The following is a 72,089-nucleotide window of genomic DNA, read 5'->3' on the forward strand; positions in this document are numbered from 1 at the left end:
CACATGTCCCATACCACAGACAGGCATTGGACTACACTGTGTAGTGGCTCACTATATGTAGGGTTAGTGTGTGAGTGGCACATATGAGGATGGTGTCAAACAGATAGTCCATATACTGTAATATTATGCTAGCTTGCCATACGTGGCTGTGGTTATGCACTTCCACACTGATGTATCATACTCTGTGCTGTGAAATGGCTGTATAGCCTGCTATATATGCAGGTATATGTGCATTCCCCGATAGGAAAGGTAGGCCAGTGTTGAGCCAGTCTGCCTGTAGCCTGCACAGTGCTTTGTTACATGTCTAGCAGCTGAGTGTACTTACCCAGTGGGATTTCATATCCAGATACTTTAAAATGAAGTATCAAACCACAAAGGCAAGACTCGATGACAAGGTTGACTGTTTAATGAAGCGCTTTTCGTTGTCGTGTATACGGCAACTTCTTCAGATTCATACACACAAGTACTTTACAAATTTAAATAGTAAGTACAAAAGTCACATGATCAGCGATCAGCTGATATTCCATACGAAACTAAAAAACAACTCATTCCAAAAAAGTTTTTCCACTCAATTAATCATACTACATAATAAAAAAAGTAGAATACAAATCTCAAATGAAAAAGAGAACACTAATAACCAACTAAAACTCCCCTGTTAATTTCAAGTAAAATGAAATGTAGTAGTTAAAAAGGGTTAATATATATATATATATATATATATATATATATATATATATATATATATATATATATATATATATATATATATATATATATATATATATAAAACCCATAAAAACATCCAAACATTTGAATAAATTAAAATGTATTACCTTGTATACAAATCAAACAAGAAAAGTGTTGGCCTGGCCTATCAACACTACTTGCATCTTATCAAGTGCAGCTGTAATGGCTATACTACTTCTTGTATAGTAGTATAGACATTACAGCTGCACTTGATAAGATGCGAGTAGTGTTGATAGGCCGAATGTATTTTCTTTAGGCCAACACATTTCTTGTTTGATTTGTATACAAGGTAATACATTTTAATTTATTCAAATGTTTGGATGTTTTTATGGGTTATATATGTATATATATATATATATATATATATGTATATATATATATAAAAACCCTCTTTAACTTCTACATTTCATTTTACTTGAAATTAACAGGGAGTTTTAGCTAGTTATTAGTGTTCTCTTTTTCATTTGAGTTTTGTATTCTACTTTTTTTATTATGTAGTAAGATTAATTGAGTGGAGAAACTTTTTTGGAATGAGTTGTTTTTTAGTTACGTATGGAATATCAGCTGATTGCTGATCATGTGACTTTTGTACTTACTATTTAAATTTGTAAAGTACTTGTGTGTATGAATCTGAAAAAGTTGCCGTATATACAACAATGAAAAGCGCTTCATTAAACAGTCAACCTTGTCTTCGAGTCTTGCCTTTGCTGTTGGATACTTCATTTTACCATATTTTTATCAGTTTGTTGTGCATTTTGTTAGTTTATATCCAGATACTTGCCAGATGTACTGCTGCCAGGCCACCCATAACAGTCATGTATGTCATACAGAGCAGTGGGATGATGTACAGATGTATGTCAATATCTAGTGGGTAGTATGTGGTCATGGCACCTCTGTACCAGCAGCTATGTGTCAGGACAAATAGGGGTGTGTGAATGCATAACCTATGGGGGCAAATGTATACCAGTCGTTACATGTTATACCCATCTACATGCCTGTTAACATCCACATTGTCAGGCTTGGTCCACATGTCTTGCACTAATGGTTTCTGTGTATACCTCTGGACTGTCCAGTGTGTGTCAGTATGTCCACATATATTGGCCAATATCTCTGCTGTAGTCCAAAGGAGCATTACATGCTAGCAGCGGTACTGTACTATGATGTCCTTAGGATGTCTGTCAGTAACCAGTGGTGCACATGTTAAAAGCAGATGTGAACTCCCACACACACCATGTTTGTGAAGACAATCCCTATTACAGTAGCAATACTCTACAAATATATCTGCTATACACACCTGACATCCCCTTGCACTATGAAGTTGGGACTATAGGAGCTGAGGTAGGGCTACATTCCATGTTCAGGACATATGGTGAAAATATATGTATATATAATTATCCAGATATCTATATAGATATATACACATATACATATTGACATATATAGATGGATATGTATATGTATATATAAACACATATCAACAACCAGATATATACATATACAGAGCAATATATGTTTACACATATACAGATAGGGATACATATGCACATATACATATGGATATCTACATATATATTGATAGTAGTAGGTATATCAGAATAGATATGTATGCACATATAGTTATAGATATCTACATATATACCAACATAACTAGGCATATCTGTTCACATAGGATATGCATACATATATAGCTATATACACATATATCTATATATACATATACATATATCTATATATACACACACATAAATCTATATATATATATATATATATATATATATATATATATATATATATATGATATGTTTGTGTGTAAATACGAAGAGATGTACACTTAGCCATATATATGTAGCACTATACAGATGTGTAGACAGAAATAAGTATGAGCATACATGTGTATGTTCATGTAAACATATATAGACCTATTATATGTATATAACCATATTCCTGTCATGAGCAAACACATGGTTGTGTATACCCTTCCAAATGTATCTCACCATATGTATCTGCTATGTGCACATTGTGATAAAACAACATATGTGATGCAACAGTCATATTAATTACAAGGACTACACAATTCTGGAACTAAAAGCAATTGCTCAATACTACTCAATATGTGTATTGACAGCTATATTGGTAAAACAATAGCTGTCTTCACAGTGGTCATGGCGTAGTGGATAAGATGTGACTTCAGTGTACAGGGTCCTGGGTTCAAGATCTGCAAGGGCTGTTTATTTTTTTGCTGGGCAGAACAAGGGCTGTCAGATACAGAGTGGTTAAGGCAGTTTTGAGCAGCTTTAAGTGGGTTTGCACAAAGCTAAGCAGTGCTGAGCTATGGGTAAACGTACGGGTGCTTACACAGTGTAGGCATCACTTACCAGTGCACAAATCAGCTCAGCTGTTATATTGCAGCAATGCTTATACTTGCTAAGCATGCCTTAGTCCTGGTAACCACTTCACACCACCCAGTCTGATAGTCTGTAATAAGTGTATGTAATGCCATGTACAATACATCCGCCTATGTGCTGTCATTACTGTAGCAAGGGGGGGTGAGTGTCATGTGTGGGACACAGACATATATGAGGCCTGTACAGCACTGTTATCCATGTGAATGTGTTACATACATGGGGTAGTAGGCCAGGGTACGTGCTGTCAATCTGGCATGTAATGTATCATGGCAGTACTACTGTTGACAGTGTTAACCCAGGCAAGAGCAGAGTGCTAAATGTAGTACTGACAACAGGCACACCTGCAGGCATAGCTGGACACTGAGGCCTCCCTGTCGTATCCCTGGTGTGTGAGCTGTGTCACAGTATATACCCCTTACCGGGTAATGATCCGTCATGTGGAATGTAACTGTAGAATACTGTCTGTACAGCACATGTTAGTGACGGTTTCCGACATGTAGTTATGGCATACATATTGTTGTCAGACATCTGTCAACCCACGTATGCTACTGCATAGCTACTTGCCAAGCTGATGACTCTCAGTCCCTGTACAGATGCACAGATGGCAGGTATCCAGCTGGGATATGTACAGGCAACCTAAGCTTAATTGACACTGACATGCCTGCCCAGCTGTATAAGAACTGGCACATATAGGAGATATCTTGGTACACAGCTATGACAACCTGAAGCGATATACCCTGTACTGACACATATGTACATGTGCATGACTGAGTATAGCAGTGTCTGTGTGTTAGCACACCTGTACTTGTTAATTCCATGAGGGCCTTCACAACCAACGAAACACCCATTTCCATAGTCAGTTGTGGATGCTGCTGTATGGGACATTACATGTACCCTGTTAAGCTTCCCCCCATACTGGCTACACGAGCCTTGCAGTACCAGCACAACAGTGTTTTACAAATGGGGTGATAGACATAGGATACCCATTGTGTTCTGTTATGTGTGTGTAGTTGTACATGTCTGTATATCTGTAGGGTACAGCATTCTGAGGCCACATACTCCTATTACAATATGCATTGCCACACAGTACATACCTCTCAACCTGGAAACATCAAAAATCTGGACAAGGCCCATGACAAATAGGTACAAATCTGTACACTGTTTAACATATAATTTATAGACATAATTATGTGACTCTGCCCACTCTGATGGAATTGTGGGATACCAACTTTCAAATGCAAACTGAAGAACAGACAACCAAAATATGGCACCAGCCCCCCTGCAGCCATTACAATGTCCCATTACCTGGCCATTTTGCCCCATTTACCATAAACACTAAAGTGTGCATACTGCTTTACGTCTACAGTGATTTGGATTTTATTTTTACACTTTACAGTACAATTCACAAACACTAATAGACATCTGCTAAACAAAGCAATACTGTCTCACAATGAAAATAGACTTGGCATTAAAACTTCTCTACCCTTGAAACTCACATTCATTAAAACAAAACAGCATTGTAACCCACATCACATTCAAGTAAGCAATGAAACAAAATGCATCAACCAATGACAAAAATGCCCAGGTCAGAACATTTCCATCATAAGTCTGCTCAAACTTCTACAATCCACCAGTATCAGTAAATATGCACAATCTATACAGAAGTAAAAGTCGGATCTAAATAATTTCACATTAAAGAGATTTGTAACCAATGAAGAGGTTGCTGCTAGCAAACAACGTTATATTTCATTGTTTCATCTACAAATAAAGTACCTGTTGCCCTTGAAGAATAAATTGCCTATGTTACATTAAAACAATAAGCCACTTAAAGCTAGTAATATTACAATAGGGAATAGATGGCAAACTTATAACAGGTTCATATAGTTACTAGGCATCTCTGCCAAAAAGGACATTCTCAAGACTGCAGCATCCAGCCCCATTAAAAGTATAACACAGTACAATATCAGCAGTCTACATACTGTGGAAGTAGAACCCACAGCCTTCTGCATCAAAATTAAGTGTTCTACCTGTTGTGCTAACACAAACCATCTTACCATAAGCAGCACTAAACATCTCTCCTTCTGAAGAACTGCGTACACACACACACACACACACACACACACACACACACACACACACACACACACACACACACACACACACACACACACACACACACACACACACACACACACACACACACACACACACACAAAGAAAATTCAAATAATGTGTGCCCAAAGAAAAGGCTGCTCCTTACGGAGCCCAAAGCATGCTAGTGCAATTAATTGTCTCTCAGTAAACTACACATTTCAAATACGATGTTTGTCTCTCAGTAAACTACACACTTAAACTAAGATGTTACTACTGCTGCCAGTTAATTCAAATAAGAAGTTACCAATGCCCAAAGTACAGACTTCAAAGAGTAGTAAATGGAACTTCAAATAACAGTGGCAATTTTCTCGCAGTATACTACACACAGTTCAACAGTTAAATACGTTGACGTTTGTGTCAGCCAGACAGTTCATTCAAATAAGAAGTTACCAATGCAACTGTCTCTCTATGGAGTAAACTACTTGAAAGAGCAGTAAAGAAAACAAATCTGTTTCTTACGGACCCCAAAGCATGCTATTGCTTGTGGATTCAAATAAAAAGTTTTGAGTGCAATGCAAGCCCAAATAAAAACAAATAGCAATGCAGAAAACAGAACTTCAAACAGCAATAAAGACATTTTCTTACGGAGCCCAGCTGCCCAAAGCATGCTAGTGCATTCAAATAAGACATTATTAGTGCAATTGTAAACAAATCCGTTCCGTTTCTGAATAAGAGCCAATGCAATTGTAAACAGATCTGTTTCTTATGGAACCCAAAGCATGCTAGTGCAATTAATTGTCTCTCAGTACACTTTAAATAAGATGTTACTAGTGTTGCGGCTGCCAGTTAATTCAAATAAGAAGTTACCAATGTCCAAAGCACACACTTCAAAGAGCAGTAAATAGAACTTTAAACAGTGACAATTGTCTCTCAGTAAACTACACACACAGTTCAACAGTCAAATACATTGACATTACTAGTGCCAGCCAGACAGTTCATTCAAATAAAAAGTTACCAATTCAACTGTCTCTCTATGGAAACTGTATTTCAAACAGAAGCAAAGAAAATTAGTTTGTTTCTTACAGGGTAATACAGACCCCAAAGCATACTATTGCTAGTGCATTCAAATAAGAAGAAGTTACGAGTGCAATGTGAGCACAAATAGCAATGCGCGAAACAGAATTTCAAACAGCAGTAAAGAAATTTTCTTAAGGAGCCCAAAACATGCTGTGCATTCAAATACAAAGTTATTAGGCAACTGTAAATGAATTCATTTCTAAATAAGAAGTTACCAACACCAGACTTTGTTTGTAAATGGATATGTTTCTTACGGAGCCCAAATGCATTGAAATAAGAAGTTACCAGTGCAAATGAGAGCTCAAAGAAAACAAATAGCAATGCGGGGGGTTCAATAATTCAAAACAGAATGCAAGTTCAAAGAAAACCAGTACATTCAAATAAGGAGCCCAAAAAGCAAGCCAGTAAACAGAATGCTAACATTCAAATAAAAGCTACTAGTGCAATTGTCTCTCTTACCTTGGGGAAGAAAGATGTGGTATGCACAAACCTGTTGCAGCTCGATTGCTGCACTAAATAAGTTTAAATTAAAGTTGAATTCTGTCCTGAAGTGGACATCATTACACATGCCCTACACGTGATGATGCCCCCCCCCCAAAAAAAAAAAAACTCCAACAAAAGCCTGTGAAATTTGTAAATTAAAGGGGCCAATCGGGAATTCGTGTCACCCCAATATTTTGCTCTCAAAACCGGTATTTACCAAGGAATTTGGTATGGTTGAGAGGTATGACACAGTAGTACAGATAGTGTTGTTGCTACCCATAGGTGAGGCATGACACTGCAACACCCTACTATGTGTGTGGCATGTGCATTAGATGCATATCCCTGTAGTACCACTGTTGGGGTATACAATGGGTTGTATCACTGTGTGATGGTGGATATGGCAGAGTGTCATTATGGGTTTCAGGGAGTACAATATCCATTGGGAGATGTGGGTGCTGTGTACACTGTCATTATACCAAGGTACACCCGGTAATGTCCCATGTACCACATTATGGTTACCAATGTCACCATCAACCATACAGGTAATGGATACCACAATCCACAATTATGCATGTGCTGTGTGCAGCCTACCTGTAACACATTGGACACACAGTCAAGTTAGTTAGCAGCAAAAAGCCCTGGTATCTCTGATGTGTATCTAGCTGTTATGTGTCTGTTAATATGTATATGATGGTATGTCACACTAAGTATTGTCCATATGCACCCATTACATCCCCCATTAACATACTGTACATCTCTTGGGATGTTCTGCATGTAACATGTAACCTGAGACACACCTCACCCTGAACACTGTGCGGTCTATGCAATGTAAGCCACACACTTCAGTATCACTACATAGCTAGGTAGGGGTCTAGTCCCAGTGTTGCCAAGTAACAGTGTGCATGTATGTGGATGGGTCTGCATCAGGTTGCAGGGTATACACGTCTCAGTTGGTCACCTGTTCATGTGGCACAGGCAATAACCATTTTAGTGACCTGTGACATGTGTTCAACTGTACCCCAGATATGTCACAGCCATGGTGTCACCACAGTGCCATAACCCCTTGTGGAATATGATTGCAGACCATCCTCGTGCTGTCACATGTACATCTACAACACAAATGGATAACATTATAGGCACCGTAATCAACCAGTGTTACTAACAGCTAAAATGCATCATTGCTGGATGGCTACACTACCTGTCATCTATGCATCACACTTTACTCCTTACAACATGTTACACTGCAGTACTGTGGTACACTAAAGTACAGTCACCATGTGTATCAGAACCATATTAGCCTGTCCCTGCATTGATGGTATGGATGACAGGGATGTGGCATATGTATCATCATATGCACAGGGTGTGATGTTGGTTTGCCAGAGGCCGAGGGTGGGCCATACATATGACACCATGTGCGTGGGAGAGGGGTATACTGTGGTGAGCTGAGCATGGTGATGTGGTGTGTGTAGGTATGGGGTTGCCCTAGGTGTGTTTGCATAGTGTGTGGGTATTCATGCACACAGTTCTGCCATGTGACTGCCTTGCACAAGTGTTAATGGACATCTGCAGAACATACCTGGCAGGGTCTGCAGTTCACTGCCTCTGGCCACCGACACATGGCCTGTGCCTGCCAGGGGTTCCATGGGCACATCCAGTAACAGGCCTCGATGTGCCACTCTCACCTGATGATGACAAATGTCCACTGGTACTAGGTCCCTCCTGGGACTGGCCAGGACCAGGTGCTTGTGGCCTGCTGTGGTGTGGTGTGGACAGCACCCCCCCACCACAGTGCTGGGGCTCATACTGCCACTACAGCAGCCCCTTGGTGTCTTATCCCATCCACATTGACTACCAGCTGTTGGCATTGCCGACCACACGCTCAAACACAGACAGGCCATGGTCAATGAGGGTCATTATCTCACCAGACCGTCTATCCATGAACTCAGTTAACCCACAGATGGCATCAGCCAGTTCATGGGCATTGTAATTTGCAGATGTGAGAACAGCCCTCTGCAGCCTCAGGCCCTATCTGTGGTAATGTTCTATACGTGCCTGCGCCGCCACGATAGCCTGAAACATGCACCTGCTGGTACCAGCTATGTCATCTCTGCAAGGGGCATGATGTCCAGTGGCCCTACCATTAGCACCCTGGGACATCTGCCTATGTGGTGCCCTGCCGGACATCCAGCTATGCCTGCTGTGACCGGACAGAGTAGGCATGGTTACCACACTTTTCTGTGCACTGCCACAGAATGCCAGCTGTCCCTCCAATATGGCCACTGGTGATGGGGTGTGTATAGGCACTAAAACTGTGTGTGGGGTTAGGGTGGCTAAAAGGGGGATGTCAAATGTTGATGCAGTGTTGGCCCCTGACAACTCCACCTGTGCCTCAACATTACTATCATTATCTTTGGTGTCTGTATGGACACCAGCATCAGGCTGCATGCAGGAGGGACCCTGACCAACCTCGCCACATGTGGGGGGAAATAATAAAAGCACTTTAAAACCTGTACAGCATTGCCTAATAGTACACACACACACACACACACACACACACACACACACACACACACACACACACACACACACACACACACACACACACACACACACACACACACACACACACCTCCATAATACCTACCTATCCATGACTTTACTGACAGTCCCACTTATATGTCCATGTGGTACCCCATCCTGCATTACACTTGTTAACATACATACATTGATACCACTCATTAACATATCAGTCCTCTAAATGCCTACACAAGTGGTCATAACACAAGGGGCCTGTTGCTACTTTACCTGCCTGACCTGTGTGTAGTGGTTTTACATGGCCTCACTGTTGTCATTCGGTATGGACCCTCTGTATGTCCGGACATGATGAGCATGGCCTTTATTTGTGGGCTACTATGTTTTATCCATAGTATCACAAACTGGTGTGTCATGTGTATGTAATGCTCAGTACATGCCACATATGCTGCTCCTTCAGTCTATCATGTGACAACTGTAATATTTGGATACAGTCCATGGTGTTGACTAATACTTCCCCAATGCATCTGTCGTGTTGCATACATGTGTTGTAGGTGACCTCCCTGCTGAATGCGATATTAAGGGTGTACCTGGTGTCTACCTTCCCTCTGGTTGCCTGCTCCATGCTACAGACCATATTATAATATCAGCTGTCCTGTGAGTACACACATAACAGGCATATCTGGTGTGTAATGTGGCAGTCCATGTACATGTCCTGCATGATCACAGAGGGAGGTACTGCTGTATGAACACCCCACAATCACACATGTGCATACATGGTCAGTCACACAAGCACACACATGCACACAAGCATCCTACATGCAGCAACCTCCCTCCACTTCACCAGAGTGACCCTACAGACAAACTGACTACCCACCAGGAAGCACACACACATACAGGTGAGGTTGCACAATGAAAGTACACACAGTCCTCCTTTTACCCCTCTGTCAACATGCATAACATATGGTACCTGACAGCATGCAGTGCAGCTATAATCAATCCATGCTAGCAACAATATACATGTGTGTGTTGCATGTGCTGTGTCACTAGGTGGAGCCCTTTCCCTGGATACCACTGCGCCCATGAGCACGGTATTTCTGTGCACCTGTTCTGCAGCCTGCCATGTACTGTGCACCACACCTCACAAGTGTACAGCCTATTGCTGAATGTGTACTACTGTGTCAGTTATGTCAGCTTTAATGCTCACAGCCCCTATGTTTTCCAGCAACACATACCTGGTATGTTATGTGGACAGATGTCATTTGTGAATGGCTGTTATCTGATGCAGAGCTCTCAACATCAGCAGACCATGTATGACCAATCCAATGCTCTTACACTGACAACCATCAGAGCATACTGTGGCTATGGGGGGTGTACACACCTTTATTGATTTGATGCACCCATCCCTGATCTGCCATGGGACCACATCACCACATATCTTAGCAGTACATGAGCTCAATATGTGACATATGTCCTGTACTTTCACATGCAGTGTCTATAGATTGTGTTAGGTGTGTGGCTGCTGACCACAATGCATACACACCATTTAGGCATATGTGTGCACACCCTTATCATGACGGTTTATCGCACCTCTTGTTGTGTGTACTACAGCAGTCACTACTCCTGGCACGGGTATATCAGCGTGGGCCATCTGCATTTGCCAGTGTATGTTCAGTCTGTCCTACACATGTCCTCCTATTCTGCATGATTGCAAGGTCTACTCATGTTCACATCCCATGGTGTTCACACAATGCCGTCACTATTGTTGTGGGGGTAGGGCTACAGCTGCCACAGGTCCTGAACCTGACTATATGCAGACAGAACCATTCCTAGCATCCTTAGGATCCCTGCTGCAGTGCACTGGTGTGTCATGCTGACAACCCCCTCCTCCTTCAACCTTTATGCAGATGCATGACAAGTAAGCCCTACACTTGTGTCACTTTACAGTGTCCCATACACTGAACACCATATGTTACAGACCTAGACCCAGCTGATAATGTGGACTACTGTAATGCCTTATGCCATAGTGTATCTCTGCAGCAGTTGCCATTGTCCTGCAGGTATATACATTGGTGTCGCCCTGTATATGGGTGTTGTTCCGAACATGCCCCTACTGTAGGCCATGTCTCCCACCATTATGTTACTCCCTGTGGACACATTCTGCAATGACAGGATGTTAGTTATCATGCAGGTGTCTGACATACCCTGCTAATACCCCATCATGGTCACCCCTGTGATGCCATGCATTTCACAGCAACAATATGTGCACATGTACAGCATGCATTCAGGGCAGGTGTGTTAGATGTGTGCATGGAATATACCATTGCCATTACATGCCTGGTGTGTTGGCAAGCATCTACATAAACCATACTCACTAGCTACAGGCTGCTACCTTGGTGGTATCCCGGAGGGACCTACATAAGAGGGTGAGAGATACAATGTCAGTGGCCACACCTGTGGCAGTGCTGCAGGTTGGGTGCAGTATTACAATACATCAATGGTACATTTTCACAATACTACCACATCTGGACATCTGTTTATCACTACAATGCAGCAACACAATATATCTATGACATGTCAGATATGCATGATCTACCTGTACCAATGCAGATGTATACACAACAGTGGGCTACTGATGTGCCCTGTGTCCTTACCTGCATGGTCCTAGGCCGGTGTGTGGGTGCCACCCACCTCCACAAAGGTGTCCAGCTGTTGGTGGCTGGCCAGATGGGCAGGTGCCACGAAGCTGGCCAAAAGCTCCTCCACACATGTCAGAGGGGATGGATGGCATGCCCCCCCCCTGTAATGAGGTGAGCACGCTGGACTGCAGCAGCATAACGATGGGCATTGTGAAGCAGGAGAGTACAATGATGTCAGACCTGCTCATAACTGTGGTTGTGCAGTCTGACATCATTGATCATGTGGACTAGGTCATTCCACAGAGCGGCCCACTCCTGTTGTTCATGGGCAGCCCTGCCAAACTGCACTGGGTAGTGCTGGATCAGGTGTGTGATAAGCACATCATTCTCAGCTGTTGAATAGGTAGGCAAGCATGCATGCAACATCTTGGTTGAAAGACATAAAGATGGAAACAGGTCTGAGCAACTCATACAGCAAGGTTATCACAGTTTGTAGTACACATCTCTGTCACCCCCCACCATATCAGCTTCAACAAACTGTACACACAACTCATTAGGTATGGCTACAGCTTACCTACCAGTAGGACAGATATTGTACGACACTTTCTGCTATGTGATTGTAGCCATGTTCCCTGTGTGGACACTATCATTGCTGGCCTGTTACAGACTATTCACCTGCATGCCATTATCAGGGCCACTATGGTTCCATATATGCCTGTGGTATGGCTGCTTTGTGATTGCTGCACAACTAGCATTCTGTGTTATTGGGAATATCTATGCATGCTGTTGGACATGTTCCAGGATTGTGTAGACTATTACTACCAACATATGTTCTATGACAGTGACACAATAACATATATATGAACTATTGGCCAGTAGAACCACATCTCCAAACCCATCTTCCCATGATACCTGACCACATCTCATATGTCTCCCAACCTGGGGCCTCCTCATGTATTGGTCCAGCATTACCATCAGGTGGAACCAACCCAGGGTATTTTGTCCCTACCCCCTGGGGGCACACACAGACATGTTCCTGTTCCCTGAGGTCAGGTCTAGGGTCTGTTCCATACCAGGCTCCACAGACACTTATGGGATGTGCTACATCACTCTGAGGCACCCAGTAAACATTCACAAGGCCGACATGCTCCTCCTGCTCAGCTTCCAGGCCAGGCACCTTCAGGACATGGACTGCTGTTGTGAGTAGCAGTGGGTGGGAGGATTGTTCCCATTATGCCCATATTTGGGCCCATGGGTTGTCCACATCACAGACCACATACACCATCCAGGGTGTTTACCCACCACATGTGTCACATACCACCCCTGTAGACTGTCCTCTATATCTGCCAACCTTGACCACCTCCACAACTATACCTCCCATACTTCCCCATATTCCCATTCCATACTTCACAGACGAGGGCAATGTGGTCCAAACAAGGGATTAACATGTGACATACCTGTCCATGTTGCACACACTGCCAGCTGTAGATATCTGTGTGTATTGCTATGTGTGCTGGTGCCTTGCACATAGCATGCATCACTGTGGTAGTAATATAGGGGACATGTATGTACATACATATATGTTTGTGTGTGTGTTTGTATATATGTAGACATGTGCATATAGGTATATATCTATATATGTGTAGATATATGTGATGTATATATGTCCTCATATATATGTCTACACATGGGTATCTGTATATTTGTGGACATACATGCTGATATATATATATATATATATATATATATATATATATATATATATATATATATATATATATATATATATATATATTATATGTGACATATGTACACATATGCATACCTATATGTCGGGTACATTCAGACATCAGATCCACAATCTCACAACACCTTCCTGCACAGCTGCACTATTCTGCCTTGCTACAACACAGACAGGTGCCACATATGGACATGGCCTGACATTGGGGGGGGGGGGTATACATAGGACAGATTGGAGGTAACTTTATTACACACCTATGGCATTCCTGCATGCTACATTATAGATTAACCAGAGTATCCTGCAAGTGACGGGCTATGGGTCCCACATGTCCATCATAATGGCATTGAGCTGCTTTGAATAGATTGCAGCATGCAGCATGGCTTTAGTAGGTGATGCACATGATCAGGTGATGGTCTCTGCACCAGTGTCCTCCACTTGCTAACTGCATGCAGCTTGCTGTGTAGTACTTCCAATTACCACTGCCATGGCAACCACCTACTATAAATCCCTACATCATGTGGACGTGGTCCCTTTACCTTTCCTGTGTGATGGACATCCTTCCTGTGTGTGTGGGCATCAGTGTTACAGACAGCAGGTAGCATTACTTCTTAAAGGATATAAGGGTATGTTGCAGACTATCCTGTAACACCAGTGCCTTGCTTATTGTATGACAACAGTTTTCCACATATGGGCCTGTGTTCCAGCCTCTGTCCACCACCTACATACCAAGCTTTGCACATATGACATGATGTCAAGGGTTGTTCTGTATTGGGCTGTGAATATGTCATGCTGCCATTCCTGCCATCAGTCCACTGCTGCTGTATCCTTGTATGGGCTTCACCTACACAATATGTGTGCCGTTATGCACTCTAGAGGCCAGTGTATGTAACAGTGGTATATGGCCCTGTATTATTGAGTCTGGTGGGGGGGGAGATGCACCATAACTAACCTAGGCTGTTACAACATGTGGGGGTATCAGGGGTGAGCTGCATTAAGGTATCTGGATGTACATTACCATACAGTTCACCTATATTTAAATTAATTACATCAATTGGGTTAATGCAGGCCTCCTGCCATACAGACTGTTCTGTTTGTCAGTGTGCTTGTGATGGTGTCAGTAATGCCTTGTTATGTAACAGTTACATCCCACTGTGTCAGTTGAGGTCTTTACTACCTACTGATTGTGTACAGAGTGTAGATAGAGGCTGCTGAACTATACATCTGCATTACTTACTGTTGATTGTTTGGTATCCTGTGGCCCAGTCTGTCTTTACTATTGTACTATTTGAAGGGCTCGGCTTGGACAGGAACATTTGTACACCTTTCCAGACTACTGTATTAGTATAACTGTTTCACTGTTGCATTACTCTGTTTATATAGATGTCAGTGTCTAAACAGCTATATGACATGGCATATACAACTGTAATAGTACACAAATAAAGGTTTCCCATTTATGCAAACCTGTGTGTGGTGTTATATCCTATGACCTCTCTGTGGGTATATGTTGCAGGCAACAATTGTCATTTGTATGGGTGGCTCATACAGTGTGCAGTTGTTAAGGTGTTAACTGTAGGCATAGTGGCTGTTCCATATTGTGTGCACCTTCTACCTATGTATCGTGCAGGGAGGACATGCTTGGCTGTGTGGGGTCATACTTATTCATTCATGACGTATGTTGTTTGGGGCCTCTCAACCCCATTAACGGTGCATGTGGACATATATGTTTTTGTTATGTTCCCATTGTTATCTACAGATGTATATCCGTATATACCTATATAGATATATATATATATATATATATATATATATATATATATATATATATATATATATATATCTGCTTACATATATATATATATATATATATATATATATATATATATATATATATATATACCTACATAGATATATAATTATCTGCTTACATATATATAATTTGCTGTATATATTTAGACATATAGATGTAGACATATATATCTATAGATGTATGCATTTGTATGTATATATGTTTATATATATATAGATATATGTATATACTTTTATATATATATTTATATCTATATATATAGATATGTTGTATCTGTTTAGATATTAATATATATATATGTATATGTATATATATATATATATATATATATATATGTATATGTATATATATACATCTACATGTTGGAATACATTCTCTGTACTGTTGAGTGACTGGCCTGGATGATATGTTTGTGAAAACATCAGGAGTATATATATCTGACATGGCTTAGTGGTAAATCACTTTGGCTATGGTGTGCAGCATCCTGGGTTTGAGCCTTACAGAGGCTGTTGATTTTGTTGCTGGGCAGAACAAGGGCCATTGGATACGGAGTGATTAAGGCACTTTTGAGAAGTTGTAACCGGGTTTGCTGGGGTTTGCATGATGGTAAGCACTGCTTACTTGCAGTTACAGTTTTTTATACTCAGTTAGCTTCTAAATTGCTTAACCTGTGTAGGCATTGCTTATCCCTGTGCAAACAGGCTTAAACCCGCTTACTGCTGCATAAAAGTGCTTACTCCCGCTTAACTCCACGCTAATTTCTTTAAAAGAAAAGAAAAGAAAAAAGAATTGATAGGGAAGTGGTTAAAAAGGGTAACAAAGAGGGAAAGGCAGTAGGGAAAATAGCTAGGGATGTGCAGGAAGGGTGTGGGGGAGGTCCATAGCTGCCCATTCCTTCTACAGCAACACCTGTGCATATACACTGAAGTTAGAGGTAGATTTGGACACTCAAACCTCTGGGAGGGGGTGAGGACAACAATAATAAGTTGTGATGCCAATTATACCAGATTACATGTGTCCAGTGGACACGTGCGCAAAATGGACAGCTATGTATGGGGCGAGTTTTATTTTGGGGAACAGATTGCCCTTTTTTTTTCAGGTGAGAGTGGAAGTAGGTATATATGGGGAGGTAGGTTGGGTAGGTTAACAGATAAGACAAACAAGACGCATAAAGGGGCAGTATGTGACACATGTAGGGTGTAAACACCTTGATGGGAAGGGGTGTTGGGAAATCGGAAGCCATGAGCCCACTAGTGGACACAGTGTGATTGAGGTCCCCACCCATAGGCAGTCACCACTGCACCTTCACAGCCCCGAAGGTGGCTGTGCTGGGGGCTGAGTCACATAGCCAGGCTGATCCTCTCCACATTATGTATTCCCTGTTTGCTGGCTAAACATCTGGGATCATCCCAGAGACTTACCAGGGGAAAGGATGCAGCAGATATTATTATTGGCCCTTATGTACATTCTGTCTATCTCTGTACAGTGTGGGGGTATGAGTCTGTACAGCCTGCTTCTTCCCCACTAGGACCAGACCATGGCTGTGTCTGCTACACAACATCGCGGTCCATCAGAGTTGTGTTGTGTGCTGTATATGTATTGCCTATCTCTATCTGCTTTCTCTTTCTATCTTTCTTCTGTTTCTTTGCTTTACTTTAACACTCTTATACAGATATACAGATTAGTTATATTTTTATATTTTTGTTGGGTGACAGTGATGCATAAGCATCATTAGTCAGAGCAATTGCAACACCTAATTTTCACCACATGCCAAATACAATAATGTAAACAGTACCTGTACAAGGTATCATTCCTGTATTTCTGGGCACAGTGTTGGTATCTGACAGACCTGTTGGAGGAATGTTTGTTAACACTACCTGATTGTTGCCACACACAGTACCAGATTCCACATTACTATTATGCACATATATCTCACTCTGCTACTGTACACACTGTGGCCACTGTTTGACAAGTTGGGGGTGTAAATGGGACATACGTGGCTTCTTATTCTCATAAGGTTTTGGGGAGTTGCTAATGTGCCAGCTTTGTTGTCATAGATGTGTGTCAATTAGTTGTATTTCCTCTTTGCTGCCTATACGTCTGGGATCATCCCACTGATTTGCCAGGGGGACAGGTTGACAGGCAACAGATATGGGCCACTTTACTTGGCATTCTGGGCATATCTGTACAGTTGTTGAGTATGATTCTGTATACAGACTACTACCACTAGCAGGATTTGAACCATGGCTGTGTGTGCTAAAAAAACAACAGTTCACATCTCAGTTGCATGTAATATTCAGGTTGTGGTGTCTGCCTTTTCCCTGTTTTCTGTCTATGTGCTTCTCAATTGTACTAAATGGCTTCTGTTGATTACACCAGTCATATACAGGAATTCCTACACATTCTATTTATGGTGCACGGTGTGGGTAACAGTGCTTATTACAACAGTACTATTACATGAATGCAAATCTACATTACCATATGATACCAGAGTATACACATGCAGTCCAGCAGTTAGACCTTTATTGTCAGGCTATTACGCTTTTATTTATGTACATACTATATGAGTCTTTTCCTGCCATATTCTCATTTTGTGTGCAGTACTTGCCTTAACCAATACAGGTTTTATACAGGCAATTAATTTACTAATACTTTTAGATTTATTTCCTATGACAGTACATGCAAGACTATTATTGACCTGCCTCTCATGACAACCTCTCCAGGTGACTGCCATGGGCCTCCTGGTTCGTGGGTCATTCGACTGCAGCTGTGGAGGACATAAGAGGAATATTTAGCCATACCTATCCATGATATACTGGAATATCCCCTGGCATTCTACCCTCTTGGATCCACTGGTCCAAGAGGTCCCCCTTATGCCACTTCAGGTCAGCATAGTGATGCCTGACCTGCTCACCAGTTTGGGGTATGCCAGTGGCACTGGTGAGGTCACGGGTGAGACAGTTCCAGGCATCCACCTTATATTGGGAGCCCTGGTACTGGCCCTGCAGCAGTCTCTGTTCATGGTCTTTGACAAGGAGTCCTGCCATGACTCTGGACTCCTGGATGCTCCAGTGCTGTGCCCAAAGGCGCACTCCCTCTCCCCTTCCTGACATAGTGCCTGCAAGGGAAGCTACAACTAGTTATGAGATGTATTGCTGCCTCTTGGGTTTAAATAAGGCCGATTTCCCACATTTTTTCATGATTGGCCGGTTTTGAAAAGGCTAAGCTATGGGCAAACCTGCATACTTACAGTTGGCATTGTTTAAAGGGATGCAACACTGGGTACATCAAGTTAGCTGCCCTACACATTGCTTACACCCCCTAAGCTGGGCTGCACAATGCTTAGCATTGCTTACATTTGTCTTTGCATGATATTTCCTTTTTGGCATTGATTTATTTTCATTATATCTTATATGTATATCTGGTATCCATGATTCATGTGTACGTACATTGTATGGGGTCCTTCTGTTTTACTGGGAACTTCAACATTATAATATAATTACACCTAACTTCTGGGCTTAATGCTGTACTCCAGTGCGCATATTTATGTTATGTAGTGGGTTATGGAACATATGTCTATATACTGATTCCTTTCACAGGTTCAGTTGGATTTTACTATAGTGAAGACTTGTTTGCTGATACCTCATGCTTCTGTACTTCTGTGATGGCTTAGTGGTTAACGACTGTGACTATAGTCTATAGGGTGCTGGGTTCAAGACCTGCAAGGCTGTTTATTTTGTTGATGGGCAGAACAAGGGCCATTGGATACAAAGTGACTAAGCCACTTTTGAGCATTTAAGTGGGTCTGCACGAGGGTAAGCATAGCTAACCTCCAGTTACATATGCTTACAGAGAGTTAGCTTCAATATTGCTTAACCTGTGTGTGCATTGCTTATCCCAGCACAAGCAGGCTTAAACCCACTTACTAGTGCTTATATATGCTTACTACTGCTTATTGGTGCTTATACCTGCTTACTAGTGCTTTATTCATTATGACACTGACACCTCACATGTGCATTTACTACAGTACTCCAGTTCATAAATATATGTTATTTAGTGGGTTATGCAACAAACATATTGGTGATAATGTGCTTTGCCAGGGAAAAATGGAATGTGCTGCAGTGTTACTCGAACTGGGAATGCCTGCTCATAAGGCAAATGCTCTGCCCACTACACTATTGCTATGCTGGTTCATTTACATATATCTTCCTTGTTATCCTCTTTATCCATTTAAGGTGCATTAACCATAGTTAAGCATTGGGCACACCCGCGCACCTACGGTTAGCTTTAATCGGTGTTTAAAAAAAATAAAATAGTTTGTTCATTTTATTTCTATATAACTGCTGTTGTACATGGAGGGACTGTTGGTGGGGATATGCGGATTCCTATAAGCGGTCTCGCTCATTTGTTATCCCTTTCAGCTACTCGTCATTGCAGGGGCATGTATATTCAGACAGCTCTGCTCTCAGACACACCCCCTGCAGTCTTACACACTCCATGTAAGATTAGGAGCTCAGGCAGCTCACCTCATTACTATGCATGGCGCGCTGCTGTCCTGATCCTAAACGACCACTTCCATGCAGGACTAAGCTAGTCCTGCACGGAAGATTAGTAAATCCGGGGGATTAACTTTGTATTTGTATCAAATCCTAAAAAAGGATAAATATATACACCTTTAAGGTTAGTTTAGGTGAGTATATGGACATATATATATATATATATATATATATATATATATATATATATATATATATATATATATATATATATATTACTTTAAGGTTGGTTTAGGTATAATAGTTTTTTGAGTTAATACTTTCTTTTAGAGGTGGGATAATTAATACCTGTATGTAATTGTTTTTTAATAATGCGGGTCATGTGATCTAAACTGTATAAAAGGAGGGGTTGATTGTTTTTAATATGTCTGAAATTTATTGTGGTTGGATGAATGAAAGCGCTAATGTATTAAAGTTTTACAGTTCCTTGGTGCTGTGGCCTTTGTTTATTTTTGTTTTACTAGTTTTTATTGTCTTTTTCCTTGGTTTTAAGAATATATCACCACCAGAAGAAATAAACCAGAATCCACAAAGTATGCTTTAGCGCTTTCGTTTTTTAATAAAAACTTCTTCAGAATGACATACATAATAACTGACCCTCCTTTTATACACTCCCACAAACCTTTTGCTCCAATGACTTACAAATGATTAATTAATTAATTAATCAATTAATGACATCATAGTAATTCAATTTAAAAATAAATTACATGAATACAAAATCGAGACAACATCCATAAAAATATTGACCATATAAATACAACTCTAAGAATGGCCACAAATGACATCATATGTTTGTAAAGATATATGTATATGTTCGTAATTATAAATAGCCTTCTGCTTTTAATCTTAGTATAGAGTTGATAGAAATATTGCTGTTTAAACCTGGTTCTTGTGTTGCATTGGTCCTCAACTGCCACCTACGTTCCTTAGCCTCTAGGTAGTCATTAAGGGGTCCACCTCTTTCACCTAGTGAAACTTGCTCTATAATGCAAAACTTGAAATAGTGTCCTTCATTATTTTTAATATGCAAAGCCAAGACATTTTTAATGTCTTGTTTTTTGATGTCATAATAATGTTGATATATTCTACTTCTAAATGCATTAATCGTCTTTCCTATGTAAAAACTGGGGCATTGAGAACACTTTGCCAAATAAACAACTACCTTACTGTTACAGGAATATTTTTTCTTATATACAAATTTCCCAGAATTTGGAAGATCGATCTCAGTTCCCTCTATAATATGTTGACATTGCATACAAAAACCACATTTAAACATGCCTTTCTTTCCATAATATCCGTCATGTGACCTCTCTATCATATTTTTCAAAGTTATGTCTTTTTTATATACAATATTAGGCACCTTTCCCACTAAATCTGTATATTCCTTATTGATATTAAATACATTCCAATTATGTTGTATAATTTGTCTGATGTCTATAAACTGCTTGTTGTATTTAAAAATTGCAGCTTTATTAAAGGTTTTTGATTCTGTACCCCCCCCCCACTTGGGTAAAAAGTTTCGGTACCCTTACCTAATAATGAAAAAAAGTGCCCATTATTCCTCTTAGTAACTACTTCTTGTAATGTTTTTTCTACAAAATCTGAGGGATAGCCTCTCTTTGCTAACATATCAGTAAGAATGTTGATTTGGTCAAGAAATTCCCAATGATTTGATATCATCCTAGCTAGTCTTACCCCTTGTCCTTTTACTAAGGCCTTCTTTTGATGTATAGGATGAAAATTTTCAAAATGCAGCAGTGTATTCGAGTATGTGGGTTTTCTAAATATGGTTGTCTCAAAACATTTACCCAAGTTGTTTTTACTAATAGTGATATCTAAATAGTCTATTTTATCAAATGAAGTAACATGTGAAAATTCTAAGAAGTCTGTACTTTCATCAATAAATGCCAAAAATTGTTTAAGTGTATCTTCACTGTTATTCCATAAAATAATTATATCATCTAAATAATGGCCATAATAGGTCCAATATTTTGCAAAGGGACTATTAAATATATGTTCCACTTCCCAAAATGCCAAAACAATATTGGCAAAAATAGGGGCACATATAGCCCCCATGGCTACTCCCTTGCACTGTAATCTTTAATAGAGCAGTATTAGATGACATCTTAATTGATTTAAAGTTATACACAAGAAAACTGAATTTTCAGTTTTGTTTTAAAGACAGCCTTCAAGACAGTAGTAACACACATTTGAATAAAAGGCCAAGTGTATTTAATCCACCCCTTTGTCCTGTAGTACAGACGTTCGAAAAATTATGTGAATATGACATCAGGGAGAAATTTAAAAATAAAAAGAATAACACCCATGGCCTTGATAAAATAGAAAACAATCTGAGTTTAAAGGAGAGAGAGTTAGTACAGAATTTGTGCAACAACAATGAATTAAGAATTATGAAACCGGACAAGGGGGGGTGGGTTGGTCATTATGAATAAGAATTCATATATCGATAAAATATTTGGTATTTTACATTCTGAGACATATTGTCAAATTAGTCTCAATGTGAAGAATATTATATATAGAAAAGTGGATATACTATTAGGAGAACTTCTCATGAATAGACAAATTTCTTTAGAGGAGCATTTGTACATGGATGTGAAACACCCAAAAATACCCACAATTTTTGGAATTCCAAAAATTCATAAATATTTAGAAAATCCCCCCCTAAGACCCATTGTTGATGCCAAAGCATTGAAAACATACTTTGTTGCTAAATTTATAGACACACAACTTAAGAATACTCTTTCTGATTGCAATTGGATTGTGAAATATTCTTGGGATTTATTAAGGAAAATAAATAGAAAAATGTATAATGAAGCATTGATTTTTGTAACAATAGACGTAAAAGATCTGTTTTCAGTAATTCCACATAATATTGGCATCGAATGGTTTCACTCATTTTTGTGCCAATATACTAGACTTACACACGATCGTATTCTAACAATCAAATGTTTGATGGAATTAATTCTGGAAACTAACATTATAGTTTTTAAAGAGCAGTTTTTTAAACAGTGCAAGGGAGTAGCCATGGGGGCTGTATGTGCCCCTATTTTTGCCAATATTGTTTTGGCATTTTGGGAAGTGGAACATATATTTAATAGCCCCTTTGCAAAATATTGGACCTATTATGGCCATTATTTAGATGATATAATTATTTTATGGAATAACAGTGAAGATATACTTAAACAATTTTTGGCATTTATTGATGAAAGTACAGACTTCTTAGAATTTTCACATGTTACTTCATTCGATAAAATAGACTATTTAGATATCACTATTAGTAAAAACAACTTGGGTAAATGTTTTGAGATGACCATATTTAGAAAACCCACATACTCGAATACACTGCTGCATTTTGAAAGTTTTCATCCTATACATCAAAAGAAGGCCTTATTAAAAGGACAAGGGGTAAGACTAGCTAGGATGATATCAAATCATTGGGAATTTCTTGACCAAATCAACATTCTTACTGATATGTTAGCAAAGAAAGGCTATCCCTCAGATTTTGTAGAAAAAACATTACAAGAAGTAGTTACTAAGAGGAATAATGGGCACTTTTTTTCATTATTAGGTAAGGGTACCAAAACTGTTTACCCAAGTGGGGGGGTACAGAATCCAAAACCTTTAATAAAGCTGCAATTTTTAAATACAACAAGCAGTTTATAGACATCAGACAAATTATACAACATAATTGGAATGTATTTAATATCAATAAGGAATATACAGATTTAGTGGGAAAGGTGCCTAATATTGTATACAAAAAAGACATAACTTTGAAAAATATGATAGAGAGGTCACATGACGGATATTATGGAAAGAAAGGCATGTTTAAATGTGGTTTTTGTATGCAATGTCAACATATTATAGAGGGAACTGAGATCGATATTCCAAATTATGGGAAATTTGTATATAAGAAAAAATATTCCTGTAACAGTAAGGTAGTTGTTTATTTGGCAAAGTGTTCTCAATGCCCCAGTTTTTACATAGGAAAGACGATTAATGCATTTAGAAGTAGAATATATCAACATTATTATGACATCAAAAAACAAGACATTAAAAATGTCTTGGCTTTGCATATTAAAAATAATGAAGGACACTATTTCAAGTTTTGCATTATAGAGCAAGTTTCACTAGGTGAAAGAGGTGGACCCCTTAATGACTACCTAGAGGATAAGGAACATAGGTGGCAGTTGAGGACCAATGCAACACAAGAACCAGGTTTAAACAGAAATATTTCTATCAACTCTATACTAAGATTAAAAACAGAAGGCTATTTATAATTACGAACATATACATATATCTTTACAAACATATGATGTCATGTGTGGCCATTCTTAGAGTTGTATTTATATGGTCAATATTTTTATGGATGTTGTCTCGATTTTGTATTCATGTAATTTTATTTTTAAATTTAATTACTATGATGTAATTAATTGATTAATTAATTCATCATTTGTAAGTCATTGGAGCAAAAGGTTTGTGGGAGTGTATAAAAGGAGGGTCAGTTATTATGTATGTCATTCTGAAGAAGTTTTTATTAAAAAACGAAAGCGCTAAAGCATACTTTGTGGATTCTGGTTTATTCCTTCTGGTGGTGATTTAATTGTTTGCGTGCTTTTGAGATTACGTGGTGTTTTAAGAATATATACCAGGAGTACATTAATGAATAGCCTATTTTGCTTTAGTCATTGTCATTGACTTCTGATACCAACACCGGAGCTCATCATTACATCTGATTAAAGCTACCTTATTCCAAATAATTCCATCCTTAGACCCTAAATCTTTAAATGCCCACATATGATTGTCTTCGATGGCACCGGTCCACTGAAAGCTTGTGCTCTATTGATGTCAGTTTAAAGTTCAAAATGAAGAAATTGACAAAGCATTACAGAAGATCACAGCAATGCCCAGCTCTCAAACATATATGCATCTATTGTGCAATTATCTTCATTGTCGTAACTTAGCCAGTGCTTAATTCTGACACTAAATATTTTAGGCGTATACATTCTGGGCATAATCTTGATGTTAGGCATGCATTTTTGATTCTCTTATCATATACACTTATCTATAGTTAGAAGTTTAACTACCAAAATGTCATGTGCATACATTGTTCTGTTTCATACATTTATTTTATATGCTTAAAATGTGTTTACGTGGCTATGTGCATTATTGTACCTCTAGTCTGTTTCATATGAATTTTTTTCTGTTTGATTGGAGCTTTTTAACTTATGAAACTCCGAGAAAAAGACTGCACCTACTAGGTCTTACCAGATAGGCCTGAAGTGCTATCCTTTTATTTCGTTTTCTTATAAACTCTTGTATGATGCTGAATACATTACATTCCATGGCATTATGGATGCCATCCTCCTTGAACTCCTGTATCTTTGCAACTCAGACAGCTCCACTAATACCAGAATCAGGGACTTAGATTTCTACTGGCACATAATAAAATATGCTTGAGTGCCATGATTAACATTTTACATGATTGCACAACCTACATTGCAGTATCTAGGAGCGAGTTCAATATTGCCCATTCCAGGACTGATTTACCACTTGAAGAATTTCCTTTTGAGAACAGAATTTTGGAAACTTTATCTGATTTCCTTTGGAATATGAAGCCTGTTATTCCAACTATTTTCAGGATCCCCAAGTTCCATAAGGATATACTGGCAGTCCTTTTTAGACCCACTGTGGCTGTGCAAGGCTTGAAAACATACGTAAGTGTTTATAGACAGGATATTGAAGCCCTCTCCAAGTAACAGGTCCCATTTATTAAAGGATTATTGGGACTTCCTTGTCCTACTTATACTGAAGGTGTGGTCCAAGGACTTGGGGTTCCTTACTATAGATGTAGTTGATCATTTTATATCAATACCTATGGAAGATAGCCTGGACATGTTCCATGAAAGTTTGGTTGATTCCACTTCCCTTTCAAGTGAGTTGATTCAGCTGACTAAGAAACTTATGCACTTGGTGGTCAAAAACAAAATTATGTATTTTGAGAGGGAAATTTTTAAGCAAAGTAACAGAGTTGTAATGGTGGCAGTCTGTGCCACTATTTATGCAAATTTAATGCTGTTATCTTGGGAGAGACTTATTATGTTTAAGTCTGAATTGTTTAGTTATTGTAAATTGTATTTATGATAGTTGGATAATATATTTATTTTATGGGATGTGCAGAAGTTGAAATTATGAACTTTATTGACTAAATAAATCAATTGGCTTCTATAGATTTACATCCAGTTTCAATAGAGATAAGATTAACTATTTTATTTGTTTATTTTGACATTTCTTAACTAGGTTAGTCTGACTGATCAAGAGCCCTTTTTCAGCAGAGACCAATGTAGAAAAGCTCCAGTAATTTTATAAAATTACACAATTGAGCTACACAGGCAATACAGAAGGAAAAAGAGGTACAATTCAGTCAAGTATCAGGTGTGATGTGCTATAGAGGAATACTCTTTTTGTTATTGTTAGGAGAGTCAGAGTAATTGTATTAGTAGAGGGGGGTCAGATCAGGTGAAAGTAAAGAGTAATTCTATTTGTAGAGGGGGTTAGATCTGGTGAAAGTAAAGAGTTATGCAAGGTTGAGTAGTTCAAGAAGTTGGTTGTAAAATAGTTTATATCTGGGAGGAGGAGGGAGAAAAGAGTTAGTAGAAGGTATATTAGCAGGGGTTGCATTTTGGGGGGTGTTTTATGTTGGGTCATGGCAAGTGTAAGTTTTGTTCATTAATCAAAGGATCATAGGAGATTACTAGGCTATCGACCCGGAGGTCATTTTAAGCCTAGCCATTTCATCCCAATGTAATACTATAGAAATGCTAGTCAGTACCCAGTACTGCATTTAGTGATGAATGTCCTGTTCAGAAGGGTTGTGGGCACTAGCCCCAGTAAGAATTTATGGTGCCCCATCCACTCGTCCAGGATCCTCTTGACCAGTGTCATATAGGTGCTCTGTTTCACATGAATCTGTAGCCTGTTTCAAAGTTGTGGCAGTCGCTGGGAGACAAATCTGTCCATCCAGCATGTCCTTTAAGTCACAGGCCATATTTAGGTCCCTGGAATGGGTAGTCTTTGTCCCATTTGATTTGCAGATATGCAAGTTCATTAGGTTTGGGTCTTGGATTGATCTGTAGGCTAGGCATAAATAAACAGCCCTTGCAGGGCCTGAACCCAGGACCCTGCACACTATAGTCACAGCAATTAACCACTAAGCCATCACAGCTGTCAGGAATCAGGAATAGTTTTAGGAATTTTAAAGGAGTTTGTGTTGGGTAGTGTTCTTTGGGAAAGGGACAGTTTGTTACAGGAGTCTGCAACAGAGTAGCTGTAGAGTAGTTTGCCTATTTTTTTTAGGTTTATAGATTTGCAGGAGTTGATGATCTGAGCTTTGAAGATGGCATTTAGGAATGTAAGGAGTGAAAATGGAGGAGAGCACAGGGCAGTAGGTGCGCTTGTAGAGGATGGAGTAAGCCAAGTGTAGTTCCAGACACTGAAGTTTAAAGATAGGCAATGGTGTGAATGATAGAGTAAGTTTGTTGCAAACCTAGTAATTTTGTTGTAAGGGAGTTTAAGTCTGGTTATAAGGTTACACATTTCAAATGCCTGAAATACAGCCTATTTGTAGATATCCTGTAAAGCCAGATACGTTTAAGTGAGGGAAGTGGTCCATTTTTTCCTATATAGTAAGAAATCTTTCTGCCATTAATGGTGTACAATATAGATTGGATAAGTGTTATACATGTAAAACAGAAGGTATTATATATGTTTTAAACTGCCCATGCAACAAATACTATATAGGTGAAAGTATGCACACATTTAAATTAGGCTTTCAGGAACACATTAGGGACATTAAAATAACTAGTTGTGACAATCCTTTACCTATGCATTTTTGGGAACATCTTTCCAGTAATTTTAAGTTGCTAAATGCTGTATTAGTGATAAAAGAGAAGTTATGGTATAAAGAAGCACTTTTCATTTTGAAATTCGATACCCTGACTCCCAGGGGAATTAACACTGAGCTTAACTGGAAATATTTAATACATTAATTATTTACTTGATTACTGAACTTAATTGTATTGATTGTTCAATTAAGAAATTACTACATATATTGGAAAGTGGTGTTGCTGGGTTCTTATGCCTTGAAGGCTATTTGGCTGAGGCGCTAGAGAGAAAACGAATAAAATAATTTTCTTGTTGTGAAGACTGCTGGCTATTCTTTTGGTGGTTGCACTGGATATAAGGTTAGTTTGGAAGTTAGTTAGATAGAGGAGGCATAGAGTAGGATAGGTAGTAGGTAGGTGTGTGCTAGTACAGGTCTTGATTCATTAGTGAGGAATTTTTTATTTCTTTAGAGTAGCACAAGTTTTTGGTGGGGGTTTGTTTTGTTTTGATGGCAAATTGTATGTGAACATCAAATTTCAGTTGATCATCAAGTAGAACTTCTAATTGAATACCTGTTATATAAGATGTCCAACAGTCTGCATTTCTGTTTGTTACAGGTCTGAGGAAGCCTTCTGACAAAAGTGCTTACTTTTTATGTGCCTAAATAAATATATCTGGTTTTATTCATGGTGGATTATTTCTTGGATGATTCAACAACACAGACTTTTGTTTTCCTATTGGGACTATATTGATGCTGAAGACTGTTCTATATGCTGGGTTGCTTCTAAGTACAATCATTTACTTCTTTACTTTTTTAACTGCAATTGGTTTTGGAGCATTTATCCCTGTGTGGCTTGCGCTTTATTTTTATTGCTATAACTCCTAATAGTTTTGTGTTAGGCTCTGCTTTAATAATAGTTTTGTTCAGGGAAGACATGATGAAGGAGGCTTTGGAAGTAGAGAGAAAAAGATTTATGTAAGAATAGGACAAATTTGTTTTTTGGGGGGATTTAGAAGTAGTTGGTTGCTATTCAGATACTAAGATTGGATCATCCGATCGTGGTTTTACATCAACCATCTGTAGGAAACCCACTTTTAGCAATTTGTATTTGCATTTTAAAAGATCCCACCCCTTAAGTTATAAGAAAGGTTTGATCAAGGGACAGTGCATAAAAGTATCTAATATGACTTTCTCATTAGATGAAGTGAAAAAGTAAATTAATAAACTCATTTTTATGTTTGTGGAAAGAGGTTACCCCAGGACCTCATCCTTAATATCGCTGAAGAGATTTTGCATGAATGGAGTAAAAAATGTAAACCACTTCTGGATCATGATTTTACAAGCAAGCATATCAGTTCTTCATCTTGTATCACACAAACAGCAACCTTGAATATGCCTTTTGAAAGAGCACTCATTAGTTATCAAACATAATGAAAGCTCCAATCAGGTTAAAAGAATTGTGACTAACAACTGGAGCATTTTAAAAACAATCCAGATGTGCTTAAGAAGTAGGGTCCCATCCTAGATTTGTTTTTAAAACAGCTATGAACTTTAAAATGTACTTGAAAAAATGAATAGCGGCATGGGCCCCAACAACAATAAACACTCCTGTAATTATAACAGTACCAATGGATGTGGTTCTTTCAAGCAGTGTTCATACATTTTGGTGGCTGAAGTATTAAGTACTGATAATTGCTTTAATACCAAAATACATTTACAAAATGGTAATTGTGGGACCTTGAATGTGGTATGTATTGTAAAGTGCACAACTTGTGCTGGTTTCTATTTGGGAAAAGGGGCTACTCAAGAAAATAATTTATGAGCAATATTATGATATTAAGACAGTGAATCCCAATAACAGTCTTTTTAAACACACACTAACATGCACTGCTTTTAAGGATTTCAAATTTACATACTTGAAAGGGTTGAAATTAAAACTGGGTGGGTGTGGTAATGGTGAGTATAAAACGAAACTAGAGTACAAAGAACTGCTTTGGCAGTGTAGGTTGAATGCTATCTCTCCACCTAGTCTGATCAAAAACGTACCATTACCAAAAAATCCTTTGTTAAAACTATGTTCTGCCAAACTTTAATTTTCTATGGGAACACTTATTATTTTCACCCCCTTTTATGACAAGCATTTATTATTATGTTGAGATGCTTGTATTCTTCTTTTAAGACATATACTTTTATAGATAAAGTAGGGAATGTCACTGTTTTTTGTTGTTTTCTTTTTTACATGTTTTAGAATGTTCAGAATGTGCGACGGTTCAGTGACTGTGCAATTCAATATATGTTTCTATTCACTTATTGACATATTGAATTTGAAAGAAATAGTCTATTAACTGTATATTTGACTCAAATGGTTGAGAGAATGAATTTTGTAACAGTGGTACTAGTTTAAATAGCACTAGCTCCTTAAGAGCCAGTGTTGTTGATGAATAATAGGAGATTATGTAAGTTAGTTGCCATTTTGATGAAGTCCCAGGTTAAGGAAGAAAGTGCTAAATCTTATTTTAGAATAAATGCTTTTGATTGTTTGTTTGATTGTACCTGTGACAGTGTTCAACTGGTTTTGTTCTATTTCCAGGGGTGTTATTTCATATTTTGTTCTTGGTTTTGTTTAGTACATCCACTTCTTTCTTTTTTATCATCTCACTGACTATTAGATGACTGCTAAACATACACACATGCATGCACGCCCACACACACACACACACACACACACACACACACACACACACACACACACACACAGAAACACATACTATATATATGTTTATATTGCACAAAATTGCTGAACCACTACATTGGATACTCTGTTCTGACTATAAACAGATGACTTTCAATAAATTGAAAAAAAAAAGAAACAATTAATGTTTTATGCAGGGAGGCATATCACTCCACTTGCACCCCCTCACCCTATACCCCCTTATAATTATATATACCAGTGTCAAGACTGAAAAACAGTGGAGAAAGGGTAAATTCCCATTCCTCACTGTGTAACAATCCCCCAGAAGGAAATAGCATCCCATGGTGAACCGGCAGTACATGTGTGTGTGTGTGTGTGTGTGTGTGTGTGTGTGTGTGTGTGTGTGTGTGTGTGTGTGTGTGTGTGTGTGTGTGTGTGTGTGTGTGTGTGTGTGTGTGTGTGTGTGTGTGTGTGTGTGTGTGTGTGTGTGTGTGTGTGTGTGTGTGTGTGTGTATATATATATATATATATATATATATATATATATATATGTATATATATATGGCATCCTGTGATGAACCAGCAGTATATATCTATATATATATATATATATATATATATATATATATATATATATATATATATACACACACACACACACACACACACACACACACACACACACACACATATATATATATATATATATGTGTGTGTGTGTGTGTGTGTGTGTGTGTGTATATATATATATATGTATATATATATATATATATATATGTATATATCTTTGTGTATATGTATGTAGGTGTGTATATATCTATCTATATGCATGTAATGCATATATATATATATATATATATATATATATATGCGAGTGTGTGTGTGCATAGATAGCTATATACACATCTATATATATATATATATATATATATATATATATATATATATATATATATATATATATATATATATATATATATATATATATATATATACAAACATATTTTTAGTCAGACATTCAAAATATCAAATGTTTTGTGAGCTGTTTTTTGTTTTGAGATTTTATTACATCAAAGAATGATGTCACTTTCTTGGTGGATTGCTAAATAATCATGAGTGGGAATTTACCCCCATTGTTGTGTGAACTTGAAGTTGGTATATAAGTTACAAGTGGTTTGTGGAGTGCTTTTTCATTTTTCTTTGTGCGATTTATGATGTTTTGTGGTTGATTTAGTGACTGTCAGTGAAGTGGATCATCAATGTACTGTCATGGAATCACACACACACACACACACACACACACACACACACACACACACACACAAACACACACACACACAAACACACACACACACACAAGAAAGAGTCTGCTTTATGCATTGTAATGAAATATGCAGATTTCACTTTTCTAGATTAATGCACCTTGGGCATGTGGAATATATCACATTTTGTAAGGTATCAGTTTATGTTAGTGAGTATCACTTTAATCTTGGTAATTGCACAAGATGTAGGGCAATGTTGAGTGATGGCCATCAAACATAATAAATGTGAGGAGACAAATTATATTTATATCTTTGTGTCTCATGCTTGACATAAGAAGCATGACATAAGCAGTGTATATGTGTGTGTGTGTGTGTGTGTGTGTGTGTGTGTGTGTGTGTGTGTGTGTGTGTGTGTGTGTGTGCATATATATATCTATATATATCTATCTATATCTATCTATATATATATATATATATATATATATATATATATATATATATATATATATATATATATATATATATATATATATATATATATATATATGTATATAGTAGGAGGTAGAGAATAAATGGCTGGGACATATTTCTTGTGAAAAAACATGCTATCTGTCCATTCCTATACCTTTATCCTTTTTATTCTACAGGATAAGTGCATTTAATCTGCTAGATATGTGAATTGTCATACTGCATGCATACACATATTTCACATTAACATTCTTTGCATACCTGTGTGTTACCTGTTCTTTTGACATGCAATACATTTAATTTTATCCAGATTTTTTTTCTTTTGATCTACCACAGCTTGGACTTTCTTTAGAAGTAGCAAATAGAATTTATAAAGAATGGCAGCATTTGGTGGCTACTGGCTCTTCATGATATATTTCCGTTATTGTACATCCATAGTACTATTCTAACTATTGCTACAATTATTTGCAGATCTAGTGTTCGTTGTTAAACTGAGTACATCTGCACCATTTCTTTAAAGAGGTTCCTTTGCAAGTAACACCTTTTCCAAATCAGGAGAGCACAGTTTATTAAAAAATATAGTATTTTTAGAAGTTACCTGTTATTTTAAACTAGCAGCCTAGACATTTAAGTAGCTGAAATAACTGTTCTAGTTTTTGCACTTGCTCTAGAGACTCTGGCACATACTCTAATATTTTCTGGATAAGGGATGCTTTTGTACCACTTCTCATTACTAGCAGTTCTGTGGTTTCAGTCACTTGCTGACCTTGGCATTCCACTCTAATTTGTATTCCATTTCATTAGGCATCTGCTATAATCCAGATATTTACTTTTAATGTTTCTGGCAATTCTCAAATAAAGGAAAGAAATTACCTTGTTGCCATTAGTTTGATTTGTTTTTATTGGCTGAGAAAGTAATTTTAACTAGGAAGCTATCACAAATATTTTTATATTTATTTAAGTACTGCTTTTCAAACATATATTTTATTATCGTTAGGAGCAAATTTTAGATTGCCAGGCATAACAGATAAAACTTCCTGATAGACAAAGTGATGGCACATTATTTGTTTACATAAGGTATTTTCAGTATCTTAATCATCATAAGAAAACATAATATCAGCTGAAAAGTTTATGAGATTATAGGGATATGAATAGCACTGTTGTCAGTGGTGTAGCTAAACTCTATTACATGAAATACAGGAAAGTATGGCACATTCCATAACTTATGTGGTGCTACAAACACCATAAAAATGTGGTTTCATTAGGAGCCAGATGTAAAGAAGAGCAGTGATATTAGAACAAAAAAAGCTTTAGTTGAATATGGCAAGCTTTTCCAAGCTAACAAGATACAGGGAAACAAATGCCAAACCTAAGTGTGATCATTATAAGATGATACAAGGTGGGGAGACAACCTGCAGATACAGAACATGATAAAATGGAAGATTTCTCACCAGGTCTCTGCTGAAATTGGGATTTGTGCCCAGATGGACTTTTCTGGTAAACAAAAGCAATAAATAAATAAATATGTCAAGAAAAGTCAACTAAAGGCACACATTTTCTGATTAGCATTTTCCTTTTGTTTTGTAGGGCATATGGGGTCTATATTATATCCTCGAACGCTTAAAAAAGCGAACGCTGATTGATCAAACTTATTTTCGTGAAACTGCAAAATATCGAAGCAGCAGAAACTCAAATTTTTACCTAGGGAAAGAATTCGGTTGTCCGTTTCTGTTGCTTCGGTATTTTCAGTGTTATGGTGGAAAGTTACCGGTCGGATTCAGGTAAGTGTGCGATTGTGTGGATGTGAGTGTTAGGGTGATTTAGGTGAGTTAGGGTTAGGGCTCGGTTTAGGTGTGTGTGTGATTGAGTGGACATGAGGGTTAGGGCGGATTTAAGTGAGTTAGGGTTAGGGAGTGGGTGAGGTGAGTGTGCGATAGTGATGGACCTTAGGGTTAGGGTTAAGGTAAGTGGGTAATTAGTGGTGTGTGCATAGTTTAGTGTAGGGTTAGGTATCAGATTTTAGGTGTATGTGTGTGGATTTCTGTTTGTTTGGTGTGCTTGTGTTGTGTGTATGTGTTATGGATCAGCGATTGTTTTCCCTGGGGAAAAAAACGCTGCTCTGACAGTTCGAGATTGTAAGCTTTTGATTAAATTAGTTCGATCAATCAGCGTTCGCTTTTTTAAGCATTCGATGATATAATATAGACCCGGCATATGATACAGTAGATGTGTAATGTTATGGAAGTTCAGTCTTTCCTGAGATGAACTGGGATGTCTGTATGCCTAAACTATTCTCAATGCCTTCAGGATGCACCTAAGAATGAAATAGATATTTGTGTGTCACAGCAACTTACAAGGGAAATAGTATTCCACTCAGCTATGCAACAAAATGCATTACAGTCACGGAATATACAGCTTCCATAACTGAAGATTTTCCGATTTATTTTTGTTGCACCCCCCCCCCCCCTTTCATATACCAGGGGAATGGAAAGCTTCATTCTTTATTGCTGTGCATGTACCTTGCATCGATGGTTATAACTTTCTCCATTCAGAAATTGCAATTATCTAACCTACTGCCCTCACGTGTTATCACTACATGCCTTCACTAACTCAATCCCAGCTTATAAATGCAGATGTGCCTTCAATCTTTCCAATTTCAAGAGAAGAAAGGTAGGCAAACACAGTATGAAACAGCTGAAATTTACCAAAGCCAGTTCTCAGTGAATTCAATCAGTCTGTGGGTAAAGAAGTTAATCCTACCTGAGAATGGATCATGTATCACCTGTCATACTTCAAGATTTTTCCTTCTCTGACGATTAAGTGATCCATCTTTGCTTTACTTTCATTACGGTGTAGTCAGTTGTCTAAAGTGAAGTATCATGTACTCACATCTTACACAAAACAATATTAGGCCACACCATTTGAAATGTTCTCTTATCTGCGAAACATGTAAATCATGCTTTGTCTTTGGGATGAATTCAAGCCATAAATACTGGGCTCAGCCAGTCTCATACAAATGAGTAATGACTGCTCTGGGCCAAGGTCTGGCCCTTCTTATGTCATTCACTTCTAAGAATGCAAAGATAGAACTGTCGTCAGAATTGCTTTCAGGTTTCAAGATTAGGGAAACTGTAGGTCAAGTGTGCAAATTGTTTGTTTCACATATTTTTGCATGACTAACTCTTAGATGAGTATTTGAAGGTCTTTTCTGCAAATTCAAATAACCTACTTGCATTAATCCACCAAATAAAGCATGCAAACACTTTTATTAATTACTCACAGAAAGAATCAAACCACATTATTTCATCAGTAGTGAGTAGAGCGGTAACTGAGTATTTTGTACAACAAAGTACCTTAGTCTGGCACAAAATACATAACCTAAAAACAAGCCATTCATATGAACATTGACTTTACAACTTCAGTATAACCCCTGTTATCTCATGAAAGTGATACAGTAAATGTATATAAGAAGGAAATGAATTACTCTGTTGACATTCGTTTCATTTGTTTTTGAATCAAGATAGCATAGCTTAAATTTGAAAGATATATTTTTAAGAAGTTACTTGGTATTTTAAATTAATTTAGATGGACAAATAAACAGACAGATATATGGACAGTTAGTTACAGTGAATATGCACAGTAGGTGTATCCGAACACTGCAGCAGCTGACTCAGAACTTCCAGTGCCTACACGGTTCCCAGACAGACATATTCTAATTCCAAAGCACTTTGATAACACTGCTTCTCCACAGATATAAAGAGTACCCCAAAACTTCTTGTCTAATCCCCTGTCCTGATCACTACCACTTGCCTTTCCCCTTTTTATTGTGTTGGTCCTTATATAGTGATAAGAAAGGGGTCTCAGTAATACAGTATCCTCTTAGAGCTACTTTCAGAGAAAAACAGTAATAAATTGAGTTTCACTAGATACATGCTACAGGAGTTCAATATTTTACTCATACCAGTAATGGAGACTGCATTAAAATGAACATACATTTATATTTTAATTAAATGAGCAGTGATTTTTATGTATTTTAAGGAGACCCTGACAGGTGCAGACATATTGTGGTATTTGAACTTGAATCCCAAGGTAAATTTTCTTATTTATTATTTTGAAAATTTGTTAGGGCATACTTGTATACTTCTGTTGTCTTTATGTAGCAAAGTAATCTACTAATTCTAAAGACTCTCCCAAAAAAAAAAATCCTGCCTCTCCTAAGCAGTCTGCCTTCATCTTTGGTTCTTGTAATTAACCTAATGGATTAATCACTATATCTGTTTTTTTTTAATACAAAGTGTTGCCAATGCAGCAGCCACCAGTATGGCAGTGATTTAGACTAATACTTATCTGTTTTTAGAACTGCAACGTTTATGCATTATCTTAACATTCACAAAATTAATTAATCCTGAATAAGTGCTAGATACCACTGATAACCTACTGGATGCATTCATACATAGCAGCAGTATTATTATATCTATCATTTAAAAAAGTGAAGACCAAAACATTGAACCCAAAATTTCTACCTACACAAAATATGGTCTTCTTCTTCATCTTCCTCTTTTGGCTGCTCCCGTTAGGGGTCGCCACAGCGGATCAACTGTTTCCATTTCTTCCTGTCCTCTGCATCTTGCTCTGTCACAACAACCACCTGCATGTCCTCTCTCACCACATCCATAAACCTTATCTTAGGCCTTCCTCTTTTCCTGTTACCTGGCAGCTTCAACCTTAGCATATTTTCCCAATATACTCTGCATCCCTCCTCAGCACATGTCCAAACCAATGTAATCGTGCCTCTCTGGCTTTGTCTCCAAACCTTCGAACCTGGGCTGACCCTCTAATATACTTATTCCTAACCAAGTCCACCCTTGTCACACCCAGTACAAATCTTAACATCTTTAACTCTGCCACGTCCAGCTCTGACTCCTGCCTTTTTGTCAATGCCACTGTCTCCAACTCATATAACACAGATGGTCTCACTACCCTCATGTAGACCTTCCCTTTCACTCGTACTCGTCTGTCACAAATCACTCCTGACACTCTTCTCCATCCACTCCATCCTGCATGTACTCTCTTTTTCACCTCTCTTCCACACTCACTATTACTCTGACTTGTTGATCCCAAGTACTTAAACTCATCCACCTTCCCCACCTCTACTCCCTGCATCCTCATCATTCCTCTATCCTCCCTCTCATTCACACACATATATTCTGTCTTAGTCCTGCTGACCTTCATTCCTCTTCTCTCTAGAGCATATCTCCACCTCTCCAGGGTCTCCTCCACCTGTTCCCTACTCTCACTACAGATCACAATGTCATCTGCAAACATCATAGTACACAGGGACTCCTGTCTGATCTTGTCTGTCAACCTGTCCATCACCATTGCAAATAAGAAAGGGCTCAGAGCTGATCCTTGATGTAATCCCACCTCCACCTTAAACACATCCATCGCTCCCACCGCAGACGTCACTGCTGTCACACTACCCTTGTACATATCCTGTACCACTCTTGCATACTTCTTTGACAATCCCGACTTCCTCATACAATACCACAAATCCTCTGTCATATGCTTTCTCTAAGTACACAAAGACACAATGCAACTCATTCTGACCTTCTCTGTACTTCCCAATCAACATTCTCAGAGCAAACATCACATCTGTAGTGCTTTTTCTTGGCATGAAACCATACTGCTGATCATGAATCATCACCTCCTGTCTTAACCTAGCTTCCACTACTCTTTCCCATAACTTCATGCTGTGACTGATAAATTTAATCCTACACAAAATACGGTACACAGTAAAAAATTAAATCAAAACAATCAAATTATTAATTCAGCAATAAAACTAATAGATATGAAGTGTTTTTAAAAGCACACCCATGTTTGAAACTTCATTCTCAATGTCTTCAATATTTCTATATATCAAATCCAGGGTCACACTGCAGTGGGGAAAGGAGAAAGTCAAACAGCATATCAGGTAATACAGCCCTGTAAAACACCAATTCTTACATGACCTGTATCATAAACAAGAAAAGGAACACAACAGTTTCTGAAGAGGGGAACTGAGCACTCACACTCATCTTACTTATATATGCTAACTCCATGGTTAAATGACACTGGGGAAAGAAGCAAATTCTACAGCCAGTGTATGTCAGAGTGGGTCAAAAGCAAGCATGTGTGTGTGTGTGTGTGTGTGTGTGTGTGTGTGTGTGTGTGTGTGTGTGTGTGTGTGTATATATATATATATATATATATATATATATATATATATATATATATATATATATATATACATCTATATGTTTAGATATCTGTATGTATTGTAAATCTAAGAGACACTAGAGGCAGGATGCATACAAAAAATACAGGATTACTTTCTCAAGTTGAAACAAAATCAAAATCATAGCCCACTTAGCTTTGCAGATCTATCAAAATAAATAGTTCCTTAGGTTATGTTTTTATCCAAAACTCACGGTACATGCTGCGCATGCATGGTACAGGAAGTTTTAAAGCAAAAGCCAAAGGCTTCAAACATCTCCCAGGATCAGCATTCAGATTTCATATCTATATCTATATCTATATCTATATCTATATCTATATCTATATCTATATCTATATCTATATCTATATCTATATCTATATCTATATCTATATCTTTATCTATATCTTTATCTTTATCTATATCTATCTAGGAGTTTGATATTTAATTAGCAGGGTGTGTTGGGTGCAGGGGGCTTAACCCCTAAAATGAAACAGTGTTTTATGAGGGGTTTTCATCATGTTATGTTCCAATCTTTTTAAGACCAATATTTTTGTTTGCTCATGTGAGTGTTAACTTTTTCATTAGGAGATTATATATAGATCGATTGATAGATAGATATAAATATATATACATGCACATTTATATAGATATACATACATAAATGATTACGATGCCTTCAACTGACCTTTTGATGGACAGAAGGGAAGTCATCGCCCATCAACAGAACAGTTCATTAACTAGTAACATTGTCGATTTGCATACCATTGACTAAAGCAAAGAACTACATATTTTCATTTGACTGAGCTAGTATATGTAAGTAAGGAAGTGGCTGGGCAGATCGTCCACTTTGGTGGGGTCTAAGCACTGTAATTCAACCGAAAACATTTGGAAGTTATGGCAGCATGCTGATGCTGCACAAAAGTGACCAGATAGGTACATGGGATAGCTAATCCTATGAGTAGGGAATATGCCCTTTCCACAGGGATAATGTGATCTCAGAGTTAGCATATAAAGTTTGCAAGGGGTTTGGAGAGCACAGCTGTTATATGTTTTTTTGATGCAGGGATTTTGTTTTTCCTTCTGCCATAATTTCTCAATGTGTGGGTTTTGTTGTTTTGAACATTCAATAACATAAATAGTTGACCTTCTTGTCTTGATGTGTAGAAGTCAACATTGTAATATTGACTTTCCTCACAGGGACCTATATATATATATATATATATATATATATATATATATATATATATATATATATATTTAGAGAGAGAGAGGGAGAAAGAGAGAGAGAGATTCACTTCAGAATCTCTAAAGCCCAACATCTCGAATTTCAAAATACTGACACCAAAATCTCTAAACCTCAAAATGTTGAAAACTCAAAAACTCAAAACACCGAATCTCATAATGTCAACAAAAACACAGGACACCAACACTTACTATATTCCAGCACAACTACATACAGAAACATATTACACTTCTCCAACTATAAGAAGTAGAGCCCTGCCCCTGCTGCTTAAATATATGAACTCTGAGATCACACTACACAGAACGAAATGACAACCATTCCATTACTTGCTTCATGACTGCCTGTTGTAGCCTTAGTCATGTTCCCTTCTAACTTGCTATACTACAACATAACTCATCTTAGTGTAGTGAAGTGCAATCTCAGAGTTAATATATTTAAATAGCAGAGTGTGTGGATTGTGTGAAGTGAATCCATTATAAAATCATATTGCAAGCAATACAAGAAATCAATAACAATCAAGAATATATAATTGGTAAATATAGGTAGTAAATAGTTTGTACATAAACAACAAAAATGAAGCGAGTAATATAACATGGAAAAAAGAAAGCTAACAAATAAACTAGCATGAGATAGCTTGTGCCATTACAGAGAAATGACTGATCAGTAAATCAATATCATGGTTTTGGTGGTAAATATTTATGAGATATTTATAAGATAAACAGAGATACATAAACAGAGATACAGGTATGGTATATGAAAAAAAGTAAGGCTGAATGTTGCTATGCTAGTGTTACTTGCTCTAAACAGTGATAGCTAAGGCAATATTGAGGTGAAGTGCAGAAATCAGATATACCTGTTGCTCAAAAAGTGAACAGAACTGGTTTTATCTGGGCAGGGCATTCCAGCAACTGTATTGTCTGAATAATAGGTCTGGTTTCTATTTTCTGTGCCTTAAATCAGATATACCTGTTGCTCATCCTGTTGCTGAGAGACTAACTTACTGCCTGCTATGATATTCAGAAAAGATAAAAGTTTATTCTCAATTATCGTCTGCACTTTTAATTTAATATCTCTGTAATCTCTGCAACTGTTTTACTGTCCTTTTTGTTGTGACATAGAGCTAATATCTGTTAGCGTTGACCTCAGTTTGTAGTGAAATTCTTTGTCTAGAGGCCTATCTGCTTACTTAGTGAGATAAAGTAAATAGAACTGGTTTTATCTGGGCAGGGCATTCCTGCAACTGTATTGTCTGGATAATAGGTATGGTTTCTGTTTTCTATGCCTTAAATCAGATATACCTGTTGCTCAAACTTTTGCTGAGAGACTGACTTACTGCCTGCTGTGATATTCAGAAAAGATAAGAGTTTATTCTCAATTATCATCTGCACTTTTGATTTAATATCTCTGTAATCTGTATAGACTAACACACCTTGTGGAACCAGACCAGATACCAAAAGAAGAGTCCAAAATAAAATTATTCTGGTTATTCACAGCCACAAAATAAGTCAAGTGCTTTCGTCTGCCACACTACAGGACTTTATCAAAACAGTTAACATCCAGTCACAAAGTGCTTTTATCCTTGAATTAGTTAACATCAGTTAAGTACTTAAATAATTTAATTATTCAATAAAAGTATTTATGAGCTTTTAAAACCTTCAAGTAGTCATTCTAAAATCACAATGTATTAATTATTACCATTTTAAATGAAAATAATTGTTAATATGAATACAAAACAAACATATATTATTCAAAAACATTCTATAAAAACTTTCACAGTTCACAGTTTGGTTGCTCTTTCTTTAAGTAAAGGCAAAAGGGAAACATGGTCATTCAGGCCTGGAGGGTGGGTGGCATTTAACAAAATCTGCCATCTATACTCACTTCTATATATGTTATTTGACCAATGCCCCCCCTAATATCTTTCTTAATTTCCAAGATACCAAAATGAAATCCTTGCCTAACCCCACAAGAGAGGGTATGCTTATATAACGCATTGTTAGTATTAAGTGTCTCAATAGCATATAAATGTTCATATATTCTTTTATGTAGGGATCTCTCTGTTTTCCCCATGTAGATCATATAACAGTCTTGACAAATAACTATGTATACTAACCCACTGCTATCACAGTTCCCTTTTTTCAAATAAATCTTTCTCTGGGGTTCACCTACCATTAATTCCTTACCTGTGTAAATATAGGGACAGCACTTGCATAAACCACAACTAGTTGTACCTCCTTGGGTGTGTTATTGGTGAATGGGATGTTCAAACAAAAAAATTCAAGTTGTGTCCCACCTTAGTTGTAAATAGGGGGTTTTCTCCCAGTTTGTTACTTAACTTTTGGTTACATTGCAATATTAACCAATTGTGAGTCAAAATATCCTTGACTTTACCATCACAATTTCCAAACTGTGTAACCATAGTGTTGGTATATTCTTTTTTTTATTATTATTGGGTCTCCCCACCCTATTTGTGGTTGTATCTTGACCTAAAAGTGGAACAAACTTGTTTCCCCACCCCCTCAGAATTTCGTCAGCCAAATTATAAACCATTTTTGAGGGGTACCCTCCGGCCAGAAACATAGAACTCAAATTCCGTAGTTCTAATTTAAAATCTGTAATACTGGAGCACATTCTGGCTCCTGAGATCATCTGGCCTCTAACTAGGTTTCTTTTGATGTAATATGGGTGGTTACTTTCAAATGCCAAAAAAACTGTTTGAATATGTGGACTTGTGAAAAACCTTGAATGTAAACCCTTGTGTGTCAGTTTTTTTAAGTGTGACATCCAGGTAGTTAATTTCTGTAGCTTGGAAATTATAAGTGAACTTAAAATATTCACAAATATTGTGTATATATTCACAAACATTTTTTACCATTTTTCTTCCATTTTCCATAAAAAAATATATCATCCAAGTAATGCAAATAAACAAACCACCCTTCTTCAAAAACCTGAGTGAAAATGTATCTCCTTTCCCATGCTGCTACCACTAAGTTGGCATACATTAGGGTACAGCTTGACCCCATGGCAACACCTCTTATCTTCCTGGAAAATTCACTTTCAGAGCTAAAATAGTTGTGCTGCAATATAGTCGCCATAGCATCAATAATAAAATTGAAAAAGAGGCCCCCTCAATGTAGTATATTCTAATAAAGCCTCTGAAAATAATTCCAATCCTATTTTATGTGGTATGGAGCTAAACAAGTCTACTACATCTATAGTAGAAAATCCCTTAGATTCTAAGAAATATTCTTGTTTAATTCTTCCAAGGAAGTCCCATGAATCTGTTAACACATGTTTAATAGGAATTAATGTATCTTTCAATAAACAGTCAATAAAGACCCCCATTGAGTAAGTAGAACTGTTGTGTGCTGCTATGATGAGACAATATGGTGGGTGAAAAACATTTTTAAGCACTTTTGGAATTCCAAAGGCAGTGGGGATGTATGGGTGGTTATTAAACAAAAATCTAAAAGTTTGTTCATTAGTCACACCCTGAAATAAACTATCAGAATAGCATTAGCTTTTAATGAGCTATGTCTCTTTCTCCTCTGGAAACTATTTCATAGTGATCTGTGTTATAGAGTGTGTTTGCTATATCATTCAGAGTCTTCTTTTTCCACCAAAACCACCCACCCCCTTTATCAGGTCTCATCACCCTGTATTGATCTGAATCTCTTAGTTTTTTTCAATTCTAAGGCTTCCTCTCCTGTGAAGTTAAAAGTTGTATTTTTATGCAAATAATAGGCTTGATAGATTTTTTTTGTACATGTTCTTTTGAAATCTATTAAAGTAGGGTGTATAGGTGGGTTATATAAACTCTTTCTCTTAAATCTATTACCTTCTGGGATTCTTTCTTCCTCTTGTTTAAACTGTAGTTGAAAATTTAACTTCCTAATATAAATTTTAAGTTCTGTGAGTACATCCACTATATCTACTTTACTCCCAGGTACAAACTTAAACCCTTTCCTAAAAAGAGAGAAATGTGCTTCAGTGATTTCCATGTCTGTGTAATTATAAACATGGAACCCTTGCGAACAAAGTCATTTCCCCTGAAAATGGTGAAATACAAGGTTGTATCTGTGTACTTAAATTCAGTACCTGTTCCCCTTCCTGTTTTTCCAAAACTGTCTTTGTCTTTTGGGCCCTTGTCCCCTTGGTGTCTTTGGTCACCCTAAAAAAATATTATTGCTTTTATTTTTGTACCTATTCAGAATTCTTTCTGACCTCATTGGAAGTGGGAATTCTTACTCAAAAACTTCATCTGTCTCACCTTCATATAATTCTGTTTCATAGTTGTTAGACTCATTTCTCTCAGCACATTGGTCTATCCTAACTGCTGCATCTTGCCTCTTCTGGTTAGAAAGGGGAGAGTGTCATAATAACTTTTTGGAAGAGGTTATGCCTCCTTGTGCTGATAGTCAAGTTCATCCCTCCTTAGTTTCCCTTGTTTCCTTAACACATTTTCTTTAACTTGTTGATCAATCCTGTTAAAAATACTGTCACATTTCACTTCAAAATTCATAAAACAATCATCCTCCACAATATTTGGATTTAAAACATTAATTTCATCCATTTTTTGAATTTTACTACTATTAATTTTAATGATAAAATGCAACAGCTCTAAGCCATGCCAGTCAAACATGGCTAAAAGTTCTTTAAGTTTTCCCTGACCTGCTTTAATACCATTTAGAAACTTACACATACGCAGTCCTTTGGGTACTCTTTGCATCCGAATACATTCTGCCAAATAGGCATTGTCAATTTGTAGACTACATACCTTGTTCATTTTAAGTTCAAATGTTTGCAAACTTATGTTAATGTCCGTTGGTCTGCTAACAGTTTCCTCTCTATTAAAATTCAAGTTTCTATTGATCTATTATTCAAACCACATGGTTCTGTTGGAATTAGTTTGCTTATTAAAGTTCCCCTGGCCGCATGGAACACTGTTGGTTTGTGTTGAACAAGTTGGTCTAAGACTGACTACAGCAGCTTTTCCTTTTGACCTTGATCCACCAGAAGTTGTCATCTGGTGCATGGGTTCATCTGCAGCAAGATCTCTTGGGAACTGTAGTTTATCCAGAGTGGATTGCATCTGCTGATATTGCGATGCCATTAGTTTTATAAGATGAGTTAGGTTGCCCTTATCATTCGCTGATGAAAACTCTAGCAATTCCTGCACTGGTGAAACTGGTGTAAAATTGTTCAAAGCAATACTGCTGTTGGTATCCATGACAATGGTATCAATTAACTGTAAGTCAGGCCACAATAAAGGCAAGATTGGTTTCCAAACACGGTCCAAAACACCAAATGCACAGAAAAAAGCATTCTCCAAGAAAAAAACAAGAACTGTATAAATCAACACACCCGGTGGAACCACACCTGATAACATAAAAAGAGTCTAAAGTAAAATTCTTCCGTTTATTCACAGCCACAAAATAAGTCAAGCGCTTTCGTCTGCCACACTACAGGACTTTATCAAAACAGTTAACATCCATTCACAAAGTGCTTTTATCCTTGAATTAGTTAACATCAATTAAGTACGTAAATAATTCAATTATCCAATAAAAGTATTCATGAGCTTTTAAAACACTCAAGTAGTCATTCTAAAATCACAATGTATTAATTATTACCATTTTAAATGAAAATAATTGTTAATATGAATACAAAACAAACATATATTATTCAAAAACATTCTATAAAAACGTTCACAGTTCATAGTTTGGTCGCTCTTTGTTTAAGTGATCTCTGTAATCTGTACAACTTTTTTTTCACACCTACCCACCCTGTTCTTGTGGTGGTCTTATGTCTTGGTGGCTTTGAGTTGCCTGCCTCTGGTATAAAGTTGATACTGGACACTCCCCCACAGTCACATTACATCAGCTCATTCTACTGTTAATAGTGAGAATTTAGCAAAGGTCCACCCCTTTAGCTTCTGCATATTAAATTATATCATTATCTTCTGCATCTTCACTTTCTACAAAAAAAAAAAAAAAAAAAATGTCCTACCTTTCCTTGAACTAGTGTAGCCCAGATACAGATTTGCTGTATCCAGGATTTTTTGTAAGCTTCAAAGTGGTGCTCTTCAATTTTTATCCTTTGATCTGCAAGTTCTCTGCTCTCCTGCACTGTTATTAGCTTAGTAGTTTAGCACTTTAAACAATTCCATGTGCCAAAAAATCTGCTCTTCAAAATTTCCCTTAGAACTAGATGGTTTCTCTGTAGTAGCACTAAAATCTGAATCTCTGTGACTAGCACTTGCTCTAAAACCTTCTGGAAATCACTAGGAAGCCTTAAACTGATACAAGCACTCAGTTCTCCTTGTTAATAAGGAGAAATTAATTGTAGGCACTAAACAGCCTATAATTGCAAAGCACCTTGCCAAGGTAATACAAAACAGTTCTTGTACTTTAAAAAAGAACCACAGAACCAGGTATGTCCAAGGGTCAGCTTCCGGTGATTTCTCCTGTCCACCTGGTGAATCTGGTCATTCTGGGGCAATGCAGCAATTGTCTCATGTATACAGACATCCCTCTTCTCCTACCGCCCAACACTACAACCTGCGAGAGACGCACTTACATAGCCAAACTGGAAGCAAAGCTCTCTCCAGCCAAGATTGTGCTAGACAGTCAAGAGGAGAAGGTTAACACCTGCACTACACCTCAAGCAACACATAGCCCTTCAAAACTCATGCCACCAACACTCACACATAGTAACACTAAACCCACTTATGCAGAGGCCCTTAACATTAACCTGCCCAAGAAAAAAAGGACCTCCGAAGCTGAAACACAAACAAACACCAATCCAACCAAAGTGACACATAGCTCAAAACACCAGTGTGCCACCAAACAACAGCTGCTAAGGCAAGACAATGTATCCAACATTTTAGTCATAGGTGATTCTATAGTCAGGCACACTGATGTCCCACTCACCAGGCTGAACATGGAGAAAATTACTGTCACCTGCCTGTCGGGTGCCAGGATCTGTCACATAATGCATGCAGTCAAGTCACTCCACAACAAGAACAGATAAGACTCTGTCATTGTCCATGTTGGAGTGAATGACTTGAGATGTACCTCCCTGGACTACATGAAAAGAGACATGGAAGAGCTCTCAGATCATGTGGCCCAAGCAGGTATGACCCTAGCCCTGAGTATCCTGCCTTCGCCCAGAATGATACCACAGAAAAAGGACCAAAATGATTTACTTCAATAATTGGCTATGTTTCTGGTGTCTTTCAAAGGGGATCCAGTATCTGTCTGCCTGGGATGACATGATCGACAAATCACGATGCTTTGCCAGAGATGGTATGCACCTGTTGCCCCTGGGATTCAGGTTACTGGCTAAGGCACTTGCCACCCCTATAGTGCCTTTTTTAGGCAAGGCTCAAAGGACAAAACCACCACCATAACAGATATAAGCATGTAAAACATGAAGGTAATGCTACTCAGTGCTAGAAGTCTAAACCTCAAAATGCACGCTCTCGAGGCACTCCTAAAAACAGAGAACATTGATATCTGTGCAGTAACTGAGACCTGGTTCAAGGGTCCAGAGAGCAACCCTGCATTACCAGGCTACAACTCTTACCACACTTTTTATTCACCAAACCAGGGCCGGAGCACTAAAGGTGGAGGAGTGTCCATATTCACCAAGGATATTCACACTCCAGGCTTGTTGCCCAACACAATGCCTCTGAAATTCTACAGGAGCAACTAACACTAGGTAAGATTGCAATCCAAATTGTAGCATGCTACAGATCCCCACCATGCCCCAAGATTCTCACTACACCTTTCTAAACATACTGGAAAATATTAAGATACAACCAAACACCCTAATACTGGGTGATTTCAACTACTCTGCCATTAATTGGGAAAACTATTCAGGTACCAACACCTTTGCCCAACAGTTCTTGGAATTCATAAATTCCAACACCCTGGTTCAACTAATCTATAGTCCCACCAGGGGCTCAAATATCCTAGACCTGGTCATTACCAACATGGGAGATCGATGTTCCACACCAGTGGTCATCCCCCTCATTGGTCAGACCTGACCATAAGCTAATCACCTTTGACATCCACATCCCACCCCACCCCCACCCCCCAGTATGGAAACCTCAACAAGAAACATCTCCAAAGCCAACCTCATGCAACTCAAGTCAGAAGTGACAAACTTCATGATACCCATGCAGACGGGAACTGAAAGTTCGACTGCTGAATCCTACACTAAGGCACTGTACGAGCACATCCACTTGTGCATGAATCATTCCATTCCAAATAGAACAAAGATGGTCTCCTCCAAAAAAGGGAACCCAATCTGGTGGTCCCCTGCCATAAATAAACTATACAACAGAAGGAGGAAACTGCAGCAGAAAAAAGGAAAATCCCAGTATGCAAAAAACTCCCTTTCTAGCCTCAGTAAGAAGATGAGATCCCTCATAAAATCCACCAAAGCTAGTTATGAAAATAAAATTGCCAAAGATTCCAAGGAGAACCACAAGGCATTCTATAGTTATGACAAGAATCTAAATGGCAATTCTCAGATCTGCTCTGAGCTACAACAGAATGCCATTAAATATACTGATCCCAAGGATATTGCCAATATTCTGGCGGATCGATTCAGTGCCAAATGAATCCCCTCTCACCCCTAAAGGGCCCATCTCAATACCAAAAGATTGCCAAATTCTGGTAATCACGGCCACACAGGTAAAAAATGTACTCTCCAAAGTTAAGAATACAGCATCCATGGGACCAGACGACATCCCGGGCTATGTACTAAATGAACTACAAAATGAAATGGCACCTCACCTAAGTGTAATGTTTAATCATAGCCTCACCTCTGGCTTTATGCCCAATGAGTGGCGCATAGCTACAGTTATCCCATTCCACAAGGGGGGAGCCAACCTGGATCCTAGGAGCTATAGTCCCATCAGTCTGACGAGCCTGATATGGAAAGCCATTGAATGCATTATCATGGAACTTATAAACAAAGACATTGGCAACCTTCAAACACTGGACCCCACCCAGTTTGGTTCTGTAAAGGGTAAATCTTGTCTCCTCAACCTGATTGACTTCATTGAATTAGTCTCCAGAGCCATGGATGAGGGTAAGGTGGTCAACACAGCTTATGTGGACCCCAACAAGGCCTTCGACACCATCTCCCACTATCGAATCATAGATAACCTTACTAAGCTGGGCATTAATCCCTACATCACTCGATGGGTTGACAAATGGCTTTCTGACAGAACCCACACTGTAAAAGTAGCCAACTCAAAATCCAGCACCAGAAAAAGTGATAAGCGGAGTACCTCAGGGTTCAGTTCTGGGACCGCTCTTGTTTGGCATCTACTTCTCTGAAGTACAGGCCAGCACTAAGGGACTCTGGCTAACAAAGTCCGCAGATGACTGCAAACTGCAAGCAATTATTGAATCCCCAAATTATGTGGATATTCTACAAAAGGGCCTTACAGAAACAGATGCTTGGTGCAGAGCCATGGGCTAAGCTCAATGCCAATAATTGTACAGTTATCCCCTTTGGGAAAAAAATGCACCCATGAATTACCACATAAGTGGCAGTACAATAAACACTGCAAGTGTGATAAGGGACTTAGGGGCACAGGTGGACAGTGGTCTCAACTTCGATAACCACATAGCCACAACAATTAGGAAATCCTTCTATGTGGCACACCTCATCACTAAGGGCTATTCATCCAGAAAAAAGGAGGGCATTGTCCCACTGTACTCATCCCTCAATAGACCCATTATAGAGTACAATGCCCCATTTGGTATGTACCTCATAAGACATCTGCAACAACTGGAAAGGCCACAGAAATACTTCACTAAAAGAATCATAGCCATAAAGCAGATGCCCTATGCTGACCATCTCAAAAAACTCCAGCTTTACTCTGTCGCATATCACCTACTCAGAGGCGATCTCTGCTTAACATACTAGGCCATGTCAAACACAGTGCTGTTGGACATGCTACACTTAAAGAAATCCCAGTCCCTCAGAGCCACACGATCCAAGGATCTAAACCTGGTCATCACAATGAACAAAACATGCTGGAGGGATAGGTTCCTGACCCAGAGACTCCCCATACTCTGAAATAGGCTGCCCATACATGTCAATCTGAGTGCCTCTTTGGCCCTGTTCAAAAGGAACCTTGACGATTGGATGGGAAATAGAAAATTCTCCCCGGGGATCACATCCTTGCTTCTCAATGCTAGAAGTCTGAACCTCAAAATGCACTCTCTTGAGGCACTCCTAAAAAAGGAGAACATTGATATCTGTGCAGTAACTGAGACTTGGTTCAAGGGTCCAGAGAGCAACCCTGCATTACCAGGCTACAACTCTTACCACACTTTTCATTCACCAAACCAGGGCCAAAGCACTAAAGGTGGAGGAGTGTCCATATTCACCAAGGATATTCACACTCCAGGCTTGTTGCCCAACACAATGCCTCTGAAATTCTACAGGTGCAACTAACACTAGGTAAGATTGCAATCCAAATTGTAGCATGCTACAGATCCCCACCATGCCCCAAGATTCTCACTACACCTTTCTAAACATACTGGAAAATATTAAGATACAACCAAACACCCTAATACTGGGTGATTTCAACTACCCTGCCATTAACTGGGAAAACTATTCAGGTACCAACACCTTTGCCCAACGGTTCTTGGAATTCATAAATTCCAACACCCTGGTTCAACTAATCTATAGTCCCACTAGGGGCTCAAATATCCTAGACCTAGTCATTACCAACATGGGCGATCGATGTTCCACACCAGTGGTCACCCCCTCGTTGGTCAGACCTGACCATAAGCTAACCACCCTTGCCATCCACATCCCACCCCCACTCCCCCCAGTATGGAAACCTCAACAAAAAACATCTCCAAAGCCAACCTCATGCAACTCAAGTCAGAAGTGAAAAACTTCATGATACCCATGCAGACGGGAACTGAAAGTTCGACTGCTGAATCCTACACTAAGGCACTGTACGATCACATGCACTTGTGCATGAATCATGCCATTCCAAATAGAACCAAGACGGTCTACTCCAAAAAAGGGAACCCAATCTGGTGGTCCCCTGCCATAAATAAACTATACAACAGAAGGAGGAAACTGTTCCAGAAAAAAAGAAAATCCCAGTATGCAAAAAACTCCCTTACTAGCCTCAGTAAGAAGATGAGATCCGTCATTAAATCCTCCAAAGCTAGTTACGAAAATAAAATTGCCAAAGATTCCAAGGAGAACCACAAGGCATTCTATAGTTATGACAAGAATCTAAAAGGCAATTCTCAGAACTGCTTTGAGCTACAACAGAATGTCATTAAATATACTGATCCCAAGGATATTGCCAATATCCTGGCAGATCAATTCAGTGCCAACTTCACCCCCTCTCACCCCCTAAAGGGCCCATCTCAATACCAAAAGATTGCCAAATTCTGGTAATCACGGCCACACAGGTAAAAAATTTACTCTCCAAAGCTAAGAATACAGCATCCATGGGACAAGACGACATCCTGGGCTGTGTACTAAATGAACTACAAAATGAAATGGCACCTCACCTAAGTGTAATGTTTAATCATAGCCTCACCTCAGGCTTCATGCCCAGTGAGTGGCGCATAGCTATAGTTATCCCACTCCACAAGGGGGGAGCCAACCTGGATTCTAGGAACTATAGTCCCATCAGTCTGACGAGCCTGATATGCAAATCCATGGAATGCATTATCATGGAACTTATAAACAAAGACATTGGCAACCTTCAAACACTGGACCCCACCCAGTTTGGTTTCATAAAGGGTCAGTCTTGTCTCCTCAACCTGATTGTCTTCATTGAATCAGTCTCCAGAAACGTGGACGAGGGTAAGGTGGTCCACACAGCTTATCTGGACTTCAACAAGGCCTTCGACACCATCTCCCACTATGGAATCATAGATAACCTTACTAAGCTGGGCATTAATCCCTACATCACTCGATGGGTTGCCAAATGGCTTACTGGCAGAACCCACACTGTAAAAGTAGCCGACTCAAAATCCAGCACCAGAAAAAGTGATAAGCGGAGTACCTCAGGGTTCAGTTCTGGGACCGCTCTTGTTTGGCATCTACTTCTCTGAAGTACAGGCCAGCACTAAGGGACTCTGACTACCAAAGTCCGCAGATGACTGCAAACTGCAAGCAATTATTGAATCCCCAAATGATGTGGATATTCTACAAAAGGGCCTTACAGAAACAGATGTTTGGTGCAGAGCCATGGGCTAAGTTCAATGTCAATAACTGTACAGTTATCCCCTGTGGGAAAAAAACATGTACCCATGAATTACCACATAAGTGGCAGTACGCTAAACACCGAAAGTGTGATAAGGGACTTAGGGACACAGGTGGACAGTGGTCTCAACTTCGATAACCACATAGCTACAACAGTTAAGAAATCCTTCTATGTGGCACACCTCATCACTAAGGGCTATTCATCCAGAAAAAAGGAGGTCATTGTCCCACTGTACTCATCCCTCATTAGACCCATTATAGAGTATAATGCCCCGTTTGGTATGTACCTCATAAGACATCTGTAACAACTGGAAAGGCCACAGAAATACTTCACTAAAAGAATCACAGCCCTAAAGCAGATGTCCTATGCTGACCATCTCAAAAAACTCCAGCTTTACTCTGTCGCATATCTCCTACTCAGAGGCGATCTCTGCTTAACATACAAGGCCATGTCAAACCCAGTGCTGTTGGACATGCTACACTTAAAGAAATCCCAATCCCTCAGAGCCACATGATCCAGGGATCTAAACCTGGTCATCACAATGAACAAGACATGCTGGAGGGATAGTTTCCTGACCCAGAGACTCCCCATACTCTGAAATAGACTGCCCATACATGTCAAGCTGAGTGCCTCTTTGGCCCTGTTCAAAAGGAACCTTGACGATTGGATGGGAGATAGAAAATTCACCCCGGGGATCACATCTGTCCCCCTGCTAGACACGGGACCAGGGAAGTAAATATTCTGGGAAGAAATAGCCAGGGAATTGTTATGGCTAGTCTTGCATAGGCCCTAGGGCCAATAGTCTAGTACCAACCTATGAGTACATATATATATATATATATATATATATATATATATATATATATATATATATATATATATATATATATACACACACACACACACACACACACACACATATATATATATATATATATATATATATATATATATATATATATATATATATATATATATATATATATATATATATATATATATATATATATATATATATATATATATATATATATATATATATATATATATATATATATATATATATATATATATATATATATATATATATATATATATATATATATATATATATATATATATATATATATATATATATATATATATAGATACCCACACACACACACACACACACACACACACACACACACACACACACACACACACACACACACACACACACACACACACACACACACACACACACTTCAAATTGTCTTCAGTTAACTACGTCAACTATAAGATGTGTCTACTGAACTGTGCTTTGCATATAATCTTTAAGTTTTTCTGAAGGGTTTGTTTGTGAGTGGTTTTGTATCTAGAATCTGTTTTTATGATGTAGCTAGGGTTCTTGTAGTTCTTTTCAAATCTGTAGGTTACGGATGTAATTCTGGTACTTTGCATCCTGATTTAATTAAGATAGTGATTTGGAGGTAATATTTATTTCTAAGTAGCTGATGCAGTTCTGATATTAATTCCTGTTTTTAGAAATGTAAATTTAAATAGATCTATGGTTAGTTAGAGGGTCTTATAAGCATGAATTATTATATATGTTTCATAACATTTTTTTCATTCTAATTCATGTTTAGCCAGTTTACTTTTTTAGAACTGTTTAAGAGTATTTAGAAAGTTTTTATTGCATTTTAATTTTGTTTGACATTTGTTTACTGGTAAAATCTGAATGAGATAATATCCCATTTTTAGCAGAGGCCCTGGGAGAAAAGCTTCATATTGACATAATATGGTTACGGTTAAATACGTTATTACAAAGTATAATATAGATGAGTGATTTATTATTTAAGTAAAATTCAGCTTCAGCCCACACAGTGTAAACCTTTTCATACATACTGCATATATTTGGATAGCTCTAACAAGCTGAAAAATAACATTTTCAATAGATAAATTATTTACAAGTTGCAGTTCATAGAGATAACATTAAATACACTGAGTACACTCTTTGGAACACCAATGACTAGCTAATGTAGCCTTGGCAAAATATATTTGATCTTTGTCTAAGAAATATATTTTACTAATTCCTTCTCTCTGACCATAGTCAAAGTATGCTGCTTGTGGAAGTAGAGGTGGGCTTAGTTTAGTCTGGGCTAGCACAGGAGCAGAGCCATGTTTTATTTAGGAAGTCTTTTAGTAGTAGTTTGAAGTTGGAGAGGTTAAAGTTAGATCAAATTTGTAGAGGGATAGAATTCCATTTTTTAGTGACACAGTATTGGTGGAGAGTTTGGCCAGAGAATTTAGGGGTTTATATCTGTTGATAAGATGTTGTTCATTAGATCAAAGTAGACTTATTAGGGTGATAGGAATGGAGAATGAGTGCAAAAGCAGGGCAGTCATTGGCTTTGTGAATAATGCCGTGTGTGATGATAAGCTGTATATAATATAAATGGTGAGGCAGTTGAAGTCAGTTCAAAACCTTAGGAATGATATAGTGGTGGTTGCTGTATTGTTTGCTGGTGGCAAATTGTACAACCTTGTTACCTTGTTATATCATGCCTGCAGGTTATTTTTACAGCAGCCTGAAGGTTGATTAGGAATGGTACCTCATATAAAAGTGATTGGAGAAGATAGGTAGTGGCAAGAGTGGTTTTGGTGGTGTTGCTAAGGCAGATTTTTTATGCCTGTACAGCATTCCTAATTTTGGGTGTCAGATTATATTATTTTGATCACACAGGTCATATTTAAGGTTAACATGTATAATCACTCCAAGAAGTTTTTTTTTTTTTTTATAAGGGACTACTGCACTTTCAGTTTTGTTAATGAAAAGATTTTGAAATTCACTTTATCAGGCATGTGTGATTTGAGGAAAAATAGCAGTATATTTGTGTTTAGGGCTGATTAGTAGCTGGGCATTATGTAGCCATTTCTCAACTGAGGAACAGCTTCTTGCCTGAAAAGGAGGAGCTTAGGCAGGTTATAAGTTGCACATATAAGCATGATATCATTAGCATATTGTATAAGGGAGTCTGGACCTATGGTGGGATAGAGGTCATTAATAAAGATATTAAAGAGGAGGGGACCAAGAATAGAGCCTTGGGGTACACCAGTGGAGACTTATAGGTATGGACACAGAGTATTCTTCCATTTCCCAGAATGGAGCCTGTCAGTTAAGTAGGTACTTGTTCACAGTAATGAAGAAGGGGATAGTTCAAGATGAGACAGTTTATATAGGAGTTTAGAATGAGAAACTATATTGCAAGCCTTTGACAGATCAAGAAATAAAGAGGAAACAAGTTTGCCCTAGTACTTGTATTTGTTTATGGCGTCAGTAAATGATAGGAGGGCAGTAGTTGTTCTGTGTGTTGGCTGGAAGCCATGTCAGGTGGATGTTAAGAGCAATTCTTGTAGAAGATAATCGAGGAGTTAATAATAATATAAAAACAACAAACTATAAACTGGCACTAGAACATAAAAAATACCAAATTAACAAAATGACCAATTAGCCCTCAAAAAGGTGTGATATAGACTGTAGCAAAGCATATTGTTTTTTATTGTTGAGGTTTAGTAGTGATACTAGTATTTCTGCATTTTGGAATCTTGGTTTAGATCAATGTATGTGTATATACCTTTTAGAAGCTATCCAAGGGCTTGCACAAGTATATAAATACTGAGCATGTACAAGTCTGACTGCCGTTTTCTAGTCAGCTGTTGAGACGTAAGCATGTATGTATGTAAGGTCTGTCTGTTAGCCAGTCCATTTATATTTTATGATGCTGCTATCCATCCTGATGTGTTTCTGTGTATTAAAGCATCTAAATGAAATAGCCGCCTGCTTGTCATCTGTGTTAGAGAGAGACGAGCGACATGGTGTCAGCGGTGGCATATCTAAAAGGGCATAAAGTTAGAGGTGGCATGGTAAGGCAGTTGCTTAGAACTGGTGGAATATACAACAGTGAATCATCCATAAAATGTGCATATTTCACAAAACAGGTCAGAAATTAATTTCAGGTATTAAAACTTGCTCAGCGCTATTTCTTATTCATAAAATATGAAAAGATATTACATAAACCGATATGTATGATATTGATAAAAATATTCAAACTACTATGGAAAATGTTTGAAATAAAGTCCGAATTGCATAAAACAAATAAAATAAGGGGATACAACTACATTTTCGCCAAGCATGTATTTTTGTATTAAGCAAAGATATCCGAGTTATCAGAAGTGTATAAACTGTATGCATGTTTGTGCAGTGTTACAGTAAAGCTATTTCACAAAAGTACTGCCAATGCAGTGCATAGTTTGCAGAATACAGACATTACAGAGCATATTTTGCAAAGTATAGTATTTCGAAGAGCTTACTATGCATTTGAATGTTATTGCAAGCTCACAGAACAGTTTGTTTGTACATAATTACAAGGGTCATATTTTCATTGTGTTTATACATACTTTGTGGGCATTTTAGGTGGATTTCGAAAACCCAGTGCACTTGTGTTTGACAGTACTATTCTGAGAACTGGACAGTGTTTAGGCAGGAGTATGATATTTTCATACAGGCTACATTTTTTGATAATGATGACGAAACAAAGGTAATTAATCTGCTTAATTCATGTGGGTCAGAAGACATAGGAAGGGAATGTTCATTTGTGTATGCACCTGCTATTTATACAGGAGAGGGGAACCATCATATTGTTGTACAGGCTGAGTCAAGGGAGGACCCCAGAGTATTAAAACTTAAATTTAGAGAGATGTGCAGGCCCAAGACAAATGTTACAATGGAAAGGCACTTATTTTACACAAGGGATCAAAAGCCTGGTGAAGCTATTGCAGCATATATAACTGACCTGAGAAATATGGCTAAAACATGCAGATTTGGTGATTTAAGGGATGCGTTAATAAAGGACAGACTTGTGTGTGGTATTAAAGATGATGTGAGAAAGATTTTGCTTTGTGACAGTGATGTAAGTTTCAATAAGGCCATTGAGGTTTGTCAGATATATGAGGTCACAGAAATGCACACAAATATACTTACAAATGAAAATAGCTCTAGAAGGCCCAGTGATAAAGCTCATGTTGATAGCATGCAGCATGTAGTTAAACGAAACAAGCCCAAGCACATGGCAGCAACTGTAGCCCCTGTAGCAGTCACTGGCTAAAACCCAGAACCTTCCAGCAAATTCCAGAGTTCGCCCAGTTTCAGTGAAGCATAAGAGTGAGTCAGCAAACCCAAAGCATAGACCGCAACCTAGTTTCATTGCCAACTGTCATAATTGTGGTGGAAGTCATGAATCTAAAAGCAAAAAATGTTTAGGTTTTGGTCAGCAATGCCACAAATGCAATAAATGGAATCATTTTAAAAGGTTTTGTAAATCAAAAGGCCCACATTCTTTTATTAAAAGGCAACATTTTAAGAAACAAGTTGATCAATTAGAGAGCTGCAATCCTACTCTTTATGTGGATGGTGTGTCAGTGCTTCATGAAAGAGAGTAGATTTAAGAGCAAAGAATGAAGTATTTTGTACTGTCAGATAAACTGTAAACCCATCGATCTTAAAGTTGATACAGGTCCTAAGTACAATGTTATGTCAGCAGAAACATTTGCTAGAGTATTTAAAGGCGAAAGGCTTAATTTGACAAGGTGTGCGAAGCTTGATGCTTATGAACGTGAAGAAATTCAAACCGGACGCTCAGTAGTGCTTCCATGTTACTCTCCTGAGAGAAGCTGCGACTTGTTATTTTATGTGGTCAAGAGGGATGTTCAGTCATTATTAGGGCTCAGAGACAGTTTTACAATGAGACTGCTTTCATTTAATAAGGAGATCCATCATGTCAGCTTAAAAGATCACTACTTTAATTTTGCCCAGCACATTTTTACCACCTATGCAGACTAGGCAAACTTCCAGTTGTGTACTCCATGAAGTTAAACCCAAAGGTCAGTTCAGTTATCAGACCAGCATGTAAAGTTCCAATAGCCATGAAGGACAGAGTCAAAGCTGAGCTACATAAAATGGTGTGACAAGGTGTGATTTTTCCAGTTTAAACTCCAACTGAATGGATATCTTCCATGGTGGTAGCTCATAAGAAAATCTCAGATTACATCAGAATATGTATTGATCCATTAGATTTGAGCAAAGCACTAAAAAAGACCTCATCATTCACTGTGCACAATCAAAGAAATCACAACCTTTATTTATTTATTTATTTATTTTACATTTGTAAACCGGAAAAGTCCACTGGACACATGTCCTTTTCAGTGGAGACCCGAGGAGAAAAGCTCCATTAATAAAACAACAGTAAGACTGAACTGCAGTAGATAATATACAAGAACAGTTTTAAAAAAGAATAGAATAAAAAGAAATAATGTCTAAGACATGTAATATTAAACTATGTTGACTTTAACAAAGTAATAAAACATTATTTAAGTAGAATATATACAAGATTTAGTTTGTTCTTTACATTCCAATTTCAGTCGGGTCTATATTAGATCAGCGAACACTTAAAAAAGCGAACGCTGATTGATCGACCTTATGTAAGCGGAAGCTTACAATCTCAAACTGTCAGATCAGCGATTTGTTTCCTTGGGAAAAAAATCACTGATCCAAAACACATACACGCAACACAAGCACACCAAACAAACAGAAATCCACACACATACACCTAAAATCTGACACCTAACCCTACACTAAACTATGCACACACCACCAATTATCCACTTACCTTAACCCAAACCCTAACCCTAAGGTCCGTCACTATCACACACTCACCTCACCCGCTCCCTAACCCTAACTCACCTAAACCCATCCTAACTCTCACGTCCACTCAATCGCACACATACCTAACATGAGCCCTAACCCTAACTCACCTAACCCACCCTAATACTCACATCCACACAATCACACACTTACCTGAATCTGACCCGTAACTTTTCGCCACAGCACTGAAAATACCGAAGCAACCGAAACAGACAACCAAATTCTTTCCCTAGGAAAAAATTTGAGTTTCTGTTGCTTCAATATTTTTAACTTTCACTAAAATAAGGTTGATCAATCAGCGTTCGCTTGTTTAAGCGTTCGCTAATCTAATATAGACCCTTTCAGTCTACCTTTAGAACAAACATAATTAGATGTATTCAGATGATGTAGATTATTTTACTGCTGAACTAATTAGGTTATATAATACATATGGGATATGTTTCTAGGTACAACAGACAATAGCTGTTCATAGGTTCATAGGTGTGTACTAGGCTAATGGCCGTTGAGCCTATATAAGCCTAACCCAAGAAGATTCACTGGCATCATGCCGCCCAAAGTTAGTTCCCAGTGCCCGTTTTTTTTTTGTACAGGTACATGTTTATCAATTTTAGCATTTAAAGGACTTTCCCTCTCATTTGTTGTAATAAGTGCCTCACTGATCATAACCACAGTTAAGTGGCAAAGGCTAGATAGAGTTGCAAATGCCAATTTTCTACCACAGTTCCACAGCTAAAATGCAGTCAATGCTGGTATATGCGAACACTGTGTAAAGAGCTGATTAAAGGGCATGACTCCATACCCCCTTCTAAGAGTACTTTTTGTTTTAATCATGTGGTAACCCCAACACAACCCCTTGCACTTAAAAGATGCAGCAGACAATGGGGAGAGGGGGAGATTGTGGCACGATGTGGCATGAAAGGGGTTGCCTTATGACACAAATACACATTTACCATTCTGATTTACCTTTTTATAATAGTGACATATATATTTCCAAACCTCCATGACATTGTATTGTTAATAAATCACAAGCCAAGCATCAAGATACATAACTGAAATGGCAGCAATACGGTTCATATTCAAACCCATGTCCAACAGCTTGCTGCAGGATGAGTTGATACCATCCAGAAAGCAGTGACACTCAAACCCAGCTGTGTTTTCATTTTCTGGCTGTGAATAGAAGTAACCTTCAACGCCTTTCAACCAGTCTGGAAGTGCTGATGACTTCCCGTCAGTCTTGACTATCTGGAATTTTTTTTTCTAAAAAAAAAAGAATGTATTTAGATGTTTTGTTGCTCTTAACAAAAGTTAACAAAAGTTGAGGTATGCAGTCAAGAGAAGAGATTTGATTTTTTTTTTGTTTTGTGAATATGCTGTCAAATGCCATGGCATAACATTTCTACACAACATACTTTCATATTCATGGTGTGAAGTTTGCATTACATTTAAAAAAGTACCTGGCTGTTTTGCAAAAGAAGGAAGAAAAATACAAGCACCGCTAGTTTGATCCTAAGGTATTCTTTACATAGTAAAGTGGGACTAAGACTTGAAATGATCCATAACAGTAGCTTGGAGTTAACCTGGACAAGTACAGGAACAGAGCCAATTGGAATTATAGCGAGTTCTCAGTGTCTTTTTGAACTGTGGTAGAGGTAGGATAGATGGTATGCATGTAGGTAAAGAAATGCCACTATTTTTTCTGTCTTAGATGCAAAGAGTTCATTTTGGCAAATTCAGCTTGACAAAAAAATCATCATTGTTCACTACTTTCAGTACTCCGTTTGGAAGGTACAGATTTTTGAGAATGCAATTTGAGATAAATTCTGCAAGTAAAGTTTTTCGTCGTGCAATGCAGTAAACTTTTTCTGGATATCCTTGTGCTGTTATAGTAGATGACATACTAGTAGGAGGTCATGATGAAGCAGAGCATGACAGAAACCTCAGAACAGTTCTAGAAAGGGAATATCATGTGAATCTTCAGCTCAGTCCACAGAAATGCAAATTCAGGCTACAATAAGTTTCTTATGTTGGTCATTTATTTACAAGTACAGGCCTACGGCCAGATCCTTCAAAGCAAACAGCCATTCTCACGATGCCAGCTCCAGACAATGTTCAAGCCCTGCAACTTTTTCTTGGTATGGTCAACTACCTAGGCAAGTTCATTCCAGACTTGAGCCAACTATCAATACCACTCAGAGAGCTGACATGTAAAGATGTATCCTGGTCTTGGTTAGAGCAACACCAAAGAGCATTTAAAGTCCTGAAACAGAGAATTCCAAGTCCACCAACTCTCAGATACTATGATGTTTACAAACCAGTTGCACTTTTCTATGATGCTTCAAAATTTGGTCTTGGTGCAGTCATTCTACAAGAGGATTAACCTGTTGCCTATGCATCAAGAACACTTACCCAAACTGAGATGTAGTATGCCCAGATCAAGAAAGAGCTTTTGTCAAATGTGTTTGCATGTTCCAAGTTCCATGATTATGTTTATGGTAGACTTATCCAGTTTGAAACAGACCACCAACCTCTAGTCACTGTCTTGAGAAAACCAATGCATTTGGCTCCAGCCTGACTGCAACGCATGATGCTGAGATTGCAAAAGTATAATTTCAATCTCGTCTACAAAAAAAAAAACTTCTTTATCTTGCTGATACCTTATCCAGATCACCCAGAGACACCACAGAACAGCACAAGAATAGGAACCTTGATTTTGAGTCATGGAAGTGATAAATCTTTCTTCCACACATCTTGAGAGAGATAATACAACCACATATCCAGTTTTGCAAACACTTAACCACTTTATCAGTCAATGATGGCTATCAAAGCAATCTAGTTTACCTCAAGAAGTGCAACCTTATTTCCCATACAGAGATGAGATTTTGGCTGACAGAGGTAGCATTATGAAAGGTCCAAAAGTAATTGTTCCAAAGTTCTTGCAACAGGAGTGCATTACTATCGTGCATCACAGTCACCCAATAACCAACTCTACCAAAATAAGGGTGTGAGGACTACTATTATGGCCTTCTATGTCACAAGAGCACATTTATCTTGTTCAGTGTGTAATAGGACTAAGTCACATCAACAGAAGGAAACACTTCAACTAAACCAAATTCTGGAACTACCTTGGTAGACAGTAGCCACTGACATCTTCAAGTAGAATGGTCAGCACTATTTGGTGTTAGTGGACTCTGACTCCAATTTGTTCAAGATTGACTTACTTCCTAACTTAGTATCCAGTACAGTCATTACTAAGATGAAGCATCAGTGCATGGTAGTCCGCACAAAGGCATGCAATTTACAAGCCAACAGTTCAAAAGATTTGCTGAAGAATGGGAGTTTACAACTGTAGCCCTGAGTACCCTCAGTCAAATGGTTTCACAGAATGTGCAGTTCAAAGTGCAAAACAGGTAGAAGAGAAATTAAAATGAGATACTAGTGATGTTTTCCTGAATCTTTTCAATCTCAGAAGTGTTCCTCATGATAAACATCTTGGTTAACCTGCTCAGAGATGTCTGCCGAGACAAACCAGAGCCACATTACCAATCAGTAGTCAATTGTTGGTTCCATGTGTCAAGAACAACAGGTCAGTGAAAACCAATTGGTTGAAGAAGCATTTAACCCAGAATTCCTACTACGGTAAGACCAACAAACCTCTCAATCCATTAAGAGAAGGAGATGTGGTGAGGATGCAAACATCCAAAGGTTATCATTGGATTGGTGTCGTGAAGAATATTTGTCCACAGCCAAGATCATACATTGTGGAATCACAAAGAGCAGTCCTTAGGTGGAATTGGAAACATTTAAGACCGGCGTCTGAGCCTATATCACAGCACATAGCATGTGAGAAAGACTCTTTATCTCAGAGTGAGTTGTCCGGTGTTTCAGTTCCTGAGGAAGTTCCAAAGGACATTCCCATTCCTGTGATGAATACAGAAGTTCCTGTTTCTAAATTTGGTCCAGACTGTTATGTTATGAAATACAGTTGCATCTCTAAACCCTGTCATACCTCTCCACCGTACTGAAGGTTTTTTTTTTCTCCAGACGTCATCATGTGCAGGGCATGCACAATGACATCAGCTTATGTCTGCATTGGAGAAAAAGGGTACCCTAAAGATTTTATTAATGTGATTAGAAGGGAAGTTGAAAATGGTAGGACTTCCAAGTTCGAACCTATTAAGGGGAAGTCAATAGTGAACAATGGAGCACAAACCGCACAGGTATATATGGGAAATAGAGATACTTACGAGAAATCATTGATTATTGAATATAACATACCAAATATAAGAATGACAAAAATATTCCAAAAAGAATGGGCTAGATTTTCAACATTGACTGATATAGAAAACATTAAAAAATCAACTCCTAAAGTGGTATACAAAAACTCATGGAATATCAAAAGAATCTTGGAATCTCACTCCAATGCAAATATAACTAACAAGGGTAGGATAACAATAGATGGACGTAGGAAGAAAGGAAGTTTTAAATGTGGTCATTGCAATCAATGTGAATTTATGATGAATAAGGGCGATGTTAACATTCCTAGTAGAAATATGACTATTATGAGCAATGACTATTACAATTGTGAAACTAGAGGGGTGATATATCTTGCCCAGTGTATAAAATGCAGTTCATTTTACATAGGTAAAACCGAACGAGTTCTGGGGAGAAGGATATACAAACATGCATATGATATTTTGAAGTCCAAAGAGACTAATGCATTATACAAACATCTTAAATAATGTGAAGGGGGAAAATTTCAATTTTTTGTAATAGAACAGGTTAAAAAAGAATTGAGAGGGGGTCTATGGGAGGAATGGTTGTGTTATAGAGAACTATGGTGGCAAATTAAGCTGGATGCCACAAGATTACCAGGACTAAATGAGTATATCTCCTTAACCCCAATATTAAAATTAAGAGCTGCAGAGGTTTGAATTATTAGCAATATATTGTCAAACCACTGGGGGGGGCAGCACCAATCACACATTTCATTATGTCTTCTAATTATCCAGGATTAAATGCCAGTTTTTATAACATTTTTAAAGTGTAAAAGTTTTTATTATATATAAGTAGATTTGGAATGAGTTATTTAAACAATATACATAAACAGAATAGGTAAAGAACTTCAAATTTGAAATATATTATTAGCTAATATGTTTTTATATTTACTACTGATATTCATATGTTTTAGTAAAGGTACAAATTTGATTTGATATTGAGAAATGCACTGAATCTGATAGGCTTATTTTAAATGTGGAAGAATATTTAAGGTTTTTAATTAATGTTTTTACTGTTATCTGATGAAGTCCTGACTGGAGAAAGGACGAAAACGCATTGTAGTGGAAAGAGCGTTAATCTGGCTTTATCACTTATACTAATTCTGTTTACTTGCTTGCAACAATAAACTGGTTGGAAAGTGGCATCGGAGCTGATCTTTTATCTCGTTGGACACTTTTGTTACTATTTTACATGTAAACTTTACTTAACAATGCCACTTTGTATTACATAGTTAACTAATGAACTTTGTATTAACTAATGGCTGCAGGCATTACAGCAGGAGAAACTAATGACAGGAGAACTGTGCTTTACTGGCTGCAGGCAGGCATTGTCATTTAATTTAATGTGTGTGTTTGTGTGTGTGTGTGTGTGTGTGTGTGTGTGTGTGTGTGTGTGTGTGTGTGTGTGTGTGTGTGTGTGTGATGTGGCTGCAGGCATTACAGCAGGAGAACTGTGCTTGTCTGTGCTTTAGTTTTGAGAAATGGCTGGCAGGAGAAACTGTGCACATACCTAATAGCTGCGAGCATTACGGCAGGAGAAACTTTGCTTGTGCTTTACTTTTAAGAACTGTGCTGTATGTCTAAGTGCTTCACTTTTAAGAACAGTGCTGTATGTCTAAGTGCTTCACTTTTAAGAACCTGTGTTTTGCATACTGACAGGAGAACTGTGCTAAGTGCTTTACTTGAACTGTGCTGGTGTTTTAAGAAATGGCCAGCAGGAGAAACTGTGCACATACTAATGGCTGCAGCTGCAGGCATTACAGCAGGAGAAATTTTGCTTGTGCTTTGCTTTACTTTTAAGAACTGTGTTTTATATAAAGGCAGGAGAAACTGTGCACACTAACGGCTTTACTTTTAAGAAGGTGTGTGTGTGTGTGTGTGTGTGTGTGTGTGTGTGTGTGTGTGTGTGTGTTTAATACCCCAGTTAAGTGTAACAGGTGGTTAAAATCACCCAGACTCAAACCCTGTACCTTAAGTACTGGGAGCAAGAGTCTAAATTCTTTACCCATACCACCACCACTTGTGATTATCCAAAATTTTACAGAATGTCTACCCATACCACCACCACTTGTGATTGTTCAAAGTTTTACAGAATGTCTGGAATATTTGGCTTATAATTTTGGTCTGCTCCTCTTAAAATTTGTAGTTGTCTGGCAAATCAGTGAGGACTGAATTCACTAAATAATGATAGCCATTTAAGTTTCAGTCTTCCTATTTTTGAGGAAATGCATGGTACCACAAACATTTTATTCTAGCAACTCTTCTAAGATTATACAAGCCATGTTTAAAATATGCCCCTGCTGTTTTTGGGCCTTTGATCCTCTCCCCCCGCAATACATTTTGGCTTTTTCCAGATTTCTTGTTTGCATAGTTCTTCAGGGGGAGAGACATTTATTACTGCTTATGCCAAGTCTGTTGGTGTTTGTTGTTAGTAGCACAACAGGTAGAATACTTGCTTTTGATGCAGAAGGTCAGGTACTACTCCTGCAGACTATAGATGGATTGCTGATACTGTACTGTGTTGTACTTTTAAAGGGGGTGGATGCTGTAGTTCGGAGAATGTCCTCTTTGGCAGAGATACCTAGTAATTATGAACCTGTTATCAATTTCCATCCATTCCCTATTGCAATATTGCTTGTTTATCATTTTTTAATGTAACATAGGCAATTTATTCCTCAAGAGCAACAGGCACCTTATTTGTAGAGGAAACAATGAAACATTCACTTGTTTGCTAGCAGCAACCTCTTCATTAGTTACAGATCTTACAAATCTCTTTAATGTGGAATTATTTAGATGACTTTTACTTCTGCAGAGATTGTGCATATTTACTGATACTCATGGATTGTAGAAGTTTAAGTAGACTTTTATGATGGAAATGTTCTGAATTGGGCAGTTTTGTCATTACTGGTTCATGCATTTTGTTGTATTGCTTACTGGAAAAATGTACAAAACAATAAATTTAAAATGCACTGGAACAAGTGTGCTTATTATACAAATAATGTGATTTAATACAGTCAGTAAGGTGTATCAAAGAACACATGTATGTTTCATGTGCAAGGGGCATATGATTTGAAAACAGCCCAAAGGTAATCTTTATCTGCCACTGGCCAGATGTATTTTCTTTCAATGTGGGTTTCAATGCTGTTTCAATGAATATGAGGTTCAAGAGTAGAGAAGTTTTAATGCTAAGTCTATTTTCATTGTGAGACTGTATTCCTTTGTTTAGCAGATGTCCATTAGTGTTTGTGCTGTAAAATGTAAAATAACAGTTTTAAATGAAATCCAAATAATCATCATAGAAGTAAAGCAGTACATACATTTCAGTGTTTATGGTAAATGGGGCAAAAAAGCAAAGTAATGGGACATCCAAATGGATGCATGGGGAGGGCTGTATATTTGAGGCCCCATTTGACCATGATTTTGTGAGGAGGGAAGGGTGGCAAACTCAGACAGCTCCGGGCAGCACAAACTCAAGCTACACGACTGATCAGTAGGCCATGGAGAATGACTTTTGGAGCTCCTAGCAAACTATAATATTATTTTGCTAAGATTAGAATATTTCCTGCCATTAAATGCACTACTTTTACTACAAAACCCATATAGTGCAAGTCACCAAAAACAAAATCCTAAGGTTCATCATCTTCTCCCTTCCCAGTGAACATAATTGCTACACATTTAAAAAAAAATGGTTACTATTTACTACAGGGTCTGGGGCCATATTTAGGTTGTCTGTTCTTCAGTTTGTGTTTGAAAGTCGGTATCCCATAATTCCATTGGAGTGGGTGGGGTTACATAATTATGTATGTAAATTTTATGTTAATCAGCATACATATTTGTACCTATTTATCATGGGCCTTTGTCCAGATTTTAGATGTTTCCAGGTTGAGATTTATAGTGGACATTAAAAATGTACACACCCCTGTTAAAATGCCAAGTTTTTGTGATATAAACAAATGAGACCACAATAAAGCATTTCAAAACTTTTCCCACCTTTAATGTGACCTATAGCCTATACAATTCAATTAAAAACAAACAAATCTGTTAGTGGAAAAATATGAAAAATAAAAAAAAATGTGGAATAAGCTGGTTGCATAATTGTGCACACACTTAAACTAATACTTTGTTGAAGCACCTTTTGATTTAATAACAGCATTCAGTCTTCTTGGGTACACACCTGCTATCAATTAAAGAGACTCTCATTAACCCCAAATAAAGTTCAGCTGTCCTAGTAGGATTTTCTGATGTTTACTCCATTGCCTGCTACAGCAAAAGCCATGGTTCGCAGAGAGCTTACAAAGCATCAAAGGGATCTCATTGTTGAAAGGTATCAGTCAGGAGAAGGGTACAAAAAATGTCCACAGCATTAGATATACCATGGAACACATTGAAGACAGTCATCAAAAAGTGGAGAAAATATAGGACAACAGTGACATTGCAAAGAAGTGGACGTCCCTCCAAAATTGATGAAAAAATAAGATGGAAACTGGTCAAGGAGGCTGCCAAGAGACCTAAAACAACACTGAAGGAGCTGCAGGAATTTTTGGCAAGTACTGGTTGTGTGGTCATGTCCATATATCTAGACTATGGGGTAGGGTTGCAAATCAGAAGCCTTTTCTTACATGGAAAAACATCCAGGTCTGGCTAAAATTTGCAAAACAATACACAAGTCTTCCAAAAGCATGTGGAAAAATGCGTTATGGTCTGATGAGACCAAGGTTGAACTTTTAAGCCACGATTCTATAAGGTACATTTGGCACAAAAACAACACTTTACATCGCCAAAAGAACACCATCCCCATAGTGAAGCATGGTGGTGACAGTGTCATGCTTTGGGGTTGGTTTTCTTCAGCTGGAACTGGGGTTTTAGTCAAGGTGGAGGTAATTATGAACAGTTCCAAATACTAGTCAGTTTTGGCCCAAACCTTCAGGCATCTGCTAGAAAGCTGAAGATGAAGGTCAATTTCAGCTTTCAACATGACAATGACCCCAAGCATACATCCAAATCAACAAAAAATGGCTTCACCAGAAGTAAATTAAAGTTTTGGAATGGCCCAGCCAGAATCCAGACCTAAATCCAATAGAAAATCTGTGGGGTGACCTGAAGAGGGCTGTGCACAAGAGATGCCCTTGCAATCTGACAGATTTGGAGTGCTTTAGCAAGGAAGAGTGGGCAAATATTGCCAAGTCAAGATGTGCCATGCTGATAGACTCCTACCCAAGAACACTGAATGTTGTAATTAAATCAAAAGGTGCTTCGACAAAGTATTAATGTAAGGGTATGCACACATGCAATCAGCTTATTGTATGTTTTTTATATTTTATATTTTTTCCTCTTAACAGATTTGTTTGCTTTTCAGTTGAATTGTACAGTTTCTAGGTCACATTAAAGGTCGGAAACATTTTGAAATTATTTATTGTAGTCTCATTTTTTTATATCACAAAAACTTGGCATTTTAACAGGGGTGTGTACACTTGTATGAACTCTGTAACAGGTACAACGCAACTTGGATATGAACATTGTGTTTTGTTTGTAATGTCTATACAATGCATGTCTAACTCTAATGTTGTTTTTACAAAGGACAATCTTTTTAAGAGGGAGGATGTAGAGCAATGTGTGTGTATGTCCCTTTGAGAAGCTATCCAAGGGCTTGCACAAGTGTATAAATACTGAACACGTGCAAAACTGACTGCCATTTTGTTGTAAGCTGTTGGGATGTAAGCATGTATGCATGTAAGGACCATCTGTTAACTAGTTTGTTTATATTTTATGATGTTGCTATCCATCCTGATGTGTTTTCATGTTTTAAAGCATCTAAAAGGAATTCCCCACCTACTTGTCATCTGTGTTAGAGAGGGATGAGCGCCACTTGGGATGTTGTGTGAATAGGGAGAGAGATTGTTTGAACTTGGATAAATTAAGGCTAAGTCTCCTGCTTTCAAAAAGGCAGGGAGTTATATCAGTATACCTATTCCTGATTGCATGGTGTGCTGAGTAAATTGCAGTAAAAAAGGTGTCTAGAGGTGAAAATATACATTGACAGTTTGTTAGAAAAGTATGTAGTGATAGTTTGTTAGATAGAATGCTAGTAGCAGCAGAAAGAGGCATGATGCTTGGAGAAACATTTCAAATTTTAGAGGTTATAGAAAAAAGGAAAACGTAAGTGTAGTATGAAGTGAAGGGAGGCAGAGATGGAGTTAATGAAGAGAAGAAAGTTGAGAAAATTAGTCTTATTAGTTAATTCTAATTATGTAATAATGAGAAAGGAAATGGAGGAGCATTAATTGTCTTTGAAGCCAGTCAGAGGTTTAAGGAGTAGAATATAATTACGGACACTGATAATGAAATGTAGGTTGTATGTAATAATATGAAGAGCAGAAGAGGCAGCTGTAATTTCCGTATATGGGAGAACTAGGAACCTGTGAGTGGTTATTTGTGAGATGGTTATCTTGCTGCAGGTGGGAGGGAGAGGTTAGGGCTTCTGTGGTAGCTTGGAACTTTGATAGGAAAGGTTAGGTTCTTTTAATTTCTCAAAATCTTTTGGGTGTTTAATACTATGATGGGAATGGACCCCATTCCTAAGTTGAAGTACAATTAAAGTTCATGAAATTAGTATTTTGTTTAGTCTTTGATGTCAGCCAGCATCCGCAATGTGGCCAGTAATGATTCCTTTTGTAATTCATATGGGGTTACATGGATTGGTAACATATCTAAATATGATTGCAGATTCTTTTTTATGAGCCCCATTGTTCCTACTACTATTGGAACTGAGTATCTTTCTTCCACATTGCTGTTGTTTTTGCTTGCAGATACTGATATTTTATGACTTTGTGTCTCTCTCTATGCAAGACAATGTAGTCACTGGGTGTAACAATGTCAATGATCAGTGCTACTTTTGTCTTATTTTCTTGGACCACTATATCTGATTTTCTAGCATCTATCTTTTGAACTGTTGGTTATGTGGTATCCCATGTGATGTAGACTTCATCATTTTCTATGATACTTTGTGGATCATGTTTCCAGTGTTTTTCAGCCACTTCAGTACCATAATTTTTGCACAATCCCCAGTGCAACAGTCTTGCCACATTATTATGCCTTTCAGTATACAGTCCTTCCGCCATTAATATGTCGGAACAAGCAATGAGGTGTGTGATTGTTTCCAATTCAGGTTTACAAAATCTACATTTGTCTGTTCCTCCCACATGTTCAATGGACTTTGTAAACGGACATGTATGCAACCCACTATCTTAGGCCAACAATATTAACCTTTCATCTCTTGGTTTTAATTCACCTCTCCTCAACCATTCCTGCATTTGTTCCTGATCAATATGAGGTTCTTCTAGAAGATTTCTATACTTGCAACTATATTTATGCTTTTTCCATATTTCTTAACTCCTTATCTGGTCCTTCTCCTTATATTTTTTCTTTTTGTTTTTTGGCACATTCAGTTGTTGCCTGATTTTTATTCACTTCTGGTTTGATTTCCATTCCTGCTTGACACCAATACACTTCTGCTAAATTAAGCAGAGAAGTCATCTTAGATTTCTTCTCTTCATGTTTCAAAACTTTCACCACATTTGGGTCTTGTGAGGTCAGCAGATATGTGTGGAGTCCCACGATTGCAGATCTATACATATAATCAATTTCAAGGAGGCCCATTCTTCCTTCAGAATGGGAAATATATAATCTGTATGCAATGATTTTTATAAATCGTTTGGTGAGCATGAAGCATCCTTCTTGTTTTCCTATCTAATCTATCCAACACACTTTGGGGCCAGTCAATCACTCCAAAACTGTAAGTTAGGACAGGAAGAGCAAATTGGTTTATAGCTTGAATTTTGTTCCTAGATGTCAGTGCTGTTTTCAGAATTAATTTAAGTATTCTGAAATATTCCTTACTAAGTTTTAATCACATGTGTGCGTGTTTTATTGTTGACCCTTCATCAATTCCCAAATATGTATATACTCCCTCTTGCTCAAGTTCTTTTATATCACATGCTTGTCCCAAACTATTTTCCTTGTGTTGCAGTTCTCATGCTTTAAAGGTAGCTTTTGCACATTTATCAAGACCAAATGACATTCTTATATCATCTGAAAATGTTTTGATAACTTGCAGTTGTGCTTTAGGTTCAGTATAAAGGAAGTGATATCATGGGAGGGTGGAAGAGGGGGTAGGTTGAGGAGCAAAGCAATGTGGAGAGGGAACAGAGTCCTGCAGGAAAAACATCAGTCAGGATTATCAAAATGTAAGTAAAATGTCTTAACAGACTCTGAAACAGCAATAGTAGTGGCAGTGTTTAAGACTAACAGCAAAAGTTGAAAGTATTAACACAAAAAAACAGAGAAAATAATAACAGTGGGAGATATAAAAGGTCAGTGTATCAAATAATAGTATGAGGGTGCTAAAGGAGATAAAACTGGGCCAGCCCAGATGGGAGAACCTAGACAGGGAGTTAGGAGTGAGATATATGTAGCAGAGAGAGAACAGACAGCAACCAAAATTCAAAAGTAACTCACTGTGCCTTACTACTGAGAGACAAACAGGAATGTGTCTAGGGTACAGCAGTTGAGTAAAAAATAAATAGAACCTAGTAGGAAGAGAATTCAGTATAAAAAAGTATTTCTGAGACACCTCTGTGTTCATAAAATTATCCAAGGGGACAGTTCCATTTATCCTAAGGCAGGACTTAGCAACAACAGTGACATTTCCCTACATTAATCCAGGAAGTACCTAACTAAACAGTTACAATATAGGGAAGGTCCTAACTTAAGGCACTTCTTTATGGCTTTTCTCTCTTATGCCTTCTGAAGCCAAACTAACTGGGTGTCCTGACCCTGTTTTGGAGCCTTGCCTGATGTTACCAATGATGTTAATCTGGAAGGGGGGACTAGGCATTGAGCTAGTA

This window comes from Protopterus annectens, chromosome 4.part1, assembly GCF_019279795.1.
Source record: "Protopterus annectens isolate FY-2018-M chromosome 4.part1, PAN1.0, whole genome shotgun sequence".
NCBI classification, from domain to species: domain Eukaryota; kingdom Metazoa; phylum Chordata; order Ceratodontiformes; family Protopteridae; genus Protopterus; species Protopterus annectens.